This window comes from Schistocerca cancellata, chromosome 7 (genome assembly GCF_023864275.1).
Source record: "Schistocerca cancellata isolate TAMUIC-IGC-003103 chromosome 7, iqSchCanc2.1, whole genome shotgun sequence".
NCBI lineage: Eukaryota > Metazoa > Arthropoda > Insecta > Orthoptera > Acrididae > Schistocerca > Schistocerca cancellata.
This window is the reverse complement of record NC_064632.1, coordinates 150,042,982-150,115,070: the sequence shown is the minus strand read 5'-3', so window position 1 is coordinate 150,115,070 and position 72,089 is coordinate 150,042,982.

Here is a 72,089-nt window from a genome sequence, read left to right as displayed (position 1 = left end):
TTATTAGTGCCAATTATATTTGAGGAGAACAGTATTCCTCATCATAGTGAATGTAGCTTAATATTAAAAGAAGAAAAAATTCTGTCAAACTACACAGAGACAGGAAGAAAACAAATACACAAGGGTACACAAACACATAGTGGGATAACACAAAAGGAAAGGACAGGGTTTGTTTCATTGCAGTATTTTGCAAACAAAACTTTCTTTGCTACTTGGAGATCTCCCTTCATTCATCATTATTCCGAAAAAGTCCTATCTATACCTCCTTCCTGTATTCTATTCATATTTCTTTCAAAATAATTGTTTCTCATTGTACAATACTCATTTTGGCCCAAATCTTTTTCATATAACTTCGCAATGCATTCTCTACCTATTCTCCATAGTCAGTTTCTTATATAGTCTACCCCTTTTAAGCTAACGTAAATCTACTGAGCTCAGATGCTAAACTAAGTGCAGCAGCATAAAACAGTTAACACAAACATCAATGACAAAAAAATTCAAATTGGCAAAGTAAGCAACAATATTACAACTAATATAAGGCAATGAGCAGCAAATAAGAAAAATGAAACAATAGTAAAACTAGCTTAGAAGAGTAACACAAAGTCAAATTCAGTAACACAATGCCTGGCAAACAGCAGTAACTTATACCGAAACATGACTTAGCTCAAGCAGCAAAAATAGTACACTACAGACAACAATGCAGAAAAGGGAAATGTCTATTCACATCTTAATGTCTATGTAATTAAAGTGGTGCACCACAAGAAGTTATTCTACAAAAAAAAATTACCAAGTAGTTGAAAAGAAAATTATATATGTAGTTATTGTTATCAGTCCCTTCTTATTGTTCTTTCCAGTCCAAGAGCTCCTTTTTCGAAGAATGTGGATCATAAAATAATTATTTAATAGATCTGTTGACAGAAAGTGTTCACATTAGCAAATGCATTTTATTTTATAAAAGCAAAGCTGCAACACAGCTGGAAACCAGATATCAAATGAAATAATCAACCATGTACAAAGTAAAGCATAAGAACATCATTCAGTAGTCATGAGGCATTTCATAAGTTAGTAGAAAAATCTCTCAACTAGAGAGACAGTAGTCATAATCAGGTCTATAGACATAAAAATATTTCTCGTCATTTCCTTAGGTGTGTCAATAAATATCATAAATTAAGAGCTCCACAGTGTAATCATATGTTTTCAAGTTCGACCATGTCGTTTTTGCAATGCTTTCTACAAAGGAATGTCATTAGCGGGTGTATAGGCCTCTTTTTTTCTCCACCTAATGGCTTTCTTTTGTCAGACGACTACCTCTCAGCTGGGCGCCAAAAACGCATTACGTCAAGATCACTTACCTTTCTTAATGAAATATTTACGACATCAGTTTCCGCAACAGTGGCAGTCTCATATAAAAAATTTCACAGGTCAAGAATTAGCGTTACAAATGTGTAGAAACAAAATCCTGTAAATATAACAGTGTCCAAAAAATTTTCGCCGGCATTGTGATACAATAATACACATCGTCGTCATAAAAATAACGTCATAACACCTCAGTCAAATCTCAAAGACGTCGTAGCTTCCTGCAATAATTTCAAAACCTAAAAAAATTCTCTGCTCATTTAAATAGCGTCATCTACCTCAAACGTACTTTAAAATCATTCTCCCTTACCAAATACATCATTCAAAGCTCTCATAGTATCACAATGGTACCAAAAAATATGAACAGTTCACAAACTACAGACAAAATACAATTTCGTAAGTGTGAAGTTATCCAACGGTGTAATTACGTAAACATCTGTCACTGCCGTAGTAAAAAAGTTTGTCTCAGTTAAACGAACAGATAGCTATGTAATTTATGTGTTAGAGGAATATGGTGCCGATGTGTAAAATTGTATAAGCAAATACCATATTAGCTAGGGCTCCTTATGCTTGCCAAACACATGGTACACAAAGTAGGCGTGAACCCCCCTGTATTAGTAGCATCGTGATAAAATCGTGTAGCTGTCACATTAACTAACCACTGTGCCATCTGGTATCTCCCAGAAAGTACTTTAATTCAGAATGTATTTTCAAGTAAACCAAAATGTAGCATTAAAATCTCATTAGCAGTACTGGTAAATATTCTAAGTATGTGAGCCTTATAGTCGTTACGTAATTGTGCAACTAACAAGCAAGAATGTACACACACAATAACACTGTGTCGTCTGTTTGCAATAACAATGCATTCATAATTTCTGTTTGAATAAGTTCTCTTGGTTCTTGACTGGATATTTAACTTTAAACATTGTTGCATGGTAACAGTTTCTAAAGCATACTAGTAACGTGAAGTGAACGTTTTATGGCAAAGACAAAGTTAAAAAGCAGATTATTTGTCAATAAATGGTTTCACATGTGAAATGTGGTGTAGCCCTTTGCTCTTCCTAGTACGCAGAGTTTCAACTTTAACGCAATTATCATGTGGTATTCATCCGTAAAGAATACTGGAATTTTGCTCAAGGTTAGCGTCAATGTTATTTTTCCCTGAGCCATCGGGCGCAGGTGGCTTCCTGCGGTGCGAGTCATTGCCTGTTTCTTTGTTGGCGCGCGCCGTTACTGGGATTTGGAGACCTAACTTCTACAGATTCACCGTGACGAGAATCCCGCCAGTTCTGATGCGGTTCAGGTCTGTCGTTACGATCATATAGTCTGTTGTCATGTCGGTAGATTCCATAGTTTCTTTCTTGTCGGTCACTTGGTGGAGAATTTCTCCCTGAGTCGTAACTGCACGCTGGACCGTTGCATCTAAAGTTATTCTGTCTCCCTTGATAATAATTGTTTTGGTTCCCATATTGTCTGTTTCTCTGATTGTCTCTGTGATAGTCGTTACCGCGGAAAGGTGATCTTTCCCTGTAAATATTACTCTGCCAGTGGTTGTCATATGGGTGGTGTCTGTTTTGGTCACGATTTACGTTGTGAGAATAGCCTTGTCGTGTCCAGTTATTATTTCTGTCGTCACGGAATTGTGACGGATGTGCCCTGTAGTGATTGTTTTCCCGTTTTCGCATCCCACGACTGTCTGTGTCAATTTCTAATTCTTGTAAGAGTCCCTGAAAAGCTTCAATGTCGTCTTTGCAACGTCCTGCTAAAATAATATGTCGTAAATGTTCAGGCAGTTTGATTAAGCAAATGCGGATGAGTTCTGAGGGGCTGTATGGGTTTGACAGGTACTGATTCTTGTGCAACATGTCTTCAAAATATTTCACAAGACTGGAAAATTCAGATTGTTCGAAATGTTTCATCATTATGATGCCATGTTTTACTCGGTCTTGTGTGGCTTGAGACCAATATGCTGAGAGGAAGGCATGGTAAAATTCTCCTTCACTGTGGCAATCGTGAATGACCGATCGCATTCTTACAGCTGGTTCATTCTCTAAGTAGCCACACATAAATTCTAACCTGTGCTCCAATGACCAGTTGGGAGGGAAACAATGAGAGAATTGATGGAGCCACGCTTGTGTATGAATGTCGTTGGCAGAATTCTTAAACGTTTTGAATTTACGTGTATTAATGAACAGCTTATAGTCAAAATCATCGTGTCGGCGAGTAGCTTATCGGTCATTGTTACGTCGTGTCGGCGGTTCCATCTCAAAATTCGGTGTACCTTGCCAATTCCTTTCATAATTACCGAAATGCCATGTGTTATTATTTTGTGGCTTTTCCGTATTTCTATGTCCCTCTTCCCGTATTGGGGTGAGTGTCCTCTGAAATACGTAATTCTTGTATTACCTGTGTGAACTGATCTTGTACTTCCCGGATTTCTCTTTTGTACTGCGTACTGATTTGATTTTGATTTTGTTTGAATTTTCTTATTTGTTCATACTCTTCTGTGTCAGTGAAGGCTACGGGTCTTGTGTCATTCAGATCATCATCTACCTTTGTAGATAAGTTAGTGACCTGATCCGAAAGTTCGGCTACTTTCTCCGATTGTGTACTTATTTCCTCCATGTGTCTTTCTGAATCAATTTTCAGGGTATCTACCGTGTCCTTTAAATTTTCCTTAGTTTTTGCAAGTTGTGTAACCGAATCGGTAGATGCGACTGAGTCAATTTTAGCTTGCAAGGTCTCATGATTTTCATGAACAATAGTTTGCAGTTCTTTTATGGCTGCTTCGTGATTCTGTAATGCATTTTCATGACGCGAAAAAATAGGTTGGAAATGCTCACAAATTTGTGTTTTTACGTCATTACAGAGTTTTTGACATTTCGATTCGATGTTATGTAACTCAGTAGTTAAATCTTCACGTGTTTGTTCAAGTGTGGTGTCTAACTTTTGAAGATTTTGTTCCATTGTGTCTAACTTTTTAAGATTTTGTTCCACTGTGTCTAACTTTTTAAGAGTTTGTTCCACTGTGTCTAACTTTTTAAGATTTTGTTCCACTGTGTCTAACTGTTGCTGTGTTTGTCTCTGGTATTGTTCCATTGTGTCTAACTTTTGAAGCTTTTGCTGTGTTTGTCTCTGATTTTGTTCCATTGTGTCTAACTTTTGATGATTTTGTCCCATTTGTTGCATTAATTGTAATAACAATGCATTAGTGTCTGGAATCTGTTCCTCTACGCTTTTCGGCAGTGCATTTGTACCAGCAACATTCACATTTTGACAAGCAGAAAATGTGTCTTGACTCATTTGAGAAAACGGTGAGGACCCAAAACCTAAGTCTACAGTATTTGCAATATTGTGTTCTGTCATTTCGGATTCCTGAGGGGAGCTGTTGCCGACCGATCGATCGATAATGCTTCCCTGTTGACTAATTGTTTCACTGTCTACACCATTGTTTGCAGCCCGCTCCATTTCCCTATGTACAATTACCAAATTACTACTTTCAACATTAGTTAATTCATTACTCGGTGGCGCTAACACACTGCTTTCGTCTTCACTGTCATTTCTCAGTTTACTTTGGAGCCTAGTATTACGTTTTTCACAAGCCATTATTGTCACAATATTTCACACGACAACACAAAAAAAACACAATTTGAAGAGCAAAAATAAGAGAACACATTAACATAGAACAGAAAGTAAATCTAGTTAATTGCAAGCGCAGCTACGAAATACTTGGTGCAAATCTACATGCATGCCACAACTGTTTTACTGTGCAACAATGAAAAACCACAACTACCAAGGAAATTCTCTCTATAATTACACGCTAGCAATAAACAAAAGCTACACTAAATACACAAACTACAAGAAAAAATCAGAAGATTCCAGCGAGGTATCCTGGCAGGGTCGCCATATGAAACGTCCCCTTTGAACAATTTATACACGACTGTGCTTAACCTGACACACAATATTATTTAGCGCAACGCAATCTGACTTTCAAAAATCCCTACACCTACAAAAGAATGGTCCTGACTAACATTAACCTATACCTTTCACAAATCACTTACCTCACAAAAATCTTCGTTACTGGAACTACTGCAATACAGCGAGCGCCACTACTGCCAGCTAAATAAAAGATTCAAACTACTGAAGGCACTAACTACTGATAGGGATAGTTAGCAAATGAAAGATTCTAATAGAGAACAAACACTGTATTTACCTTAATATCATCAAAAGTCATAATATATGTAATTTCAAAACTCCACCATTTCCTTCCACACATCCACCACTGCTGGCGGCTCACCTCCAACTGCCCAACGCTACGCGCTGTTCACATCCAGCTGCCGCTGCCCAACACTACAATGGCAGACAACAATGCAAACTAACCACAGACTGCACACAGCACAGCCAGTGATTTTCACACAGAGCGCTACGTGGCGTTACCAATAAGAAAACCTAAACAGCCTACTTACAATATCACTCGAGGGATTACCAACAAACTGGCCCATTTCTTGCCGAAGAGGATAACAGAAGTAGTAGATAGAAGAGCAACACTCATACAGTCTTAACATTGTCATATTTTGAAAGGTGGCTACACTGAGTCACAGCGCCAGAGACTGCGCCAAAGAGCATTATTCAGCCTCCTCCACTGGCAGTGCTTGTTGAGAAGTTGCAGTGGGCAGTTGTAGTTTTGAGGTAGCCGTAGTTGCATTACTAGTTGTGAGCATGTCGTGTGCAGTTGTTCTGATGGGCTAGACAGCCGATGCTGTTCGATTGCGGATGTTGTAATGATCAGAGTGTATTTTTCGTCAATATATATGAAGGTAAAGAAAATTTTTTATTTTTTATGTCAAATTTCCTAACTAACAATGTCTCTTGGTCACAGGTTCAGTCAACAAAGCATCTGGCTTGTGTTCATGTATTAGAGTGTAATTATGGTTTCTATATGCAATTATAGTATTTCTGGTTTTTTAAAATTACTTCAGTGTAAATGGTGATTAAAATACCTTGTCTTATTGAGGAAGAACCGTGCCAGATGTGTACTTTGAATCACACTTCCACACACAGAACAGTTACACTTGTGCTTCGTTGTTTCGTAGCTTTTATAGTTGCTGAGGACTTAATTAATTGTGTTAACGGAAGTTTTCTTTCATTCTTTGTTGTTATTCTATGCAGTCAGATTGCGTACTAATACTACTCAGGGCCAAGCGGTTACGGGACTGCGCAACCGAACAGACAGCTACTAAAAATTAAAAGTATTTGCATTATATTTAATTAAGCCCCCATGCAATTTTTCTCTGTGTGTATGCATATTTTTTTCTCCGCTGTGTGAGCAACATAATTTTATTTATTTTTTGTAGAAGGCTAATAAGTTAAGGGGGGTAGGACGTCAAACCGGACGACTTGGAGCAGGAGAGACACCACAGGAATTTTTAACTTCCACTGTCTATACTTTTAAAAATAAATTCATAAAACTTTCTCAGAATGACCAGAAAGGATTCAGGATTTACACTTACAGTGGTGGAAGTTTAACAATATAAGAAAATAATTTATTTTTTTAGATATGTGTTTCACCTTTTTTTCACTTACCATTGGCTGCATTTGTTGCTATAGATACACTTTTCTTCATAAGTAAGGGAGATTCTTCGATTAATTTTGCACAGCATACAAACCATACTTACAGGTGCATGAAAGTCTAGAATTTTCCAAGTATATTAAAAACTGTGGTAAAAATTGAGATAATTAACAATAATAATTGAGTTTTCTCTAAACATAAAGTTTAAAATGTAACAGCATATTCATTTCTTCATAAATTAAATAATTTGTAGAGTTTCGTAAGTATGGTTTCTATGCTGTGCAAAATTCATCGAAGAATCTCTCTTACTTATGAAGAAACGTGTACCTACAGCAACAAACGCAGCCAATAGAAGTGAAAAAATGATGAACTTTCACATGTAAATTTTTTTTTGAACTTCCACTGCTATGATTGTGAATCCTGAATCCTTCCTGGTCATGCTGACAAAGTTTTATGAATTTATTCGTAAAAGTATAGACAGTGGAAATTAAAATGTCCTGTGGTGTCTCTCCTGCTCCAAGACGGCCTGTTTGACGTCCTACGCCCCTTACTCCTTTTGTAAGTACAGTATAGGAAGGAAACCGCAAGCTGTTATTTGCTAAATAAAATCTATGACTGTCATCTTTAGTTCTAATAAATAAAATTACTCTATATGAACATCGGTGTGCGAATACTTTTTTCTAAGACTTTTTGTCCTATTGGGCCTCGCAATAAAGACTTGGTAATAGCCATTGGGAATACACGAATCTGTCGCTAGGTAACGCGAGCCTGTAATGTGGTGAGGATTCTAGCACCTTTATCAACGTAATCCGAAGGGACGGCCCTTGCTCGGAATGGAACAATAGGCCTGATGAGGTCGTGGCTGGCCTGAAATTGTAAGATACGCCTCAACAAAACATCTGTGGTTCAATTCACGGCGGCCACTGCAGGAGCGTCAAATACCCGCAGCTAGCTGCCCGGCGATTGGGGCGGCCTCCCGAGGGCTTGTAAGGTGCTTCTCTATTAGACGATGGCCTCTGGAGCACAAAGGGCCGCCGCTGTCCTCGGCGCACCGCAAATTGACTCCTGCCTCCTGAGGTAATTTCGCAGTACACAGTGCCGCCGCCCTATGACGCCGGCAGAGCGTTCGCAGGTTCAGAACCCCGCACGTTAACGTCTGAGGCCCACAGCAGCAGCTGGCACCTAGCGTTGGTAGTGCTGTTTGTGGATAAACGATAAGAAGGTAATGATAAACAAATAACTATAGAAACTCTGTCTTAAGAATTAGAGGCATGTTGCGTAATTAAAAATCTACAATTTCTTCTATGGCACAAAATGTAAACTGAAAACTGATCATCCTAAAGTAAAGCGATATTCTAACCGATATCTAGTGAAGCAGACTGTACTCCCATTGGAAAAACTGTAATTCAGTTTCTCATCTAGTCATATACAGGGTGAGTCACCTAACGTTACCGCTGGATATATTTCGTAAACCACATCAAATACTGACGAATCGATTCCACAGACCGAACGTGAGGAGAGGGGATAGTGTAATGTTTAATACAAACCATACAAAAATGCACGGAAGCATGTTTTTTAACAGAAACCTACGTTTTTTTTAAACGGAACCCCGTTAGTTTTGTTAGCACATCTGAACATATAAACAAATACGTAATCAGTGCCGTTTGTTGCATTGTAAAATCTTAATTACATCCGGAGATATTGTAACCTAAAGTTGACGCTTGAGTACCACTCCTCCGCTGTTCGATCGTGTGTATCGGAGAGCACCGAATTACGTAGGGATCCAAAGGGAACGGTGATGGACGTTAGGTACAGAAGAGACTGGAACAGCACATTACGTCCACATGCTAACACCTTTTTATTGGTCTTTTTCACTGACGCACATGTACATTACCATGACGTGGAGGACGCATAAATTGGCCAGCCCGTTCTCCTGATCTTACACCTCTGGACTTATTTCTATGGGGTACGTTAAAGGAGAATGTGTAACGTGATGTGCCTACAACCCCAGAGGATATGAAACAACATATTGTGGCAGCCTGCGGCGATATTACACCAGATGTACTGCGTCGTGCACGACATTCATTACGCCAGAGATTGCAATTGTGTGCAGCAAATGATGGCCACCACATTGAACATCTATTGGCCTGACATGTCGGGACACACTCTATTCCATTCCGTAATTGAAACCGAAAACCACGTGTGTACGTGTACCTCACCCCTCATGGTAATGTACATGTGCGTCAGTAAAAAAGACCAATAAAAAGGTGTTAGCATGTACACGTAATGTGCTGTGCCAGTCTCTTCTGTACCTAAGGTCCATCACCGTTCCCTTTGGATCCCTACGTAATTCGGTGCTCTCCGATACACACGATCGAACAGCGGAGGAGTGGTACTCAAGCGTCAACTTTAGGTTACAATATCTCCGGATGTAATTAACATTTTACAATGCAACAAACGGCACTGATTACGTATTTGTTTATATGTTCAGATGTGCTAACAAAACTAACGGTGTTCCATTTAAAAAAACGTAGGTTTGTGTTAAAAAACATACTTCCGTGCATTTTTTTATGGTTTGTATTAACCAATTACACTAGCCCCTCTCCTGACGTTCGGTCTGTGGAATCGATTCGTCAGTATTTGATGTGGTTTACGAAATATATCCAGCGGTAATGTTAGGTGACTCACCCTGTATATTGAGCTGTCATTGATAAAGTTCAATGGCTTAGGAAAAATTGGTGGGTGGGGGAGGGTGTGGAGGGGACTACTTTCCGAAGGATACGGCCGATTTCCCTCCCCATCTCTCCCCACACCAAGACAGTTTTTGCTATGTAATAATTTCGTCGATAACAGGACGTTAAACATAATCCTCGGTTCTTATCGTCTGATATCACTAGAAGTATATATGGGATGAATTTGTGGTCAACACAGATGTCTCTCAGCTACTTATGCTGTTATTCCGTGTAGGAGCTCCTATTTCTCTTATCTGTATTTCATCAACTACAATTAACCGAGCACGCCATTAATACTGTTTCTGATGACTGAATAACTAGAATATACTTGTTATAAAAAACTTTGTTACATTTTACGCATGGCCCCTCACCAGTAGTAACGCTTTCATATCAAGATCTATAATGAAACTGACTGTCAAACATACCCATAGGTGCAGGCCCGCCCGGCTGGCTGCGCGCTCTAACGCACGGCTTTCCCGACTGGGAACGAGCGCCTGGTCCCCGGCACGAATCCGCCCGGCGGATTTGTGTCGAGGTCCGGTGAACCGGCCAGTCTGTGGATGGTTTTTAGGCGGTTTTCCATCTGCCTCGGCGAATGCGGGCTGATTCCCCTTATTCCGCCTCATTTTCACTATGTCGGCGATTGCTGCGCAAACAAGTTCTCCACGTAAGCGTACACCACCATTACTCTACCACGCAAACAAAGGGACTACACTCGTCTGGTGTGAGACGTTCCCTGGGGGGTCCACCGGGGGCCGAACCGCACAGTAACCCTGGGTTCGGTGTGGGGCAGCGGAGGGGTGAAGTGGACTGCGGTAGTCGTCGTGGGGTTGTGGACCACTGCGGCTGCGGCGGGGACGGAGCCTCTCCGTCGTTTCTAGGTCCCGGGTTAACATGCAATAGATACAATACAATAACCATAGGTGCCGTAAAATAGGACTGCCACATTTCCAAATGAAATAACCAGGGGGCATTACAGTCTTTATCTGAACCCCAACGGCTTTTTATTTTTATTTTCTTTTTTACATACTGTGCAGAAGGTCTATTCCTTTCACCAGTCAAATGAATATTTGATAACCAAAATATCCTTTCCACACCTGCTTTGTGGGCAGTATTTGCAAAAAAATTATTCAATAATTTGTCAAAGTTCTGCAGATTCATCACCTGCATAAAGCTTAACGAAATCATACCATCTATCACATATACAGGGTTATTACAAATGATTGAAGCGATTTCACAGCTCTACAATAACTTTATTATTTGAGATATTTTCACAATGCTTTGCACACACATACAAAAACTCAAAAAGTTTTTTTAGGCATTCACAAATGTTCGATATGTGCCCCTTTAGTGATTCGGCAGACATCAAGCCGATAATCAAGTTCCTCCCACACTCGGCGCAGCATGTCCCCATCAATGAGTTCGAAAGCATCATTGATGCGAGCTCACAGTTCTGGCACGTTTCTTGGTAGAGGAGGTTTAAACACTGAATCTTTCACATAACCCCACAGAAAGAAATCGCATGGGGTTAAGTCGGCAGAGCGTGGAGGCCATGACATGAATTGCTGATCATGATCTCCACCACGACCGATCCATCGGTTTTCCAATATCCTGCTTAAGAAATGCCGAACATCATGATGGAAGTGCGGTAGAGCACCATCCTGTGGTACGTTTAGCTCCCTGCTTGCTTTATTCGTCGACTTCCGCGGGCTATGCGTGAAACTTGCCCGCACGCGTTCAACCGTTTCTTCGCTCACTGCAGGCCGACCCGTTGATTTCCCCTTACAGAGGCATCCAGAAGCTTTAAACTGCGCATACCATCACCGAATGGAGTTAGCAGTTGCTGGATCTTTGTTGAACTTCGTCCTGAAGTGTCGTTGCACTGTTATGACTGACTGATGTGAGTGCATTTCAAGCACGACATACGCTTTGTCAGGCTCCTGTCGCCATTTTGTCTCACTGCGCTCTCGAGCGCTCTGGCGGCAGAAACCTGAAGTGCGGCTTCAGCCGAACAAAACTTTATGAGTTTTTCTACGTATCTGTAGTGTGTCGTGACCATATGTCAATGAATGGAGCTACAGTGAATTTTCGAAATCGCTTCAATCATTTGTAATAGCCCTGTAGTTTGGTCTAAAAATGTTGATCTGGTTTCCGATTTGAACTGTTCACTTGGAAATACTTTAAGGCGATTTACTTCATCAGTCTTTAGGCACATTCGAAATGTTCCCTACTTCCACAACACCTAATATCAAGGACGGAGTGAGAGCCGCGGCCGACTCGATGCGCGGTGCCCTGCTCTACAGAAGCGAAGCTGACGATGAAACCGCCATGCAACGACAGTCGATGATCGCCATAAGTGTTGCCAACCTACTTTTGGCTCTCCCAATTTATGCCCAATTTCAACCTCAGTCTGCCAGATGACACCTGACATCACACAGCAGAACAACTTGTCATGAATGTCGAAAAATCCGGTTTCTTTCACTGTTTTATAAATTTGGAAGCGGGGGTTGAAACAGATTATTAAAAACCGGGTGGAACACGGATAAAACGGGTCATTTGGTAACCCTAGGTAAGAGCACTTCTTTCGCGTTACGTATCAGTTCAGGCGGAAATCGTAGCACGAACTAGTCAGATGCATGTTCAGATAACGGGAAGTTTCTACCTAGTCGAGTGTACTAACAATTTAGTCGCATATGACTGCCGTCCAATACTCGGAACATTCTGGTCTTCTGCCGCTCTCACTTTGCTCGGTATAGAAAACTGAATACTCCGGGATTCACATTATACTGCGATAATAAGAGCCGGCCGAGACGGCCGAGCGATTCTAGGCGCTACAGACTGGAACCGCGTGACCGCTACGGTCGCAGGTTCGAATCCTGCGTCTGGCATGGATGTGTGTGATGTCCTTAGGTTAGTTAGGTTTAAGTAGTTCTACGTTCTAGGGGACTGATGACCTCAGAAGTTAAGTCCCATAGTTCTCAGAGCCATTTGAACCATTGGAACCACCAAGTTACTTGCAACAGTTCGGATTCCTCTTGTAGGAGAGGGCTGCAAATTTTTAGACATGAAAATGAAGACGTAGAATATTTATAATGTTTGTCTGATATAAAAACTTTAAGAGTTTCACCTAACAACTTCGGAGGCATTACTATTCAACACGCCCTCGTAAATGAAACGCTTCAGAGAAAAAAGCTAAAGAGAACCGCATGGCATCCATAAAATATAAGGAGAGATAGGGTTAATAAAAACTACAAATAATATGCCAGGGAACTACACTACTGACCATTAAAATTGCTACACCAAGAAGATGACGTGCTACAGACGCGAAATTTAACAAACAGTAAGAAGATGCTGTGATATGCAAGTGATTAACTTTTCAGAGCATTCACACAAGGTTGCCCCGGTGGCGACACGCACAACGAGCTGACATGAGGAAAGTTTCCAACTGATTTCTCATACACAAACAGCAGTTGACCGGCGTTGCCTGCTGAAACGTTGCTGTGATGCCTCGTGTAAGGAGAAGAAATGCCTACCATCACGTTTACGACTTTGATGAAGGTCGGATTGTAGCCTATCGCGATTGCGGATTATCGTATCGCGACATTGCTGCTCGCGTTCGTCAATATCCAATGGCTGTTAGCAGAATATGGAATCGGTGGGTTCAGCAGGGTAATACGGAACGCCGTGCTGGATCCCAACGGCGTCGTATCACTAGCAGTCGGGATGACAGGCATCTTATCCGCATGGCTATCGTGCAGCGATGTCTCGATCCCTGAGTCAACTCATGGGGACGTTTGCAAGACAACAACCATCTGCACGAACAGTTCGACGACATTTGCAGCAGCATGGACTATCAGCTCGGAGACTGTGGCAGCGGTTACCCTTGACGCTGCATCACAGACAGAAGCGCCTGCGATGGTGTACTCAACGACGAACCTGGGTGCACGAATGGTAAAACATCATTTTTTCAGATGAATTCAGGTTCTGTTTACAGCATCATGATGGTCGCATCCGTGTTTGGCGACATCGCGGTGAACGCACATTGGAAGCGTGTATTCGTCATCGCCATACTGGCGTATCAGCCGGCGTGATGGTATAGGGTGCCACTGGTTACACGTCTCGGTCACCTCTTGTTCGCATTGAAGGCACTTTGAACAGTGGACGTTATATTTCAGATGTTTTACGACCCGTGGCTCTACCCTTCATTCGATCCCTACGAAACCCTAGATTTCAGCAGGATAATGCACGACCGCATGTTGCAGGTCCTGTACGGACCATTCTGAATACAGAAAATGTTGACTGCTGCCCTGGCCAGCACGTTCTCCAGATCTCTCACCAATTGAAAACGTCTGGTCAATGGTGGCCGAGCAACTGGCTCGTCACAATACGCCAGTCACTACTCCTGATTAACTGTGGTATCGTGTTGAAGCTGCATGGGCAGCTGTACCCGTACACGCCATCCAAGCTCTGTTTGACTCAATGCCCAGGAGTATCAAGGCCGGTATTGCGGCCAGAGGTAGTTGTTCTGGGTACTGATTTCTCAGGATCTATGCTCTCAAATTGCTTGAAAATGTAATCACATGTCATTTCTAGTATAATATATTTGTCCAATGAATACCCGTTTATTATCTGCATTCGTACTTGGTGTAGCAAATTTAATGGTCAGTAGTTTACTACTTGCAACAAGATTCAATAATCTAAGTAACGGAGAGGAAAAATATACGTTATTTCAAGTGAAAATAAGTTTATATGAAGAAGGCAGCAAGCATAGGAAAAAATTAATATGAACTGGTCGTGTGGTCCAAAAATACACGTCTGGTAGGAAGTGGAAGAAACTTAGCCGATTTCTGTTGTCAATAAACATCTAAATGCGGTATAAAACCTAGTGTTGACATATAAACTATAATCAGGAAGAAATGCGCACCAGTCAACAAGATTTAAATAAAGCATAAAAACAACGAGCTAGTCCTATTACCAATAGACGTTTGGAGGCCATAATGCGGAAGTAAATAACGCAGACCAGAACAAAATATTTCCTACTTAATAAGTTGATAACACAGTATGAGACACAAGAATGCATAACCAACAATCAGAATAATAGAAAAATGATAAAAAAAATTTCTTATGTCTAGTGCATGACAGTATGACAAACAGATACTCAGGAATAACTCACTAATATAAAGCGCAGAGTTGAAAGATATATCATGAGTAGAAATTTCATGGTCACAACTACAAAATAAAACTCGAGGTTACGGAATCTTTGCCGGCCGGAGTGGCCGAGCGGTTCTAGGCCCTACAGTCTGGAACCGCGTGACCTCTACGGTCGCAGGTTCGAATCCTGCCTCGGGCATGGATGTGTGTGATGTCCTTAGGTTAGTTAGGTTTAAGTAGTTATAAGTTCTAGGGGACTGATGACCTCAGATGTTAAGTCCCATAGTGCTCAGAGCCATTTGAACCAATAACTTATGGCCACAGATGTTTTATGGGCAGTACACAGCTATTTGTCAGTTAACTTAAACTTTAAACAGCCAAACCCGCCAGATACTATCACGAATAGATACCTATTTGTGGAACCTGAATACGTTACGAAATGACCGACCATTTGAAGCATAGAAATGATGAAAATAGTTGTTCTGAAAATTCTCGCAATAACCTGCGAAATGATACAATCACATGCACATCTTCCGTTGTTGCTGACACCTTGTACCGATTCTTATGTAGACAGTCAGGAAGCTACTTCATAAACTTTGTTGAGCAATGAAACTTTCTTGTGTTCACGAACTTAGAAAGAACCTTGCTAGTTCGCTGCTTGTTCGTCACAGTTACACCAAAGCGTCTGGCATCTCTGTGTGACCCAAAAGGCCCTTCTTTGAAAGTCAAATTCCTCCCGTGTCACTGATGGATGGCGTTCGTCAAATTTCAGTACTGTCTCAGAAAAAGAGCACAGGAATTCATGAAAGCATTGTGAGAAAAAAGACCTTCCATACTGAATTTCAGAGTTACGAAAAGTAGATATATTAACGAATTATCCAATGGGACGCTTTGAATTCTTAGGGGAGGCTGGTAGATGCATCACTGGACTGAAGCACGTGTGAATGTCAAAGGACTTTATGTCCAATGCAGTGTGATCGTAGAATGTATAGTTAATACTCCCTTGGAATAAATACTTCCTTGGAATATTATTATTTGACGTTGTCAAATGGAGGAGATAGGCGATCTGTTGTTTCAAAACATGTGTAGATAAAAATCCTACCAGAGATGGCAAATTATCTTTACGGATTACAAGTTTCGACTCATTACCCAGCTATTTTCACGTCAGTCTAAGTTATTGTACAGTGTGTGATATTGATTATTCATCGTCGTATTTCTTAGAACTAAATCGCCCTAGTTAAATAAAATCCTAAAGCGAAAATCTTAGTTGGTTATGTAAATTGACAGCATTAATCTCTAATGAGAAATTGTGATTGTAAGCACCGATGGCAGGGTACAAGTAAAACAATGCCTCTTCTCAATAGGACGCCGTTTAGGTAGATGGCGGATTAATTCATTTGCGTGCAACATCTATCTGGCATGAAATATTGCTGATCAACTGTAGTTACATGCTATCGTCTCTAATGTCTGATGACGTTGAAGATAAAACGGCACCCATAGGGGACATGTACTATCAGAAATGCAATGCCACTTCACTTTGTGCTGCATCGCATTGCTTACAGGGATTCTTCGCTAACATCTACGGCGTAGTGTTGCATCTTATGTAACACGACCAAAACCCCCTTTAACAACTTTGGACGCCATCGAACGAGTTGAGTGCACTTCGGACGCACGTTTGAAATTGTTTCCCTGACTTGTGTCTTGCAGCTGTATGTTCACTGATCAGGATGACTCCCCATTACTTTCCATGTCTCGTGGAATCGATGGCACGTAGAGTCTCCGCAGTCATCACAGCTACTCGCTACGTGTAGGGAACTCGTCTGTTCATGACTGTAGCCCGGATCCAGATGAAACAAAATTAAGTTTTTTGTGAATAGCAATCAGTTTATAGTAGAAAAATGATGAAATTTATTAAACGAAACATTTGCTTCTTTGCGTTTATGTAGATGCATTCATTATTAAGATCGCTGTGGTGGTCTAGTGCGTATAGAATTAGACTCCGGCTCTGGAACAACTGGGCTCATTTCCGGGTATGACCGGGACTTTTTCTCGTTCCGATCCCGCGAGGGTGGCCCAGGTGAACGCAGTCCTTCCCGGGGATAAAAGGCGATGCGATCGCCATGCTCCCATCACACCACCGCAGTGAAAGGACGGCTGCACTCTTCGTGCAATCAGGTGGGTCGAACAGCACAGACTTCACTTCAGCTATTGATTATTGAGAGTTCTATCATATCCTGCACATGCGTTCGGCATCGCCTCAATGGATGCACTGTATGTTGTGCCTGATAGATATCACTATCACAAATAGAGTGTGCAAGATACTGGTTGAAGGTTGGGAGTCTAGATAAGGTACGGAAAATAACTGGTGTGCCGATACAGACAACACGTCACCTTAAAAGTTGGCATTTGGATACGTGGCAGGGTGAATGGGATGTAAGTGATAAAGAACTAGACTGTACTAGTTTCTCTCTGACACAATGAGGCGGTTGAGAATAAATGATATCTATACCAGCAGTGGCATCGTACATTTCTCAATTGGACGCTTACCTTATCCCACTCACTTTAACCGCATGAGTCTGAGTCGGACACCTACAAGCACATGTGGGATAGAAGGTTCCCCAGAACACACTACTCTTCTACGGGCAATACGCAAATGTTAGACATCCACTGCACTTAGACTACGTAGAAACAGCCATAGAACACATTAAGAGATCAAGAACAGTGGGCACAATTAAATGCATTAACAGGTAGTGCTTCAAAAACAAAACGCGTAGGGCATTTGCGAACACTAAATAACAGACATTCCTACATGCAACGTGACAACGATCCCAAGAGGATGGAAAGCGACACAGTGACAGCGACAACAGTGAGGCTGAAGAGGAACAAGAAGAGGAGGTGGAGGAGGAGGAGGAGGAGGAGGAGGAGGAGGAGGAGGAGGAGATTTAACAGAAGATAAGACACCTAGAATTATGAATCAGATATATTCTGCCAAAATATAGTGATAAATTGTATATATCAATCAAATAATAGTTACAGAAATCAAATACTAGAGTAAATGTAGTGTAAGGTGCTTGTAATCTAGTATAAAGAAGCCAGTGTTGTACATGGATGAATACCTAACGTTAAACCATTTCTCTACTGCTAACTGTAAACCATTTTATTGTGGTTGGCTGGTGAACAGCCCGAAGATACCATACCGAGGCATTCACCGCCAGTCACAGTCGGTAATGACACTACCACATCTCTTCTCTAACCTGTCGTCTTTTTACATTCTGCCTAAAATAAAATAATTTTATTAATATTTCATCCTCAAATGATCACTCTTTTCAAAAAATATTATTCTGTGTTAAATTTTTCTGGTAAAAACAAAACAACAAACTACAAAAAGGTGGCAAATCATAATATATGTAGGAACCGTTTTAAACTATCGGTAACAGATCATTAAATTAACAATAAATAAGTAATTATATCTTACTCATAATTTAAATTGATAATTGAAACTGTTTCGTCTACAGTTGAGGGTCAGTTGTTACACACGATCAACGAAATATATGTACCCAAAGACTGGAAATTTGCACAGATTACAATAGTATTCAAGAAATGTAGTAGGAGTAATCCACTAAATCACATACCCATATCACTAACGTCGATATGCAGCAGCATTTTGGAACATATATTGTGTTCGAACATTACGAATTGCCTCGAAGAGAACGGTCTGTTGGCACACACACGCACGCACACACACACACACACACACACACACACACACACACACACAAAGTGTGTGAAATCTTATGGAACTTAACTGCTAAGGTCATCAGTCCCTAAGGTTACACACTAGTTAACCTAAGTTATCCAAAGGCCATACACACACACCCATGCCCGAGGGAGGACATGAACCTCCGCCGGGACCAGCCGCACAGTCCACGACTGCAGCGCCTCAGACCGCTCGGCTAATCCAGTGCGGCGTTGTCACACAGTCAACATGTGTTTAGAAAACATCGTTCTTGTGAAACACTACTAGCTCTTTACTCACGTGAAGTGTTGAGTGCTATTGGGAAGGGATTTCAAATCGATTCTGCATTTCTAAGTTTCCAGAAAGCTTTGAACACTGTACTACACAAGCGGCTTGGGGCAAAATTGTGTGCTTATGGAATATCGTCTTAGTTATGTGACTGGATTCGTGAGTTCCTGTCAGAGAGATCATAGTTCGTAGTAACTGACAGAAATTCATAGAGTACACCAGAAGCTATTTCTGGCGTTCACCAGGATAGTGTTATATGCCCTCTGCTGTTCGTTATCGATATAAACGATTTAGGAGACTATCTAAGCAGCCGTCTTCAGCTGTTTGCGTATGATGCTGTCATTTATTGTCTACTAACGTCATCAGAGGATCAAAATAAATTGAAAAACGGTATAGAAAAGATGTCTGTAAGTTGCAAAAACTGGCAACTAATCTTAAATAATGAGAAGTGTGAGGTCATCCACATGAATGCTAAAAGGAATCCGATATACTTCAGTTATGCGATAAATTAGTCAGTTCTAAATGCCGTAAATCCGACAAAATACCTAGGAATTACAGTTATGAAAAACTTAAACTGGAAAGAACACGTAGACAATGTTGTGGGGGAGGTGAACCAGAGACTGTGAGTTATTGGCAGAACACTTAGATGATGCAACAGACCTACCAAAGAGACTTCCTACACCACGCTTTTCCGTCCTCTTTTGGAGTACAGCTGTGCAGTCTGGGATTTGGGGTGGACATCATTGTAACAAAGGCGTTTTTCGTTGCGGCTGAATAGTCTCACGAAATATCAATCGCCAACTTTCTCCTCTGAATGCGAAAATATTTTGTTGACGCCAACCTACACAGGGAGGAACTATCATCACAATACAATAAGGGAAATCATAGATTACTCTAAAATATATTTGTGATCGATTTTCCGTGCTCTGTTCGAGATTGGATTAAAAGAGAATTATTGTGCAGCTGGTTCGATAAACTCTTTCCGACGCACTTAAATATGATCTGCAGAATATCCACGTAGCTGTAGATGTAGATTGTAAAACTTTCTTTGGTGTGGATGCTTGTTCTATTATGATAATAATTTCTTCAAAATACTTTTTTATGGCATAGAATATTTATAAGATAACTGTGCATAATAACCATATCAGTAGAAACACATAATAACCATATCAGTAGAAACAGTAAAGTTCAGCACTCTCTCACACGTCCAACTCTCAAGTGATCGCCTATCTGCTAGTATCTTTTCGTTTGGAAAGAAAATTAAACCTTCTGTGACCATTTTACAAAGGAAACTTACTGGTAAATTTGAATTGTTAACACTTCCTGTGTTACCTTTGACCCTTAGCTCCCCAACACTTCGAAGTTTATGAATCTTTGAAATGGCGTTTAAAACTGCGGGAGACATGATAGTTTGCCAGCTAATCTGTGAATTTCTATTCTTTTTCTGTACCGTCACCAAACGACGTCTGTATGAACATTAAGAATCGTTCTTGAAATTGGATACATTCCTTTTGCCACTGGATCATACAAATCTGACCTTTACTAATTGAAAACTGTAATCTTTTAAAAAGCACCATGCAATACTTTCTTCCATTTAAAACACTCTGCTTGAGTACTAACTTCTCTGGCCTTATTAAAATTATTACCATCGGTTTGATATAAAACTCAATATGTTTGATCGCTTAAAACACTACGGAGAAGATCTAATTTCAATATTTTTCCTATGACGATTTTAACATTAGGCGTATGTACCCCTCGTTTATGTGCAATGTTATTTTTCAGCTAAAGGAAGAGGCGAATATACTTTGATATCAAAGAGTATAATTAAGAAATAGATGAGTAAATTTTTCTCAGTACTATGATTCAATCATTGGCTTTCCACTCAGAGGAACCGAAAGCCTCAATCACTGTTTTGTGCCTTGTGAAATTTTTGAACGATGTTGCCTGTTTACTTTAGCTCTAAAAGCAAGCTTTAATATCAGATTCTGAATCGGATTATCATCTTTAACTGCCGGTCATTAATCTCTGACATCATTAGCAAGGCCGCGTAAGATTATACCGCTGTAGGGGATGATATTGCTATTAATGGAAAAATCTTCAGATTTGACGTTTACTGTATCGAATAACATTCGATATTGTATCCTTTTCAATTTAATGAATTTTGCAGATTAAGCTACCATAAATCGTTTCATATTTTAATTTCTTAAAGCGATTAACTTAAACAAAAGTTGTGATTTTCCTGTTTATCATTCCTTTAGAAGGACTGAATGGCTAAGAAACTAGCAGATAATTTAACTCTGGGAGTTGTCACAACTACAGCCGCGCGCAAATATTTTCTATCGTGTCTTCAATCATCATTTCCTTCCTGTTATTATTTTTATGTTCTCCTAGTGTGAGACAAACACTAAGGTACCAGACCAGCGATGTGCTGAGGACTAGAATCACTCAAATAGTGTAGACCGCATTAACACTACATATAATCGAAAAGATTAGGACCTGTTGATTAAGAGCGGTTGATAATACAAAATCGTGCACTTCACAAAACAAAGAAAGCATAGCGTTCTATGAATGTAATGTTAGTGAGCTACAATTGGAATCTGCAAATTCATATAAATACATGAGTGTAACACGCAATAGGGACGTGAATTGGAACATTCACATAGGCTCAGTCCTAGGTAAAGCAGGTGACACACTTCCGTTTTTTGGTGGAATACAGTTGAAGTGCATTCAGTTTACAAAGGAGACTGCTTACAGACCACTCGTGCAACCCATTTTAGAATGCTGCGCAAGTGTGTGGGATCTGTACGAAACAGGACTAGGGGGGTATATACGGAACGCATACAGCGAAGAGCAGCACGAATGGTGACAACTTTGCTTGACCCTTGGAAATGTGTCGCTGAGATATTGAAAGAACTGAACTGGCAGACACTTGACGATAGGCAGAAACTACCCCGGGAAAATCTACTGACGACGTTTAACGGACCGGCTTTAAGAGATAACTCTAGGAATATACTACAACTCCCTACATATCGCTTCTAAGGGTTTGTGAGGATGAGATTAATTAATTACAGCACTTGCAGAGACATTCAAACGATCATATATCCTGCGATCCATACCTGAATGATGCAGTGTGACGTACCCTCTGCCGTTGGGTTGCAGAATATAGATTCCACATTTTGCGTAACAGGCTCTCGTCGCACACTTTTTAGTTTGTCATTTTTGCAATGTAATTTAATTGATAGCAGGTTGTAATGTTTCTAAGAGTTAAGTACTAATGTGGCGAAGGATATTTACCATGGTAGCAACTGCATGGAGGTAAGTATTGGGCTCCCATAGAGTAAGATAGTAATTCAACGATTACTTTTATTTACCAGAGGTTACCAAAAGTAAATTTGGCACAACCATTCAAAATACACATTCCAGTTGATTTAATGGGGTTTAAACAAAGCACTCTGAACTAAATATCAACTAAACTGAATTTGAGAAAATTTTAAAAGTCGTGACCACTAAGGAAAGAGTTTGAACTAAGCAACTGAAGCCGTCAAAGTAGTACCGTCAAAGTAGTATTGAAACCAGAAATAAAGTAACACACTTCAATTACAGCCTTAAATACTCGCTTATTAGCAAAATTGATAGACAAACAGAATTGTAAACGAATAATTCCATAACCAGCTCCTCTGTAGTAAGAGCATCCAATCAACACACCAGTTAGATTCGGCTCCGTACAGGTGCAGTACGTGTTTAGCTTACATGTTACTAATACCCTTAGCGCCAATGGGTCACTTGACTGTACTATACAGAGAAGGAAGTTACACATACGTCGTACACCAGAATACATAAAACTATAATTACTCAGCGGACATTAAAATCTGAAATACGTGCCAAGAATAATTACTAGTTAAGCTGTGCTTGGCAGTACACTGGACTTAATAATCCTAAGGCACAAATATCGTCAGAATGCCCAGTTCGTTCATACTTCAAGTTAATAGCTTTCTGCATGCTAACCAGAATACAAATTGCTTTCACAACATGAAGAGCAACTTAAAAACGTTTAACAGATTTATCCGTAATACCGCCAAAGCACGGCCAGGGGCCAAGGTTCACTAGAGTCACCGAATGCTTGCTACTCAGACACGATCGTCATAAATAACCATTGACCTCCGCATCCTGCACCGAAGTTTAAGCCTAGCCTGACAGAAGTCTTCAATGTACGCGACGCAACACGCTGCCGGACGATACTGTTCGATAAGACAGGTCCTCAGGGTGCACCACAACCCGATAAACAGCCGGTCCACTGCAATCCGTGGCGCCTGTGCACTCTTCCACTCGAGATGGCGTACCAAGTAACAGCTCTAGCTCAAAACACGGCGAGCAAGATCGCTCTCTCTCTCTCTCTCTCTCTCTCTCTCTCTCTCTCCCGTGCGACTTTAAATCCTCACTTTACCTCTTCTCGCGCCTTCTAACGGAACGCCGTGAAGACAAGGCACCGCGGTGCAGCAACTCGACCTTTGGCCTCTCTCATCAGGTATCGATAGGCGCCGGCGCACGGTTCAGACCCATACTGCTGGTTTGAAGCCGGGTACGTCATTTTCAGCAAAGTAGGGCATCAGAGGAACGGAAAAGAAAATTGAGGATACATTAGATGACATCAGCTTGGCTTTAGGAAAGCTGAAGGCACCAGAGAGGCAGTTGAGGCGTTGTGGTCGATAATGTAAGCAACACTGAAGAAAAATACTCCATAGGATCTATCAGCCTAGAAAAAGAGTTCGACAGTGTAGAAAGGAACGGAAAAGAAAATCGAGGATACATTAGATGACATCAGCTTGGCTTTAGGAAAGCTGAAGGCACCAGAGAGGCAGTTGAGGCGTTGTGGTCGATAATGTAAGCAACACAGAAGAAAAATACTCCATAGGATCTATCAGCCTAGAAAAAGAGTTCTACAGTGTAGAATGGTGCAAGATGTTCGAAATTTTGAGAAAAGTAGGGGTAAGATGAAAGAAATGACGCGTAATACACAACATGTACAGTCATGGACAAAACGAGCGAGACCCCTCGCCTTTTCGTTATGCCGATCCGCACAGCTTTAAAGTCTGCTACACAGCATAACAGGCCAGGAGACGAAGTGCTACCAACATACTATGCACAGGCGTGAAATTGAAAAACTATTCGAAATTTGTCAGACTGTTTTCAATCATGTGTAAGACTATATTAATACTGATTAGCGTGTTAACCACAACACCTAAATATAAGATATAAATGAAAGAAGAGACGCTAATTAGTATGAACTGTACTAATAAAAATGAATTTCAGCTTATCGAGATAACATAACTGTTTTAGTAAGGCAAAGTACCCCAGACCGTTACGAATTTGAAAAATATTATGCGCATTCGGCCCCGAAATGATCTGTGTCAACGTTCAGAGCAGTCATACAGGATTACCGTTGCTGACCTACCATGAAAGTGTGCAAATTTAGCAATGCGTGAAGATTCATAACGAAATTCAGTGAAAAATCATTCAGTGCCACACTTAAGTCAATTCAATTATTGACAAAAGCGGTAAAAGTAGGCAGTAACAAGTACGAAATTCTACAAGAGAGTCATATCGACATCCATAGGGCGCCGGTACAGAATAAAGGTAGCAATAAAACGTATTGGGGGCGCGAGAATTTCTTAAAATTCCTTTACTGATAGTCTATCTGCCCCCATCGAGATTAGAATTGAAAACAAACCAGACCTCCCTTGCAGCAGCAAACACCTTTCACTACGCTAGCAGACAACCCAGGCAAATAGCCCTCTATTATTACCTCAGGCATGAATAAGCCGGCAATTTCGCAATGAAAATGGCAAAATGATCTGGATTTTCTATTGCATAGAGCTTTCTGGACTCAAAAACATGAATTGTCCACCTTCATCTCACCGCTTATGTGACAATCATTCGGGATGTTTATCGAAATAACAAAAACCTGTTATTAACGAGTAAATTTAGTAAGAAAATTCTGCACCAACCCAGGAAATTATCGGCGACGTAGCTGCCAAACGTATTCTACAATGTTTAGAATTCTCCATTAGAAGTGCCACAGCCAGAAAACGTTCAGTAGACGAAGTGTTCCTTAAGGTAGCTAGTAATGGGAATGCTCGCACATTTAAAACGCGGTGGAATTAATAGTGGGATCTGAATTACCACGTGCATAGGCAAATGGATTATATTTGCATTCCTGTAAACGTGATTTGGACCGTGATTTGGACCGTGATTTAGTATGCTGATGTATTGACTGCAACTGGAACATTTCGAATAATGAGTAGGGGAAATTATTATGCGGCTCTCATCTTCAGTAACAGTGGTAACTATTTTCGTTGTTAGGATTTCGTCACGTAAACCGGTAAAAATGGAACTAGTCTCACTTCCTTGACCGCCTATCTGTCTACCCAACCCTTAAAACCCGTTTACCTCTAGTACGAATGGACATAATAAGCGGAAATGTATCGCACTTCCTGCGGTTTACGGTCTCTTGGTGGTGTACAAAAAGAAAGCTATGTCAACGCAATCTATAGATACAGCCGTTTATGTAAAGAAAAGTTACGCGAAAGGTCAAAAAATGGCTCTACGAACTATGCCACCAAACTGCTTAGGTCATCAGTCCCCTAGATCTTGAACTACTTCAACCTACCCAACCTAACACACATTCATTCCCGGGAAGGATTCGAATTGACGGCGCAAGGAGCCGCGCGGTCCGCGATATGACGCCATTGAACGCACGGCTAACCCGCGCCGGCAAGCTGTTAATATCATCTTGGTGTTACTAAAAAGTTATTCACTTCTGGTGACTGATTTTCTGCGCAGTTCATTTAAAAAAGAATTACTAAAATATATTTGATGTTACGGAAGAGGAAGGACGCCTAATTCATTTGCCCTTGTCATTATTCATGATGTTAGATTCGCAATCTGAGCATACGTACTATCCATAACCACACTTTAGATCCAAGTCATAGTCACAGATATGCGAATACAACACATTGTCTTATACTTGAGGTATTTCGTATCCCACTAAGTGGTGGCAGACGATGCTGTGGCGTCTTAGAAGCACGAGCTTCTCCAGAGCTATCTCAGCACATCAGCTGAGTGAACTTGCATAGTATGTTGGTAGCACTTCGCCGCCTTGCCTGTTATGCTGTGTAGCAGACTTTAAGGTTGTGCGGATCAGCATAACGAAAAGGCGAGGGGTCTCGCTCGTTTTGTCCACGACTACACATGAAACAAGAGGAAAGAATAAGCTAGGAAGACCAAGAACGAAGTACTTGGATTGAAAAGGTGTAAGACAGGGTTGCAGCCTTTCGCCTCTACCGTTCAGTCTGTACATCGAAGAAGCACTAACGAAAATAAAAGAAAGATTCAAGAGTGGATAAAATTTCAAGGTGAAAGGATGTCAATGAAAAGATTCGATGATGACATTGCTAGTCTCTGTGAAGCTGAACAAGAGTTACAAGACCTACTGGCTGAAATGAACAGTCTGCTGAGTATAGAGAATGAACTGAGAGTAAATCGAAGTAACTCGAAAGTAATGAAAAGTAGCAGAAATGAGAACAGCGAGAAAATTAACATCAGGATAAATAATTTTGCTACTTAGGCAGAAAAGTAACTCACTGCGGACGGAGCAAGGAGGACATAAAAAGTAGACTAGTACCGTCGGAAAGGGCATTCCTGTCCAAGAGAAGTCACAGGCCTTAATTTAAGGAAGAAATATCTGAAAATGTACGTTTGGAGCACAGTATTTTTTGGTAGTGAAACATGAGCTGTCGGAAAACCCGAACAGAAGAGAATCGAAAAATTTGAGATGTGCTGTTACAGAAGAGCGTTGTAAATTAGGTGGATTTATAAGATAAGGAATGAAGAGGTTCCCCGCTGAATCGGAGAGGAAAGGAGTACAGGAAACCAAAGATTAGAATACATACAGCAAATAAACGAGGACTCAATTTGCATGTGCTACTTTGAGATGGAAAGGTTGGCACTGTGGAAGAATTCGTGGCGGCCCGCATGAAAGCAGTCTGAAAACTGATGGCCCCAAGAAAGTACAGCGTGGTGTTTAATACCCTTCTTACTTATTGAGAAGCTCTCATAGTACAAAAGTTATCATGAAAGCAGTATCGAAAGATCATAGAGAATGGTTCAGTATTCTGAAACGGGACACAAGTGACAAAGAAAGAGAAACTTAAATTATGAAAGGATTAGAAACATAAATTCGTCACTTAATTGTTAGCTATCACGCCATAGAATTTCTCGGGATGCGAAGTGAAATGTGTAACTGATTGTGTCTTGCTTAGTAAAGCTATCAGGAGCTGCCATCATGAAATGGAGCAAAAGGTTTTTGTAAGCCACGAGTAAAGCATCAAGAGTGGGATGTCATAAGAACGAAGTGTGTCGCAACATTACCGTAAAATTAAACTTTTTTGGGCTTCAAGATATGTCAAGGTGTTAGAACACCATTATCTTTCGGTCGAATACTCCTTGGCCATTGTCAAGTATAAGAAAGCTGGTGGGCAGGTGGTACGCCGTTGTGGACTCTAGCTGTGGCATCTTCATTTACATCAACATCGATAATCCGCAACCTACCTTACAGGCCTAGCTACTAGTCATTTCGCTTCCCTTTCCACACTCAAACAGAACGAGGGGAAAACGACTCTATATGGGTCCGTATGAAACCTAATTTCTCGTATGTTATCTTCGAGGTCCTTACGCGTAACGTATGTTGGAGGCAACACAATCATTTCGCAGTCAGCTTCAAATGCCGGTTCTCTACATTTTCTCAGTAGTGTTCCTCGACAAGAACGTCGCATTCCCTCCACAGATTCTCATTTGAGTTCCTGAAGTATCTCCGTAACACTTGCGTGTTGTTGCAACCTGCCAGTAACAAATCTAGCAGCCCGCCTCCGAATTGCTTCTATGTCTTCCTTTAATCCAGCCTAGTACGGACACAAATACTAGAGCAACACTCAAGAATAGGACGCACTAGCGCCCTATAAGCGGTCTCCTTTACAGATGAACCAGATTTTTCGGAAATTCTGCCAATAAATCGAAGTGGACCATTCGCCTTCCCTACCACAGTTCTCACATGCTCTTACCATCTCATATCGCTTTGCAACGTTAATCCCAGATATTAAACGGCGTGAGTGTGTCAAGCAGAACATTACTAACGTTTATCCTACTCATCCGCATTACAACACATTTCTCTACATTTAGAGCTAGCTGCCATTCATCACACCAACTACAAATTTTGTTCAAATGGTTCAAATGGCTCGAAGCACTATGGGACATCTGTCATCAGTCCCCTAGACTTAGAACTACTTAAATCGAACTAACCTAAGGACTAGAGTGCTGCAACGCTCAGTGTTTGACCGGTCACGGCTCGCGTGTTGACGGGGGGACCGAGCCGCTCGTGTCCGGCCCCACACGACTCGGCTCGGTCACGTGCTCGCCCCATGTCTGATGTCCGGATTCCGGACACGCGGATAACCGAGCGTGACCGGTCACCGCCGACGTCTCACCTCGCCTCGCCCCGGCTCGCTGCTCTGTACTTTACTGTACAAATCCAACGCCTATCTCTCTCTCTCTCTCTCTCTCTCTCTCTCTCTCTCTCTCTCTTTTAATACAAAAGTAACATTTCCAAGAACGGGTACGTGACACACCTAAATTCATAAAGCACCTGGAAAGTAAAATGATATTTCAATACAATCGCGGATAGAAGACGAGTCTCATTTCCAAACAAAAGAGAGATTTTTCCTTTCATTTATAGGAAACATTAAATAAGTGCTTTCCCTGTAATCTAGAAGACAACCATCTTCATAAGGAAAACATACAAAGAACATTAAACATTAACAGACGTAACTTGTCATACGTTCCAATTGTTTGCAACATAAACAAAATTATAGTTATTGTTGATCAGCAGGAAATCACTAACGCGTTCCGGATTTAATTAGCTGCGGCAATTTGTTAGTAACATGCCGGCTTTACTAAAGCACCTTTCACTAGGTGCGCTTGTTGCTGGGATACATAAAATACGTCTTGCAACTGCAGCCAAACCTGGCAGATCTGTTTCATGTCTGCTCCACCACTTTAAGATGTCATCATCATCTCCGGGTTGCATTAAAATGTACAGATCTACTTCATCTGTTGCGGATGATCTGTTGTTCCTCCATTCCTTGAAACGAGCTCTCTTTCTGGGTGGTGATGACACAGTACTTGAAGGATCTATGATAATAAACAAAAGAGACAAGTAATACAGAACTGATATGGAAATCATCGAAACATTCCCGTAAGAGACCGATGACCTCGCTGTTTGGTCTCTCCCCCCAAACAACCCGACCCCCGTTCCCATACAAACGAGATGTTTTACGTTAATGAAATATTATACGAGTCACAACATTCCCGTTTCTCTATAATACACTTTCCACTAACTATGGAAAAACGATTATGTTAATGATTGAATGTTGTACCTGCGTACGTAGCACACATTTGTCGCACATTGTTAAGAATTTCCTGCTTTTCACTTATTTCAAGCATATTAAGATAACGGAAGGACGGCCAAAGGAACGATCTTTGTGAGGTTTCTTGCAACTGTGTTTCTTTAAATGAGTGGTTCCCGACTGGAAAAACAATAAAGTGGAGCAGTTTATGCACGATACGTACCCAGTAGACGCAATGTTTTCATCTACAACCAACAGAAATGAACTCCATACTTGGCTTTTTAGACCTTCCCGTTTCTTTAATGTGTAAACATTGGTTTCAATCTTACGTCTTACTACACTGGCTTCCTCGCGCTGCATGAATACAGAGAGAGAGACACCACAAATAAGAAGCCCGTACTGGCTGCAGTCTCACACGGATAATGACACGTGTAATGTGCTTGAAGTTGCGTGCTACGTATTCGGTCACGGCTTCTATGCTCGGTCACTAGAACTAGTGCGGGTAGCCTATCCAGTTAGGGTGTGCTCGCCCCACCTCGTATTTTGTGCTCGCTTACTCGGTCATGCAGGACTCTACTAAGGACATCACACTCATCCATGCCCTAGGCAGGATTCGAACCTGCGACTGTAGCAGCAGCGCGGTTCCCGACTGAAGCGCCTAGAACCGCTCGGTCACAACGCCGATGCAAATTTTGTCTGAGTCATCTTGTATCCTCCTACAGTTATCAACTTCGACACGTTAAAGTACATCAAAGCATGATCAGTAACCAACTGCACACAGCTGCCCACCCTGTTAACCAAATCATTTATGTACATAGAGAATAACAGCGGTCCTATCACACTTCCTTGGGCCATTCATGACGATGACCTTGTCTCTGATGATCACATCCCGTCGATGACAACCTTCTGGGTTTTATAACTTAAGCAGTCTTCGAGCCACTCACTCCATGTGCTCGTCCATTCTTTAACAGCCTGCAGTGTGGCACAGTCTCAAACGCTTTCCGGAAATCTAAAAATATGGAATCATCCTGTTGCCGTTCATCCACAGTTCGCAGTATGTCATGTGAGAAAAGGACAAGCTGAGTTCCCCACGAGTGGTGCTTTCTGTACAACACTGATTCGTAGACATAAGCTTCTCAAATGTACATTAGGGAATGTTGGTCTGTAATTCTGTGGGTTCGTCCTTTTGCCCTTCTTGTACACAGCAGTCACCTGCACTTTTTTCCAGACACTTGGAACGTAGCCCTGGGCGAGTGATTTGCGATAAATGCGAGCTAAGTAATGTGGCAATGCGTAGAGTACTCTTCGAAAAAGCGAAGTGGGGTTCCATCCGGATCTGGTGACTTATTTGTTTACAACTCCTTCAGTTGTTCCTCTACGCCAGGGATACTTATTACTATGTCGTCCATACTTGAGTGTGTTCGATGGTAAAACTACACTATGTTTGTACAATTCTATTGCGTGAATGGTTTCTTGAACGTGACGTTTAAAAGTTCGGCTTTCGTTTTGCTGTCTTCAACTGACACACCAGACTGGTCAACAAGTGACTAGATGGAAGCCTTAGAGCAAGTTAGCGATTTTACATAGGACCAGAATTTCCTCTGGTCCTGTGCCTGATCTTTTGCTAAGGTATGAGGATGGTAGAAGTTGTATTCTCCGCGCACGGATCTTTTCACAGATGCACGAACATCTACCAACATTTGCTTGTTGTCATTAGCGCGTTCTGTTTTGATCCGAGAGTTCAAAAGCCTCTGCTTCGTCAACAGTTTCCAAATCTCGTTATTAAACAGTGGTGTGTCTTTTCCGTCTATAATTCGCTTACTAGGCACGTAATTCTCCAAACCACAATTTACAAAATGGTTCAAATGGCTCTGAGCACTATGGGACTTAACTTCTGAGGTCATCAGTCCCCTAGAACTTATAACTACTTAAACCTAACTAACCTAAGGACATCACACACATCCATGCCCGAGGCAGGATTCGAACCTGCGACCGTAGCGGTCGCGCGGTTCCAGACTGTAGCGCCTAGAACCGCTCGGCCACCAAGGCCGGCCACAATTTACAATCCGCTTGAATTTTGCCTATGATTTCTCTACGTCCAGCTTACTGGAACTAATTGGAGACAGTCTACTATCTAAGTGAGATACTAACAAATGCTAATCTGCTCTTTCTAGCAAAAAGATTCTCCTAGCTTTCTTAACTGATTTATTAACTTTCGTATCGATACTTGCTACAATGTTATCATGATAGCTAATCCCCGTTTATATACTGACACAGGTCAGGCTTATTTCTCGTTACAAAGTGTAAGATATTTCCAGTGCATCTGGGCTGCCGAACTAGCTGCTCAAGACAGTTTTCAGAAAACGTGTTAAACACATGACTGTGTCTGTATCCGCCACAATAAATCGATAGACTTCCTAGTCTATACTCAGTAGGTTACAGTCGCTTCCATCTAGTAATGCAGGATCTTGGTATTTACGGGCTACTTTTTGTTTCATAAAAGTTCACTTCGTGACATACGTTTCCCACAGTATCGCCATAATGGGCATATGTGTCTCCACTTTCGATGTGCCCGCTTTAAACTATCACCTCTTTTGATAGCGTTGTTGGTGATCTCAATGGGATCTTTAACTGCACTGTTCCGAAAGTAGTTGGAGAGGGCCGCGAAAGATGTATCGCCAGTTTATTACGGTGAGCGTTTTCCATACCGTGTTGAGGTAATTCAGCCTTTCCCATCTTCGACCTCGTACGCCGCTAACTCAGTGGGTGCCATGCCCACAGCTTCTGCAAAAAAAAAAACCAACGCACACCGAAATGTACTTGAACTCAATCTCACGTCCGTCTGAGGGTGTAGCGAATTAAAATCTTCAACTAGACACAGGATCTCGTCCACAGTACTGTCGAAGAGGATTAAAATGTCATCGACGTAACGCCTATAGAAAATCATCTTTTTGGATCCAACTGTATCGTTCTTAAGATAGCCAACTCCTAAATGATTAGCAAAAACGTCGGCAATAAAGCTCGCAGGACAGCTGCCCATGAGTAAACCCTCGTTTTTCTTATAAAACCGTTAACTGAATGAAAAATAATTACATGACGTGATTAATTTAAGGCGTGTGATGGTTTCAGTGATCTCGTATACTGTGAACCGATGCTGTTTTCAATAAGGGCAATAGTCTCACTCATTTGAATATTCGTATATGCATTCTTAATACCTAAAGAAAACAGAACACAGTCGGGGAAAAGGGTTTTGTCATGAAATAGACCAACAGGATGTTTCCCATTGCGAATAGCAAGATTTTCTCCAAATACAACGTTTTGTTGCGACAACTGCAGTAAATCGGTTTTCCTGGGTTCCCTATCCGCATAGAAATCGGTCAAATGGGGTAGCCTGGTTTGTGAGTCTTCAATTGCTCACGTAGAATAGTGGCCTTAGGGTTCATACTTTCAAATTTGGGGCGACATCAGGACCTATGGTATTAGGGGAGACCTCGAGACAAGTTTTTAATTCGTTAGCCGACTGAAGTATTACCCTTGTCAACATTATCAGATCGTAGCTTATCTCTTGGTATTGAGTGCAAGATATTCTTTATTTTTAGGGCTATTACGTGTAGCTCTTTGGATTAATTCGCTTGTTCTACATGTTACTTTTATTTTTGTCGGCCTTACTGCAGGGTATGGCATCAAGTGACATTTTCAAATCCACAACTAAGGCTGTAGTGGTCTTTTCATTAAGTTTCGGTTGAATGCAACACTTTAAACCTCTAGTCAATAGCTGTATTTCCCGTGTACTATTTTAGCTACTTTTACCACTCGCTCGGCCAAGGGAAAATGCTGTGCTGTACTGGCATATTGCTTCTTATTAGGGCGATAGCCAGCTTCCTTTAGCTTTTACAACTTCTGACCTTATGTTTGAGCGATCGATTGGCTAGCTACCCATAAAACATAACTAAGGATTTAAGTAAATTATCTAAAACATCACAGGATAAAATCTTTGTAAGATGAAAGATTAAGCTAGTCTTTTTCTTCCCAAAGTCTTTTTATTTCCCTATAAGTAAGGATCCTACCACATTTCCCAGTCTTTACTGGGACGCTCATCCTTGCGTATGTTGAAATACTCACGAATATATACAGGAAGTAAACTCCCATGGAAACACTATTTGTTGAATTGTGTATTTATAGAAGTCTTCATTATTTTTAACTTGTGTTTCCTTAATGCTGACAGAGCCAACTTGGATGCCAGAGAAGGCGAATTCGAATAAAATTGGTTCCATTGACCTTATGTTTGAGCGATCGATTGGCTAGCTACCCATAAAACATAACTAAGGATTTAAGTAAATTATCTAAAACATCACAGGATAAAATCTTTGTAAGATGAAAGATTAAGCTAGTCTTTTTCTTCCCAAAGTCTTTTTATTTCCCTATAAGTAAGGATCCTACCACATTTCCCAGTCTTTACTGGGACGCTCATCCTTGCGTATGTTGAAATACTCACGAATATATACAGGAAGTAAACTCCCATGGAAACACTATTTGTTGAATTGTGTATTTATAGAAGTCTTCATTATTTTTAACTTGTGTTTCCTTAATGCTGACAGAGCCAACTTGGATGCCAGAGAAGGCGAATTCGAATAAAATTGGTTCCATTCCATATTGGGTGCCCAGTACAGCGATCGGTTATGAATTTTTTGAGAAAGACTGTCTCGACTGCAAAATGTTTTTATTTACAGGAAATGACGCGTTTAGCCCATTTGGAACATCATCAGATTGACCTAGGGGTGAAAAATGATGTTCAGATTAAAATGGGTAAATGGAGTTAATGTAAAAACACAAAAGAGGCGAAGTTCCAAAGCTGTGCAGCCGTTTCTACAATTAACCATAACTGCGAACTTACGTAAAATTAATGTGGAAAACCAATATTCGTCCATTAATTTCCACATATGGCATTAAGATAAAATTTTATATTGAACCGTCATCCTATCGTCATGGAATGAATAAAAGCATTACGGATCCTGGACCCGGGAATACAATGCCAAGTATAAATACTGTGTTGGCAGGACAGGAAAACTGTGACAAACCAAGAAAAATTGAAGACATCTTACGTAACACGGAGCGAACCGCGTTCCGGCGTAAGCAGCATGGAACGTTGCGTACAGCTGAGAGATAGTGGATAATGCGGTTGAGGACAGGATACGTCGGCCCTCCAAGCCGGCCACTCTAACGTAAAGCAGTAGAGGCAAGATTATACGAACATAGTAGCAGACATTAAAAGTAGATGGCGTTGGCTAACCAACGTGCTTAATCGATTGCATAACTAAATTACAAATGAGATAAAACAGTGAATTATTTAAAAAATAGAACTGAATGCTAGAATATTAATAAAATAGGTGGAAAACGCTAAATTCGTACGGGTAGAAAGATATCTATAGGGCGTAAAATTTTTTAAAACCTTTGGAGCAATAAAACCTAGAATTACACTAAAACGTAAGTCAGACAGAAAACATCAGTTAAATTGATCACTTCGTGTAACTATTTTTCATTCAATAATCAGTTTTATAAGCAACACATGGGCTTAGCCATAGGTAGCTGTGTGGAGGGCTTTATTGCCGATGTTTTTTGTGGTGTCACTGCCAGACACCACACTTGCTAGGTGGTAGCCTTTAAATCGGCCGCGGTCCGTTAGTATACGTCGGACCCGCCTGTCGCCACTATCAGTGATTGCAGACCGAGCGCCGCCACACGGCAGGTCTAGAGAGACTTCCTAGCACACGCCCAGTTGTACAACCGACTTTGCTAGTGATGGTTCACTGACAAAATACGCTCTCATTTGCCGAGACGATAGTTAGCATAGCCTTCAGCTACGTCATTTGCTACGACCTAGCAAGGCGCCATTACCAGTTACTGTTGATACTGAGTCATGTACAGTCAGGAGCGACGCTCATCATTAATCGATTAAAGTTAAGTATTCCACCAGCTACGTCCGTTTTTCTAAAGTCTAATTTCCTTGTCCTGTTCCAGACCTCACGCCAGCCTGCGTGAGCTAAAATGCGTGCCATTCGGCTTCCTCTAATAATACGGTGTTGGCTCTCCTGCCAACCCACAACATTTTTCGTAATCATTAAGAATGATGACTATCTTAAGAACCATGTAGTTAGATCCAAACAGATACTTTGCTATAACCGTTACGTCGATGAAATTTTTATTATCTTTGACGGTACTTTGGACGAGGTCCCGCCTCTAATGAAAGATTTTAACCCGCTAAACTCTCAGATTCTCAATTGCTTAGATCTACAATTACAACTAGAGGAAGGTACTGTCAAATTTGACACCTTTCGCAAACCAACAACAAGCGATTCCGTTATGCACTTCTCTTCTAGTCATTCATACCGCCATAAGATGAGTTTCTTCAAATTAGTGATTCACCGCATTATACAACTTCCCCAAAGTCAGTCTTCCATCGAGAAAGAACTAGCTAATCTTAAGCATATTGCTATCAGCAACGAATGCAGCCTTAACGTTATAGATGATCTCTATCAACAAAAATCCAATCCCGATTAATCAAACTTAAAATGGGTCTGTTACCCAGGAAGACTAGATTTGTTGAAATTCCTTTTGTAGGCACCTTATCGTATGGCCTTGCAAAACTATTTAGAAAATACGGTATGCACGTCGTATTTTCGTCGACCAAAGTCTAGCATAGATATAGCCATAATGAAATATCTACTAAACACAATTACGCTGAATCTGGCGTTTACAGAATAGTATGCGTCGACTGAAAAGATTCAAATGTGGACAAGACTGATAGAAAATTTCGAACCAGATTTGGTGAACATTTGCTCAACAAGTACGGACAAATCAAACAGAATTCAGAAGTTTCAGAGCACCTTATATCTAGTGGGCATCACTCCCTGACGTTGAGCAATTTACATGTACTCCATACAGCCAGAAAAGGGGAAAGGCTAAATATTTTAGAGGAAATTTAAATTCTGAAACCCCCCGGTACGCGGAAATTTATTTTATTCAACAATCAGTTGGTTAGCAGAAACCAGTCTTATTATGATTCTACCCCAGCTATGGCTTTTATTGTGAATGTGACGTTATCTTTTTGGTCCTTATCATTCAAGTGGTTTTATCGGTCTGGATAACGTTTTAGCGTCATTATAAGTTTTACTGCTCGGCAGGTTTTTCAAAATTTTACACTTTATAAATTTTTCCTGTACTAATTTTGTGTTTTCCACCTGTTTATTAACATTCTTGCACTAAATTCCATTTTTAATAATTCACTGTTTTAACTAATTTAACTTCCACAGTTCCATTTAGTTATGCAGTGGCATTTTGAAAGCACATTGGTTGCCCAACTCCATTTACTTTAATGCCTGCAACTACGGTGGTACAATCTTGCCTCTAAGGCTCAATGTTTATGAGGTAGGCTTGGAGGACTGACGTAGCCCATTTTCAACCGCATTCTCTACTATTTGTCAGCCGTAAGCCACGCTCATGCTTTGTACGCCGGAACGCGGTTGGCTCCGAGTTATGTCAGATGCCTTAAATATTTTTTGGTTTATCATAGTTTTCCTGTCCAAGAGACACTGTAGTTATACTTGGCTCTGTATCTCCGGTTTCAGGTTTCATAATGCTTTTATTCACGCCGTGATAATAGGACAAAGGTTACATACAGAATTTTATCTTAATGTCACATGGGTATTATTTTTTACGGAAGTTCACTCTTATGGTTAATTCTAGATACGGCAGCACAGCCTGGAACTTCGACTCTTTTGTGTTTTTATGCACCACTGAAGAGCCAAAGAAAATGGTATAGGCATGCATATTGAAATACAGAGATATGTAAACAGGCAGAACACGGCGCTGCGGTAAGCAAAGCCTATACAAGACTATAAGTGTCTGACGCAGTTGTTAGATCGGCTACTGATGCTGCAATGATAGGTTATCAAGATTTGAGTGAGATTGAAAGTGGTGTTATAGACGGCGCACGAGCGATGGGACCCAGTATCTCCGAGGTAACGATGAAGTGCAGTTTTTCAGAACGACTATTTCACGTGTATACCGTGAATGTCGGGCAGGAATCCGGTAAAACATCAAATCTCGGACAACGCTACTGCCGGAAAAAGATCCTGCAGGGACGGTACCAACGGTGATTGAAGAGAATCGTTCAACGTGACAGAAGAGCAAACCTTCCACCAATTGCTGCAGATTTCAATGCTGGGCCATCAATAAGTGTCAGCGTGCGAACCATTCAACGAAACACTCGTGTATCCTTGATGACTGCACAACACAAAGCTTTACATCTCGCCTGGGCTCGCCAACACTGACATTGGACTGATGATGAGTGGAAACATCATGCCTGGTCTGGCGAGTTTCGTTTCTAATCATATCTAGCGGATGGACATGTACGGGAACGAGGACAACCTCATGAATCCATGCACCCTGCATGTATACTAGGGACTATTCAAGTTGGTGGAGGCTCTGTAATGGTGTGGGGCGCGTGCAGTTGGAGTTATATTGGCCCCCTGATGCGTCTAGATACGATTCTGACAGGTGACAAGCATCCTGTCTGATCACCTGCATCCATTCATGTCCATTGTGCATTCCGACGGACTTGGTAAATTCCAGCAGAACAATGCCAAAGCCCACACGTCCAAAATTGATGAAGAGTGGCTCCAGGAACACTCTTCTGAGTTTAAACATTTCCGCTGACCATCAGACTCCCCAGACGTGGACATTATTGAGCATATCTGGGGTCCCTTGCAAAGTGCATTTCAGATGAGATCTCCACCCCCTCGTACTCTTATGAATTCATATACAGCCCTGCAGGATTCATAGTGTCAATTCCCTTCAGGCAATAGTCCAGTCCATGCCACATAGTGTTGTGGCGCTTCTGGACGTGTGGGCAGTAGCATTGTCCCGCTGGAATTACTCAAGTCCGTCGGAATGCACAATGGGCATGAATGGATGTAGGTGATCAGACAGGATGCTCGTCACCTGTCTGAATCGTATCTAGACGCATCAGGGGGCCAATATAACTCCAACTGCACGCGCCCAACACCACTACAGAGCCTTAACCAGCTAGAATAGTCCCCTGTTGACATGCAGGATGCATGGATTCATGAAGTTGTCCTAGTACCCATACACATCCATCTTCTAGGTACAATCTGAAACGAGACTCATCCGACCAGGTAACATGTTTCCAGTCATCAAAGTATCGTGATACTAGGCAGGTGCACCAGTTTCTTTCGTTCTTGAGTGTGTTAATTCCCGCAATTTAATCTCTATATGTCTCAGCAGAGTCAGTTTTCATCCCTAGGCCAATCTGATGACGAAACTCGTCATTTCCTGAAAATAAAAGACTGTCTTATTTCATGAAATTAAATTGAATTTTTGCCCTTCCATGTCTCTGTGTCGGATAAGTTTCCTACTAAAGAGACAAAACCAAATCGATCTTCAAGCGTCGATAAAAATCTGGCATCCAGTTAAAGATGAGTAGAACTCCGAACACCTGCATTCTACAAGAAACGCTGTGAATCTGGACAATCTTACGCCACACAAGCAGTATGCAGTATATAACAATCTGATTTTGCTGAGCATGCTGTGGTGGATGGTCAGAAGATCACATTTGATGACACCTCTGTGTTTCGTTGGGAAGAGAGTCGTTAATCTATTGTATCCCCTCCCGGGGCAAGCTGGCTCGTAATAATTGGAACTGGTCTTCGTTATTCTGGGCACTAGAACTGCAACGTGGTTTACGTACGAACTGATCCCTCACATGGTCTTTTGGGAACAGATCTGAGTGTCTTGATGGCGGTGGAAGTACTTCAGCATCACCCAGCACCAAGGTACTGTCGCACGAGGGGTGTAAGGTCTTGGTCCACGAAACTCGTCTGTTACTAACGTTTCGTCCAGAACTGCGCTTGACATCTTCGGAGGCGTTGCTCCTTCGTAGGTCTCGCCGACTGACAGGTCGGACGTCTGAGAGCGACATATATACTGCAGAGAAAGGGTCGTGGCCGGAGTTGCACTAGATAATCAGAGATGATTCTTGTCAAAGATAAAACATAACTTTCGATTGTCATCTTATCAAAGATAAAAGAACTGTTTAGCGATTCTGCAGAACTACATCTACATCTACATCTATTTCGATACTCTGCAAATCACATTCAAGTGCCTCGCAGAGGGTTCATCGAACCACCTTCACAATTCTCTATTATTCCAATCTCGTATAGCGCGCGGAAAGAATGAACACTTATCTTTCCGTACGAGCTCTGATTTCCCTTCTTTTATCGTGGTGATCGTTCCTCCCTATGTAGGTAGGTGTCAACAAAATATTTTTGCATTCGGAGGAGAAAGTTGGTGATTGGAATTTCGTGAGAAGAGAGAAGAGAAAATATCCCACGAAGTTTGATAGCCGCCGGCCGCGGTGGCCGTGCGCTTCTAGGCGCTGCAGTTCGGAACCGGGGACTGCTACGGTCGCAGGTTCGAATCCTGCCTCGGGCATGGATGTGTGTGATGTCCTTAGGTTCGTTAGGTTTAAGTGGTTCTAAGTTCTAGGGGACTGATGACCTAAGAGTTTCATAGCATCTTCTTTCCTATGAAAATTATCCTTATATTTATATATTTTAATAGCTTCTCTACATAGCTACTTAATATCGTCTGGAGATAGAATAAGCCCTTCAGTCTTATCTGTAAAATGGCGCGAGTCATTTATATATGAGTTGTTTTCCCAATACCTGGCTGTAAATGAGTTGGCAGATATCTTGCTATTTCATACATGGTAGACTTGTTAGCACTAACAACAGATATCTAGGACACAAGTTTAAATTTTCAAAAAAGCACTTTTCCCTTCATTTTGAATAGAAGTAGATGAATTAATCAGATTATTTTTGTTTTTCACAGTACGATGGCTGTATGATCTTTAAGTCTTTGTACAGTCCTGACGTTAAAAGTTTCAAAGCTTTGTTCCGACAACCCTCTTTATTCATAAGAACAGTAGCGTTCTCCTTATCAGCAGGAAGAATCTATATCTTTTCATCTTCATTTAAATCTGTAAGAGCCTTTCTCTCATCTTTCATTAAATTACTTTCCAAAGGTTTACTACGACACAGGACTATCCGGATTGCATTAACAGTTTCTTCGGGGAGAGTACATATACGTGCTTCTAAATTCGCAATAATATCGTCAACTGGTACTTTCATAGGTGTTATAGCGTAGTTTACTACCTTAGAAAGGACGAAAATCTCGTTTTGAGATAATACTGTCCCTGACTTGTTAATAACGGAATCGGGCATCACTGTGTTATTTGTACTTTGTATAAAAAGTTTTTAAGTTTCTTGGATGTTTTAGTTATGAGACAGGCCGGTTTGGAACATAAGGTTTTTCGAAAAATAAGTCACATGGACAGATATTTACATAAGATCTCTAATCACCACCCACAACAAAAGAGAGGTGTCATTAAATGTCGACAGAGCCAGAAAAATTTGGAAGTCCGAATATCTGGACGCCGCATTAAGATATCTAAAGCAGGCTTCCGAAACAAAAGGCTTCTCGGGGGAAAAAAATAAACAGAAAATGGACAAATCGGCTGTAGAAGAGCATGATCTTCCGTCAGGAAGTCTTCCTTAAATAAAAATTTTACCTACGATGACGAACTATTACCCGCAGCTACGTAGAGAAGTTATTGAAACAGATAATCCGGCCGTGTGGCCGAGCGGTTCTAGGCGCTTCAGCCTGGAACCACGCGACCGCTACGGTCGCAGGTTCGAATCCTGCCTCGGACATGGATGTGTGTGATGTCCTTAGGTTCGTTAGGATTAAGTAGTTCTAAGTTCTAGGGGACTAATGACCTCAGATGTTAAGTCCCACAGTGCTCAGAGCCATTTTTGAAACAGATAATAATACGGATAGTATTAATAGGAAACAAGAGGCCTTGAAACTTAGCTCTACAGAATCGCTAAATATTTTTCGTATCTTTGACAAGACGACAGTCGATAGTTACGTTTCATCTTTGATAACGATCATCTCTGCTTATCACGTGTAACTCCGGCTATGGCCCTTTTCTGGGCTACAAATGTCGCTGTCAGAGCTCCAATCGGTCACTCGACAAGACTCAACGAAGGACAACGCCTCTGAAGATGTCCAGCGCAGTTCTGGATGAAACGTTACAAACAGATGAGTTTCGTCGACCACGACCTTACACTGCGAAAGGGTTACCAGCAGTAATGTCATGCGGTATTAAAAGCCTTCATTGTGTTCTCAGAATGAGATGCTGCTCAGCAGCAGACCATGCTTCCTGTTCGTGGCATTATTTCAATTGCAGCCGTTTAAGTGGTAAAGTTAAAGGCAACCTACTCATACGACGGAAATTCATTAATATGGCTGCCTCTAGTCTGCGACCAATGTCGTGTGTTGACACAGAATGTCGGAGGGAGTCCATTTTTTGCTCTCAGATGGCAGGTGAAGAGGGTTGCGACGTGATTGGTGCACAACATAGCGATCCTGACCTCGTAATGAACAGACCTGGACGACCGGAACTTGAGTACGAGTATAGCTGCCCTCACCTTCCCATACAGTGGAACAACGTGGCCACTGTCACATCCTAATGTCCTGTACATCCGAGTATTGCACAACTCGATCACCCAGTCAAATAAAGGCGCACAATGAGACCCGTTTCAAGCAGGTGTCTCATAGCAATACGTGCCATCTCCGTGTCCTTCATACTAATCACTGACCGTCTGGTGCCGCTCACGTCCCTTAAAAGAGGGGCATTCAATAAGCAGAACAACGCATTTTTTCCTAGCCCAATTTCAGTTGAAAAAATTCAGAATTCCTTGTGGGACATCGAGAAATATTCCCGCTTCAGGCCCTACAGTTTCATGGAAATATAATAGGTGTTGGAGCTAAAGGTGGCATTCAAAGTGGCTCCTGTAACGGAGGTGGCTCCCAAGCAGACAGCTTTTAGTAAGGGTTGTTTGGCGGAAAACTAGAACATTACAGATATCCATAGGCGCTTCCCGAATGTCTAAGGAGACCGGCGGTGAACAAAAGCACGGTGAGCCGTTGTACAAGGCGTCTGTCCGCATCGCACAAACTTCCCGCGTGCCGGCCTACTGTACGTAGCTGAGACTCCTACTTTATTAAACGTGAGGACACACTCATTCGAGGTGATCGACCTAACACAAGAAAACATTTCGCTGCTCCACTGGACGTCTCTGTTGGTGGTGCTGACACACTCGCCCACTAATTGGGGTACTCAAATGCGTATGCCCACTGGCTTCCTTACCGCCTAAGAGAAGACCATAAAGAGCAACGAAGGGCCAACTGTGCGAAACTGCTTGCCCATTACGAGGCTGGTCGTGACAATCCTTTGTCGAACATCGTCACAGGCGATGAAATTTAAGTTTATAACTTCGAACCGGAAACAAAACGGCAGTCCATGAAGTGGCGCCTCATCCCCTCTCCTCCGAAGAAAAAGTTCGAAGTCGCACACTCAGCCACTTAAGTCACGACGGTCTTTTTGGACTCTCAAGTGGTTATTCTGTTTGATATCCCTCTCATGGAGCAACGATCAGCTCTAAAGTGTATTCTGCTACTCTCAGCGACTTGAAGAAACGATCTCACCCTATCCGTCCCCATAAAAATTCAAACGAACTGCTCCTTCTCCGTGGCAACGCAAGGCCTCACATAAGTCTATGCACCCGAGAGGAGCTCACAGAACTTCATTGGACTCTCGTTTCGCAGCCACCCCACAGCCTGGATCTCGCACCTCCCGACTTCCATCTGTTTGACCCAGTGAAGGATACACTCCGCGGTAAGCAGTTCGGGTATGACGGGGAGTGGCACCTCGCTGGCACAGATATCCGCCCAGTAGGATGCAGTAAGGCTGTCGTAATGAACGGAGCTTATGCTAAAAAACAGGGTTTTGTACCGAAAAGAATGAGGAATAATATGGTGTGTTGGAATTCTGAATAAAACCAACCCAGTTTCACGAAAAAACTGTGTTGCATTACTTATTCAACGACCATGGTGTATCCTACCAGCCATGGTAAAACCACTGAACATTGAAAGGTGATTGCAGAACGTGTGGCTGTGGGAATCGGACGACCAGACGCATTTAACGATACACTATATCACTATCCGCCGCGAGGGGTAGCCGTGCGGTATAGGGCGCCTTGTCACGGACCGTGCGACTGCATCGTTCGGAGTTTCGAGTCCTCCCTCGGGCACGTGTGTGTGTGTTGTCCATAGCGTAAGTTAGTTTAAGTTAGATTAAGTAGTATGAAGGCTTAGGGACCGATGACCTCAGCAATTTGGTCCCCTAAGACCTCACCACAAATTTCCAAAATTTTCTACTGTCCTTCTTATTTCCTTTATTTATATCAACATAATAGCATGGCACACTGGTACCAGCATTGACATCCAAGATTGCTGTAACCGGTTCTTCGCCGGTAAACATGATTTAAGTAAAATGTAACAATGAAATGAAAAACTAAAACTGGCGATGTATTGAATTTATAGATTAGAGCCACCGGAGATTAGCCCGTGAAATGTAACATATGCAATACATAAAAGCATAAATTCTCACGAAAAATGCGAAGTATTTCTATAAATGCCTTTATGTAACACCAAATCATTCCCAGGCACTGCTAGTGAAATTATATCTTCAGATTCAAATGTCGCAATTCCATGAAAAATTAATAATCACAAGGATACAACCAATCCCTTGTCAAGGGGACTTTAAGTAAGACACAATTTTACACCATTTAAAAGAAAACTTATTTTGGAGGAAAATTGAAAAGAGCGATTTTTGTTTTTCTATTCTGCAGCCCGACAGGCCCCATAAAATCGATACCCTCTACGTCCTCTTGCTTAAAGTAGCATGATTTACAACATTTTTTTTAAAGAAAGCACTGTCTCGTCAACATTGTGCTGCGGCGCCCTTGAGGTGGTGTAGGCCTCACTGGCTGAGCCCGACGGCGGCAGCATCTAAGGCAGCCTCGGACACGACACACACAAACGAGTTGCACTGCGCTACGTATGGAAAATAAATTTACAGCCATGGGTTGTGACCCTTGTGAAGCCGTAAGTCTTTTACACAGCTCCAGTTTCAGATCGCAAACACTGATCTAACCGATCAGAGGAATCAGTTTTCGGCAAATACCAACAGAGCTCGTATTGTGGCTCACACAGACCGACTTTTAGACAATGAGGTGAAAATTAATTATAACTAGTCGGATTCTACATTTCCTCTTTATATAACCACAGTGCATACTGATAACATATTAGTATTTAATTACGCAAAACAAGTTACAGAAGCACTGGGAGATTAAGATGGTTAACTAACTCCGAATTCCAGTAACGTTCAGCGGAAAGATTTGAAATTTACTGTTTTTTTAATGACACCTCCACGACTGAATGTAGTTTAAGAAACACCAACAGAACTTTAGATTCTTAGTGTTCTTCATTAGCTTCACATTAAAACAATTTCAATGGTAAGGCCCTAGCATAACCATAGAAACTCATTTTTAAGGTACAATTGTTGACACAGGCCACTAGAAAATGAACAACAAACTCATTTAAATATGAATAGCAGTGTAAAAGGGGCAGAAATCGAGCACTGCTGAGCCAGAAAGTAAGGAAGTGCGATCAGAACACCGCACGGTTTCCAGCACAACAGTAACTGCCAACAACTTGGTATATGGGAGCAGATCACGTATGTCGGCTCACGCCTAGCGAGGACGACGTCGCTAACAGCAGCACGAGGGTTGACGATACTGCGTGAGGCCGCAGGATGGGACACAGCCACATCAAGGCCTAAATTGCCCACGGACAGCCACAGCTTCCACTGAGGACAGTGCTAACCCCAGTTCTGCTACGCCAACGTCGCCCCTCCCAACCGACCCTCTCAGATGTGTCGCTCCTTTGCGTCACGCTAAAGTTACGTTGTGCAAGACGCGACAGTTGGCTGCGTTTGCGACGCTGCTCCCTCCTCTTTTCCCACCCTGGCAGACGGCGACAAGGCCGCAAGACGACAGGAGCCGTCGCCGTTTCCCAAGCTCCGGTCGGCGGCGGCGGATTCAGACACATAAGAAAAATAAGAATTCCGATTTTCTTGCTGTAAAAAATACTGTATGTTAATGCAACAAAGTTACATCGGCTCCCAGAGTTAGTTTTTCGATACAGATTCTCCTTTTACTTTAAAAAATTGAAAAGTATCTCTTCCGGTTTTGCGTGTTTTTTTCGCTGTATATTACTTCTCTATCAATTGTGAGGAAAGTAAAAGGCACAAAAAATTGATGTTTGCGTATCTTACAGTTTCACATCACAGCTTGATAATGAGGTGTCTATTTTTCCGATATTCGTCACAGTTATTCCGATACTTAATTTACAAGTAACCTACTTCATAACATTTGAATTGTGTACAGTGAAAAATGTGGTCGCTGGCTACTATACGTATGGTTCACGTTAGGTCATACATCGTTGCCGATGAAAAGAAGCTAACATATCGAAATTATTTTTAAAGTTGAGATCAGAATGATATCGATATCCGTTTCCGAGATTTGGGCTCATATATCTCCGGGAGCGTCGCGACTAGCCGGCAGTTCTGTCGACGCGCAACGAGAATAGTGTGGTCATCACACGATAGAGAATGCATTTGTTTTGTTTCGCTGACACATTTGGACCTAATGAAACCATTATATGTCATATATTTCTCCGGTATGAGTTACTAATATTTCTCCATATGCTCTTGACAATTTCATTTAAAATGCCACGAAATGTAGGTTTCTTAAAGCCAATTGATCAAGCAGAACCCATTTTCTTGGTTTTGCTGAGGCATTTGAACCTGTTCCAAGCTTTCTTTCTCGTCTATTTCTCTGATACGAGTCCCGAATATTCCTCCATCTGTTTTTGCACATTTCACCTAAAATTCCATTGAAAGATAAGTTTATTAACAATAAGCGCACGCTAGCGTCATTGCATTGTTTCAAGTTCTTGACAACAAGATAGGGTTACACCTTAAACATCTCTAGAATTTTCATTCTGAACGTCTACAGTATACACTGGCAGAAATGTGGGAGAAATAATGACCGTGCTTGTTCACAAAATTTCCCCAAATTATACTTGTCAGTTTCTCCCATGCAGAAACTTTTGGAACAAGCTAAGGCAACTTTCAGCCGACTGACTCTTTATTCCCATCCAAATGAACTTCATATTCTTATATTCTGACAGCATACATCGTTATGGATGACATGAACATTTAATCTTGCCAAGCTGCACTCAAAAGATGACTCCAGGATTTACAAAAGACGAATTTCAATTGTGAACTGTGTCAGACCAGAAGGGCCTTGTAAAACAGTAGTGCACTTTTGGCACAAGTTTTTTGAGCACCATCTTCTACCAATGAATTGAAGTGAATGTGACAAATTACTTATTGCAGCATACTGTTTGCGCAATCTGTTGAGAAACGCCTTCCTCAAAAACGAACATCTATTGATTACAGAAAGCTGTACAACAATCTGGTGGTGGTTTTTCACAACTAGAAGGTATCATCAAGACATCAATCTACTGTTCACTTTCAAAGTGAAGGTATTGTAAAATGTAACTTTCTCGTTGTACTTTAGATTGTTCATTTTATAATGTACTTGCTGTTTTCAATTTTTATCGTCACAAAAAAGAGTAATGCGAAAATTGACCTTCAAGTTCATTTTCATCATTTTAATTCTATATCTGCATGGATTATACTGATTTTCATAACAGGCCTGAAAAATCTGCATTAATGGGAAAATATATACTTCACTCACCTGCCAGTTTCAACTGTGCACCAATTTCTTCCCAAATTCTGTCTCTGAACATAGTGTCTCTATATTTAGGGTTCTTCAAATCGTAAAGGCAAGGATGTTGCGAGACCAGCTCACAGAGCATCACATCCTGTGAGTGGCTCATTTCAGTTTTCCTTGAGTGGCTCGACATCTTTCTGGCAGCCGTACGTCTTTGCGTCGTGCGACTTCCGTCGCAACACTGCTCACTGGTGCAGTGCTGCGGCAGCTGCCGCAACAGTCGCGCGTCGCATCCCAAACTCGAACTGCGCATGCGCCAGCAGGCAACTTCTGACGTCACGTAGCGACCCCTCGCAGTCGCTAGTGTGCGTCGTGTCTTGGACAACGTACCTTAAACAAACAGTTGCCCCACCCTGTTTCAGGGCTGACTGCTCACAGCGATCGCTGTAGACGTACCGTCCTCGGTAGAAGAGAATCCTGCCCTCTTCCGGAGGAGCTCCTAACTCCCTCCAATATCGCTGGAAACCGACCTGTCAGCGCGACCTAGTCCGCTCCTTTTAAACTTCACATGGCCAATCACGCCACGGAAAAGCAAGATAAGGAGAAGAGCCGCCACACTGTTTGCGCCAGAGATAAAGTGAGGTCACCACGGCTCTAACTCGAACATCACGAATGCTCTCTGGTGGCTTGACATGCACAACTCCAATAAACACCTATTTTGTGTACATGTAAGAGGTTCAATTGATTTCCCAACATGTCTTCTAGGCGCTTCAGCTTCTTCTGTCAGGCGGTGTAAGTGGCTAATAATGCAGTGGGCGCGTTTCAGAAATAGATAAACATGCTCATGTCATTGAGATATGTAGATACATCTACATCTACATCTACATTTATACTCCGCAAGCCACCTAACGGTGTGTGGCGGAGGCCACTTTACGTGCCACTGTCATTACCTCCCTTTCCTTTTCCAGTCGCGTATGGTTCGCGGGAAGAACGACTGTCTGAAAGCCTCCGTGCGCGCTCTAATCTCTCTAATTTTACATTCGTGATCTCCTCGGGAGGTATAAGTAGGGGGAAGCAATATATTCGATACCTCATCCAGAAACGCACCCTCTCGAAACCTGGCGAGCAAGCTACACCGCGATGCAGAGCGCCTCTCTTGCAGAGTCTGCCACTTGAGTTTGCTAAACATCTCAGTAACGGTTTCACGCTTACCAAATAACCCTGTGACGAAACGCGCCGCTCTTCTTTGGATCTTCTCTATCTCCTCCGTCAACTCGATCTGGTACGGATCCCACACTGATGAGCAATACTCAAGTATAGGTCGAACGAGTGTTTTGTAAGCCACCTCCTTTGTTGATGGACTTCGTTTTCTAAGGACTCTCCCAAAGAATCTCAACCTGGTACCCGCCTTACCAACAATTAATTTTATATGATCATCTGCACGCATACTCCCAGATATTTTACAGAAGTAACTGCTACCAGTGTCTGTTCCGCTATCATATAATCATACAATAAAGGATCCTTCTTTCTATGTATTCGCAGTACATTACATTTGTCTATGTTAAGGGTCGGTTGCCACTCCCTGCACCAAGTGCCTATCCGCTGCAGATCTTCCTGCATTTCGCTACAATTTTCTAATGCTGCAACTTCGCTGTATACTACAGCATCATCCGCGAAAAGGCGCATGGAACTTCCGACACTATCTACTAGTTCATTTATATATATTGTGAAAAGCAATGGTCCCATAACACTCCCCCGTGGCACGCCAGAGGTTACTTTAACATCTGTAGACGTCTCTCCATTGATAACAACATGCTGTGTTCTGTTTGCTAAAAACTCTTCAATCCAGCCACATAGCTGGTCAGATATTCCGTAGGCTCTTACTTTGTTTATCAGGCGACAGTGCGGAACTGTATCGAACGCCTTCCGGAAGTCAAGAAAAATAGCATCTAGCTGGGAGCCTGTATCTAATACTTTCTGGGTCTCATGAACAAATAAAGCGAGTTGGGTCTCACACGATCGCTGTTTCCGGAATCCATGTTGATTCCTACATAGTAGATTCTGCGTTTCCAAAAACGACATGATACTCGAGCAAAGCGAAAGCGAAAAGCTTGTCTCAGATTAGCAACTGACAGAGGAAATATGGCTTCAAAAGACCGTTCGCAAGAAAGGGAAAAAACTGGTTTTGAGTCCTCGTCCGGCACAGATTTTCAACTTTCCCCATTGATTAATTACACTGTCCATTAGCAGCTAATGTCGTTATTCCCTTGACTAAATAAACCTTTCTGTCTGCCGCATACAGGCCCGCTCCACGTCTGTTCTCTCGATGTTCGCGCTGTGCTACTCGATGTAACTGACCAGAGACAACCCTGCAACCAGTACCGACTGTCGTCTCTCAGTTAGAGTCTGAACACCGAAATAATATCCGGAAAACGGCAGTAAATGTCTTTCCCTACAAAAACATATACCTTATAACACAGTTCATAAATCTTCGTACATCCATATTTAAATTGGATGATGGTGGGACATCAGCTGGTATAATTTTTATTAAAAATGAAACTCCTCCAGCTGTACTTAAGGTTTCATATTTATTTGGCTATCTTCAGGCCCGTACACTTTGACGATATCAATTGTGAGTGGCTGAGTACTAGAAGTCCACCATGCTCCATGAGCCGTGGTTAAAAAAAAAATCGCTGTTCTGAAGGCCGCGCCGCAGCGCGTTGTGTGAAGCAGTCGCCCTCCGTTTCTGGCGGTGGCGCCGCTGTGGCAATCGCAGCTTTGGTGTCTCCCTCTGGTGGGAAAACGGAAACGTTGCCTCTTTACGTGCATTTAAGTGGCGCTATCATTTCGGCAGGATGTCAGTCGGAGTGAGGCTAGGTCAGTCTCGCGTCATCAGTTGCTGGTCTGTCCCTCGTTCACATTTGTGCGGCAGTTAGTGTTTGTCTCTCGTTCGGAGTGCTAGTATGTCTGTCGTTTGGATCAAACTTTAAGCTAGAAAATGAGAGTCTTGCCACTTTGCCAGTAACAGAACTCAGCTAGTGGTCACCCGGTCGGGGCTGAGTTCCTGCATCTGAGTCTGCGCGTTAGGCCGCCAGTCTGCTCGAGTTGCTCGGGCAACGGTCATTGGCGGTTGGATCGGTCGGTTGGTCGGTCGCGCACTGAGACGCGGGATGACTTGTCCGCCTTGAGCGTCGGCGCATGTGAGGTCCCTACGTGAGTCCAGTGGGCCGCGCCGTGTAGAAAGGGGTAGTGGCTTCGCGGTTGACACGAGAGCAACAGGAGTGAAACCACGACATAGAGCTGGCCGGGGCAAGCTGCAGCGCCGTGAGACGGGAGATCGGCGCGCCTTCCTGCGTCCATTGAAGCGGCTGGCAGCGGTCGGTTCGAGAGAGCGTAGGGGGTGCTGCGCCAGGTCTTCACCAGAAATCGCAGATTATTAGAAGTTAAGGGACTGGAGATATGTTGTTTCATTTACTTGTTAAATTCTACTTGTTTTCTTGGTGAGGTCATCAGGCGCTTTATTTTGGGGTCGTCCCACCATTCTGCTCCGTTTGCCCACCCGCGGGAAGGTGGTTATTTGTGAATTGGGTGGTCCGTTTTTCCCTTGTGGAGTTGGGGAGGATTAGAGGAAACTGCGGTTCGGGTTGTTCAGTAATCCTTCTGTCAATATGCCATACGTTAATAGCTGCGTCTGTCATGTTTGTCGGATTCGGTGTTAACGAATTTATAGAATTAAGGTGTAAAGGCCGAATTCCTGAAATATGTTTTTATCTTGCCTATCATCTTGCGAAGCGGTATATGTGTAATGTAGAGCATGTTGTACATTTTATGTAAGTCTGAATATCATGGGTTTTATTTAAATAGTCATTTTTATGAAGTTGCCACCCTTCCACCGTAAGAGCCCTTTTAAAAACAAATTGTACTTTCGGTGGCAAATAATTTCTTAGTGTGTATGTTTGCACCATTTCCACCCCTCTTATGGGGTGCATAGTTAATGTGTTTGTTTGTGTGAGTTGTTAAAATTTTTAGTTTAAAGTAATCTGATGTGTTGCAGATTTGCACCAGTGTAGTCTTTCAGAGGTTGTGAGCGGTCGTGACCACGGCCGTATTGAAAGGGAGCGGCAAACTTCTCAGCCCGAAGGCTCATACTGTCAATATTGTCCTTTCCGCCTCTAAATAAAATTACAACTTGATATTTCGAGGGTGCTTTTCGGTTTATAAATTTTAAATCTGTTTTTGAAAAGGCTTTTATGAATAAAATACCCATTTGTTAAAAGTAATTACATTTTCATCAGTTACTCCCTGGCAACTACTTCGATGTTCACTGAAACGTCCCGTTTGAACAACTTATACAAGACTGTGCTTGAACTGACACACAATATTTTTAGCGCAACGCAATCTGACTTTCAATAATCCCTATAAAACAATGGCCCTGACTAACATTAAACTATACCTTTCAGAAATCAATTACCTCACAAAAATCTTCATTACTCGAACTACTGCAATACAGCGAGCGCCACTACTGCCAGCTAAATAAAAGATTCAAACTACTGAAGGCACTAACTACTGATAGGGATAGTTAGCAAATGAAAGATATTAATAGAGAACAAACAATGTATTTACCTTAATAGTCATGATATATATATCAGTTCATGACAAATTACAAAACTTCGCCATCTCTCTCCCCACATCCACCACTGCTGGCGGCTCACCTCCAACTGCAACGCTACGCGCTGTTCACATCCAGCTGCCGCTGCCTAACACTACAATGGCAGACAACAATGCAAACTAGCCACAGGCCGCACACAGCACAGCCAGTGATTTTCATACAGAGAGCGCTACGTGGCGGCGGCGTTACCAATATAAGAACCTAAACAGCCTACTTACATAAAGAAAACATAAACAGCCTACTTACATAGCCCTCATGCTCCCCACAAAAAATTTTACAAATTTTTTTGGCCAGTGGCCAATAATGATTTAATAAAATTTTTCATAATTACAATAACAAAGAAATCAGATTAATCAAATGCGGATGAGTTCTGAGGGGCTGTATGGGTTTGACAGATATTGATTCTTGTGCAACATGTCTTCAAAATATTTCACAAGACTGGAAAATTCAGATTGTTCGAAGTTTTTCATCATTATGATGCTATGTTTTACTCGGTCTTGTGTAGCTTGAGACCAATACGCTGAGAGGAAGGCATGATAAAATTCTCCTTCACTGTGACAATCGTGAATGACCGATCGCATTCTTACAGCTGGTTCATTCTCCAAGTAGCCACACATAAATTCTAATCTGTGCTCCAATGACCAGTTGGGAGGGAAACAATGAGAGAATTGATGGAGCCACGCTTGTGGATGAATGTCGTTGGCAGGATTCTTAAACGTTTTGAATTTACGTGTAGTAATGAACAGCTTATAGTCAAAATCATCGTGTCGGCGAGTAGCATATCGGTCATTGTTACGTCGTGTCGGCGGTTCCATCTCAAAATTCGGTGTACCTTGCCAATTTCTTTCATAATTACCGAAATGCCCTGTGTTATTATTTTGTGGCTTTTCCATATTTCTAAGTTCCTCTTCCCGTGTTGGAGTGCGAGTGTCCTCTGAAATATGTAATTCTTGTATTACCTGTGTCAGCTGATCTTGTACTTCCCGGATTTCTCTTTGGTGTTGCGTATTAATTTGATTCAGATTTTGTTTCAGTTTCGTAATTTGTTCGCACTCTTCTGTGTCATTAAAGACCACCGGTTTTGTGTCATTCAGATTATCATCTACCTTCGCAGATAAATTATTTAGCTGATCTGAAAGTTCAACTACTTTCTCTGATAATGAACTAATTTCCTCCATGTGTCTTTCTGAACCAATTTTCAGAGTATCTACTGTGTCCTTTAAGTTTTCCTGAGTTTTTGCAAGTTGCGTAACCGAATCGGTAGATGCAACTGAGTCCATTTTAGCTTGCAAGGTCTCAGGATTTTCATGAACAATAGTTTGCAGTTCTTTTATGGCTGCTTCGTGATTCTGTAATGCATTTTCATGACGCGAAAAAATAGGTTGGAAATGCTCACAAATTTGTGTTTTTACGTCATTACAGACCTTTTGACATTTCGATTCGATGTTATGTAACTCAGTGGTTAAACCTTCACGTGTTTATTCGAGTGTGGTGTCTAACTTTTGAAGATTTTGTTCCATTGTGTCTAACTTTTGAAGATTTTGTTCCATTGTGTCTAACTTTTGAAGATTTTGTCCCATTGTGTCTAACTGTTGCTGTGTTTGTCTCTGATTTTGTTCCATTTGTTGCATTAGTTGTAATAACAATGCATTAGTGTATGGAATCTGTTCCTCTACTCTTTTCGGCAGTGCATTTGCACCGGCAACATTCACATTTTGACAAGCAGAAAATGTGTCTTGACTTATTTGAGAAAACGGTGAGGACGCAAAACCTGAATCTACAGTATTTGTAAAATTGTGTCCTGTCATTTCGGATTCCTGAGGCGAGCTGTTGCCGACCGATCGATCGATAATGCTTCCCTGTTCACAACCTGTTTCACTGTCTACACCATTATTTGCCGCCCGCTCCATTTCCCTATGCACAATTACCAAATTACTACTTGGAACGACTGTTAATTCACTACACAGTGGTGCTGATAAGCTACGCTCGTCGTCACTATTATTTCTCAGTTTACTTTGAAACCTAGTGTTACGTTTTTCACACGTCATTATTGTCACAATATTTCACACGATAACACAGAAAAGCACAATTTGAAGAGCAAAAATAAGAGAACACATTAACATAGTACTGAAAATAATATCTAGTTAATTGCAGCTGCGAAATACTTGGTGCAAATCTACATGCATGCCACAACTGTTTTACTGTACAACAATGAAAAACTGGAACTACAAAGGAGATTCTCTCTACAATTACGCGCTAGGAATAAACAAAAGCTACACTAAATACACAAGCTACAAGAAAAAATCAGAAGATTCCAGTGAGGTATCCTAGGCTAAGGGTCGACATATGAAACGTCCCCTTTGAACAACTTATACAACACTGTGCTTGAACTGACACACAATATTTTTAGCGCAACGCAATCTGACTTTCAATAATCCCTACAAAACAATGGCCCTGACTAACATTAAACTATACCTTTCAGAAATCAATTACCTCACAAAAATCTTCATTACTCGAACTACTACAATACAGCGAGCGCCACTACTGGCAGCTAAATAAAAGATTCAAACTACTGAAGGCACTAACTACTGATAGGGATAGTTAGCAAATGAAAGATATTAATAGAGAACAAACAATGTATTTACCTTAATAGTCATGATATATATATCAGTTCATGACAAATTACAAAACTTCGCAATCTCTCTCCCCACATCCACCACTGCTGGCGGCTCACCTCCAACTGCAACGCTACGCGCTGTTCACATCCAGCTGCCGCTGCCTAACACTACAATGGCAGACAACAATGCAAACTAGCCACAGGCTGCACACAGCACAGCCAGTGATTTTCATACAGAGAGCGCTACGTGGCGGCGGCGTTACCAATATAAGAACCTAAACAGCCTACTTACATAAAGAAAACATAAACAGCCTACTTACATCACCTAGTGTGATTAAATGTGTTATTATTCTTGATGAATCGCTAGTAAATAAAGTAAATTCTTTAAGAAAAAATTTTGAAAGTAAATTCACGATTCACTCCACATGGAAGGCGAGCAGTAACTAGTGTCACACTAGTTACTGCCAGCCTTCCGTGTGGTGCACGTATTGGTCTCACCGAGGGCTCGTACTACTCAGCGACACACAAATGATATCATCACAGTGTACCGGCCTGAAGAGGGCGTTGATGTGACGTTGATACTAGTGGTCGAATAAATATGAAATCTTAAGTACAGCTGGAGAAGTTTAATTTTTAACAAATAATAGTTCATAAAGGTTGTAAAAAGTCGTACCTTTTTAAAAATATCGATACGTGAAACACACAGCTTCCACCGTCATACGTTAGCGAAATATCTCGACGAAATCATGTGAAAATTCTAGTGTTAGGCAAAATCGCTAAGCGATCCGAAGGCTTCTAATCAGTCACTCGTCAGTTACTGAGGTGTGGCAAATGAAGACAACACGCAGGAGACGGGATCGATCAGGCAACGTTTGACCATCGGACGGACTCAAGTTGGAGTGCGTACCAATAGGAATCCCTGTCGTTGAGAAGCAGCTGAAAGAGTTGAAAACAAATAAACTGCCATGTCCGGATGGGAGCCTAACTCGGTTTCACAGACTTAACTCTCCTGTTTTGGACCCTTACTTATCGCGAATCTCATGCTGAGCGTGAAGTCCCAAGCGACTGGGAAGAAAGCGTGAATGCCTCCTGTATATAAGAAGGGTCAAAGAGCGGACACGCAAAATTACAGATGTCCTTATCGTCGGTTTGCTGCAGAATTGTTTAGCACATTCAGCTTTCGAATATAATAAATTTCCTTGCCACAGAAAATCTTTTATCCACAGATATAGAAAGCATGGATGAAGAGGAACAGGCGGATTCCACATTTCCAGATTTCCGGATATCATTTGAGTTATAGTGCCCCACTGCAATCTGTTCACAAAAGTCAGATGTTTCGGAATAGGTTTTCATGTATGTGAGTGACTGGAAGAGTTTTTAAGTAATAAAATCTGGTACGTTGCCCTGGACGGCGCGTTTGCATCAGAGGTAAAGGTATAAGTAGTGCCCTAGGACTTTTTATTTGCGATTGACCAGAGAACTATTCTACTAGCTCTAAATTACTTGTCGCGTAAGTACCGCGAAGACATCATAAAAGACATTATGCTAATACAGAGTTTTTGGAAGCTTCAATTGATTCTCTATGTTAATTAAGGGTGAGCAGTAGTTGCTCTAGTGCAGCATAGCGGACAGCCACACAAAACCTATTTAACACTAGAACCACTAGCTTTTTCAAATCTGTATGTGACTTTCGAGTGGAGTAAAAGAACATACTTATTTAGCGCCCAGAACATGTTCACTTTTGCACTACAGAACATCAATTGCGGTTCTAGGTGCTACAGTCTGGAGCCGCGCGACCGCTACGGTCGCAGGTTCGAATCCTGCCTCGGGCAGGGACGTGTGTGATGTCCTTAGGTTAGTTAGGTTAAAGTAGTTCTAAGTTCTAGGGGACTGGTGACCTCAGAAGTTAAGTCCCATAGTGCTCAAAGCCATTTGAACCATCAATTGCGGGAAGTATTACTCTTCCTCTTTCATCTGAAGAAATATACTGCGGAATGTCATCGTTTACTAGTCAGAGCATATGGAGAACGTACCCTTTAGGAAACAACGAACAGAAAACGTTTTCGATGATTTAAAGGTAACTATTTTGAGGTGGGTGACGAAATGCATACTAGCCGGCGTCGTTTACCAGGAGCCGCTGCAACCGGCTAAGAGGATGATTGCTGAACACTATGAAACGCCATCACTCAGTTTGAATCCCGCACTTAAATACAAATGCTCGCAGTACGCTGAGAGGCATGACAGAGTCGTTTTGCTTCAAGTCAGCGTCAAAGTACATGTTGCAAGCCCGCCACATTCATCAGACATCGCCCCTTTCGATTATCATTTGTGGAGGTGCATGCAACACGGCCTTTCTGACCATCACTTACAAGCTTTTAAAGATATCGAAAACTGATTCCACGAGTGCATCATGCTATAAGATACCGAGCTTTTTTCGTCGCGGAATCCAGTTTTACCAGAATAGTGAGAAAAGTTTGTAGCTGCCGAAAGAATTCTTTGAATAAACTATCCCATATCTTCTTTTGAAATAAGCAGCTGTCTTCTGTTCATTAAACAACGGGAAATAGCACAAGCATCAAGCACCCAGGGTGATTCTGTGATGACGTTAGAAACTTTCAGGGCTGATGGAGAAGGGTAAATGTACCAATTTCAGATGACAAGGAATCCTGGTCCGGAAACGACTGAGTCGAAAGTTATGAGCGAAAATTGTTCTGATACCACAGACAGTGGAATACAAGTTCCGGTACTGTTTTTGCTAATATGGTACGGTAGGCAGCTTTCAGAGATGGTGATATGGGGCAAAACAATAAGAAAATGTCGAGTAAATAAGGGCTCTAAAATACGTACCTAAGAGCTACGAACAGTTGTCCATCTTCGTTATTGTGAATTTCCGTAGTTCTTAATGTTCGCATTTTAGAGCCCACCATTATCACACTTTTTTCTTATTTTAGTCCATACTACCACTCAAAAAACAGGAAAACAATGATCGTGCATTAGAAGAGATGTGTTTCGCAGTATCAGAGATGATCAAGTGCACATAGCTCTTAAGGGATGCAATTTAAAAAAATGTTCAAATGTGTGTGAAATCTTATGGGACTTAACTGCTAAGGTAATCAGTTCCTAAGCTTACACACTACTTAACCTACATTATCCTAAGGATAAACACACACACCCATGACCGCAGGAGGATTCGAACCTCCGCAGGGATCAGCCGCACTGGGATGCAATTTAGAGCTCGTGTTTGCTAGACTACTTTTTGTTTTTTAGTCCATTTTATAATCACTGAAAGTCTCCAACCGTACGGTCTTTGCAACAACACTACCTCTTCAAGTCTTCCAAAGACAGAAGTATCAGCACGATTTTTGCGTATACGACGCTAGCGCGACCTGTCCTTGAGTATTGCTCGAGTGTTTGTGATCCGCACCAGATTGGATTAAAGGAAGACAGCGAACAAGTTCAGAGGAAGGAAACTAGATTTGTTACCAATGCCCTCGAACAACAAGCATGTATTACAGAGATGCTTCGAGAATTAAAATGGGAATCCCTGGAGGGAAGGTGACGCTCTTTTCGAGCAACATTTTCGAGAAAATTTAGGGAACCGGCATTTGAAGCTGACTGCAGAACGATTCTACTGCCACCAGCATATATTTCGCGCAAGGACCACCAAAGTAAGATACGAGAAATTAGGGCCCGTACAGAGACAGATGGATAGTCGTTTTTCCCTCACTCTGTTTGCGAGTGGAACAGGAAAGAGAAATGCCTACTAGTGGTACAGGGTATCCTCCGCTAAGCACCGTACGGCGGCTTGCAGAGTATTTTTGTAGATGTATAACTTCCAACACGGTCATTTCCGGACAAGGATGGCTTACTCTAAATTGATATTTTCACCCTTCTGCATTGTCCTTCGAACCTTGTTATACACTCCTGGAAATTGAAATAAGAACACCGTGAATTCATTGTCCCAGGAAGGGGAAACTTTATTGACACATTCCTGGGGTCAGATACATCACATGATCACACTGACAGAACCACAGGCACATAGACACAGGCAACAGAGCATGCACAATGTCGGCACTAGTACAGTGTATATCCACCTTTCGCAGCAATGCAGGCTGCTATTCTCCCATGGAGACGATCGTAGAGATGCTGGATGTAGTCCTGTGGAACGGCTTGCCATGCCATTTCCACCTGGCGCCTCAGTTGGACCAGCGTTCGTGCTCGACGTGCAGACCACGTGAGACGACGCTTCATCCAGTCCCAAACATGCTCAAAGGGGGACAGATCCGGAGATCTTGCTGGCCAGGGTAATTGACTTACACTTTCTAGAGCACGTTGGGTGGCACGGGATACATGCGGACGTGCATTGTCCTGTTGGAACAGCAAGTTCCCTTGCCGGTCTAGGAATGGTAGAACGATGGGTTCGATGACGGTTTGGATGTACCGTGCACTATTCAGTAACCCCTCGACGATCACCAGTGGTGTACGGCCAGTGTAGGAGATCGCTCCCCACACCATGATGCCGGGTGGTGGCCCTGTGTGCATCGGTCGTATGCAGTCCTGATTGTGGCGCTCACCTGCACGGCGCCAAACACGCATACGACCATCATTGGCACCAAGGCAGAAGCGACTCTCATCGCTGAAGACGACACGTCTCCATTCGTCCCACCATTCACGCCTGCCGCGACACCACTGGAGGCGGGCTGCACGATGTTGGGGCGTGAGCGGAAGACGGCCTAACGGTGTGCGGGACCGTAGCCCAGCTTCATGGAGACGGTTGCGAATGGTCCTCGCCGATACCCCAGGAGCAACAGTGTCCCTAATTTGCTGGGAAGTGGCGGTGCGGTCCCCTACGGCACTGCGTAGGATCCTACGGTCTTGGCGTGCATCCGTGCGTCGCTGCGGTCCGGTCCCAGGTCGACCGGCACGTGCACCTTCCGCCGACCACTGGCGACAACATCGATGTACTGTGGAGACCTCACGCCCCACGTGTTGAGCAATTCGGCGGTACGTCCACCCGGCCTCCCGCATGCCCACTATACGCCCTCGCTCAAAGTCCGTCAACTGCACATACGGTTCACGTCCACGCTGTCGCGGCATGCTACCAGTGTTAAAAGACTGCGATGGAGCTCCGTATGCCACGGCAAACTGGCTGACACTGACGGCGGCGGTGCACAAATGCTGCGCAGCTAGCGCCATTCGACGGCCAACACCGCGGTTCCTGGTGTGTCCGCTGTGCCGTGCGTGTAATCATTGCTTGTACAGCCCTCTCGCAGTGTCCGGAGCAAGTATGGTGGGTCTGACACACCGGTGTCAATGTGTTCTTTTTTCCATTTCCAGGAGTGTATTACTCGTATTTGTAACATGAACACGGAATCACCTTGTCTAGGTACTCGCTTTTTTCTCTCTCTATTTTCCACTGAAGCAAGAAAGGAAATATGTAACAGCAGTACAAGGTACCTTCCCTCATGCACGGTACGATGGCCAGCCAAGTAGACAATGGTACATGAAGTTCCACCCCCGCCCCTCACCACCGCCATAACCAGACACACATTACACGTAAATTGCGGAGTATAGATGGATCACCAGCTTTCTACTCAGAATACGAAAATATTTTATTGATATCCACAAACATATGGTGAAATTACACTACTGGCCATTAAAATTGCTACACCACGAAGATGACGTGCTACAGACGCGAAGTTTAACCGGCAGGAAGAAGATGCTGTGATATGCAAACGATTAGCTTTTCAGAGCATTCACACAAGACTGGCACCGGTGGCGACACCTAAAACGTACTGACATGAGGAAAGTTTCCAACCGATTTCTCATACACAAACAGCAGTTGATCGGCGTTGCCTGGTGAAACGTTCTTGTGATACCTCGTGTAAGGAGGAGAAATGCGTACCATCCCGTTTACGACTTTGAGAAAGGTCGGATTGTAGCCTATCGCGATTGCAGTTTATCGTATCGCGACATTGCTGCTCGCGTTGGTCGAGATCCAATGACTGTTAGCAGAATATGGAATCGCTGGATTCAAGAGGGTAATACGGAACGACGTGCTGGATAACAACTGCCCCCTATCACTAGCAGTCGAGATGACAGGCATCATATCCGCTTCGCTGTAACGGATCGTGCAGCCACGTCCCGATCCCTGCGTCAACAGATGGGGACTTTTGCACGACAACAACCATCTGCACGAATAGTTCGACGACGTTTGCAGCAGCATGGACTATCACCTCGGAGACCATTGCTGCGGTTACCCTTGACGCTGCATTACAGACAAGAGCGCTTGCGATGGTGTACTCAACGACGAACCTGGGTGCACGACTGGCAAAAAGTCATTTTTTCGGATGAATCCAGGTTCTGTTTACAGCATCATGATGGTCGCATGCGTGCTTGGCGACATCACGGTGAACGCACATTGGAAGTGTGTATTCGTCATCGCCGTACTGGCGTATCACCCTGCGTGATGGTATGGGGTGCCGTTGGTTACACGTCTCGGTCACCTATTGCTCGCATTGACGGCACTCTGAACAGTGGACGTTACATTTAAGATGTGTTACGACCCGTGTCTCTACCCTACATTCGATCCCTGAGAAACTCTACATTTCAGCAGGATAATGCACGACCGCGTTTTGCAGGTCCTGTACGGGCCTTTCTGTATACAGAAAATGTTCGACTGCTGCCCTGGCCAGCACATTCTCCAGATCCCTCACCAACTGCAAACGTGTGGTCAATGGTGGCCGAGCAACTGGCTCGTCACAATACGCCAGTCACCACTCTTGATGAACTGTGGTATCGTGTTGAAGCTGCATGTACACGCCATCCACACTCTGTTTGACTCAATGCGCAGGCCTATCAAGGCCGGTGTTACGGCCAGAGGTTGTTGTTCTGGGTACTGATTTCTCAGGATCTATGCTCCCAAATTGCGTGATAATGTAATCACATGTCAGTTCTAGTAAATATATTTGTCCAATGAATACCCGTTTATCATCTGCATTTCTTCTTGGTGTAGCAATTTTAAAGGCCAGTAGAGTATTACCGTAACAAAATGAGAGAATTCAGAAATCGCACGGAAAGATTTAAGTGTCCCTGTTTTTCTGCTCTGTTCACGAGTGGAACGGAAGACAAATATTTTGGAGGTGGTTTTTTTTATCTGTTGTCTTCATCTTCAGTTCGCAAGTTGGAATTTGAGCTGGAGAACATGCGGTAGTGTATGAATCAAACTACGTCTAGGAGGGTCCATCAGGACGCTTCGGGAGATTTGATGACTCGCGATGCAGGAAACGGAAATACGAAATATTTGCCGGAGGTGAGGCAGTGTCTCTGGAGGCGGCGACGAGCGGCCCCTGCTGCTGCTGCTGCTGCTGCTGCTTGTCTGTGGGCGCCTTAAAGCGACACTGCCGCTCAGAGCAGCCGGCGGGGGTGGAGGAGTTTCCGCGCCCAGCGGCCCGCGGGCACTGCTAAGCCAACCCACCGCCAGGCAGCAAGACGAGAGGTCAAGCCACAGCGGCATGGGGCAGGCAGCGACTCCTGCCGTTAAGGCCAGCTGCGCTTTAAGCCGGACCTCGCGAGGCCGGCCCGGGCTACGGAGGGGAGAAACCGACTGTTTAAAACCGATACCGATATTTTAGTTCTGAATAACCGGCATTTTCTGTATTTGTTTGATCTCGCTTATAACAGGTGTTTTTGTTTTTTTTACTGATAACCGGGTAAAAAAGCGAAACACAAATTAGCTGCAGCAGCAGTACTGAAATTTTTCGTTTTTTGACCAACTCTTTTTAAAGAAGGAGCAACTTTTATGCGTTAAATGAGCACTGCTTTGAAGCATTCTGTATTATATGAAAGCGACCAGTGCCGCTTTAGTAACGACGCCTAGAGGAACGAGTGAGAAACGCATCGCATTAGAATTGGTACAGCATTGCTGAGACAATAATGTACCTCTTACCATGTGGCGTGGCCTGTTAAATGCTACACATGTAAATTTTATGTGCAGGACTTTCCCCATCTTGTCTATACCGTAGTTTTTCAATGTCTTCAATGGAGATCAGCTGTATTACGGAATGGTACCATTCTTAGTCTCTACTATTTTACGAACAACAGTATCAGTGAAATACGAGGGTTATTCGGAAAGTAACGGTCGGTCGCGAAATGGAAACAACAGTGAAAATTCGACGACGTTTTGCGCAAGTGTGTTGGGCAGTGTCTCTAGTATGCCCGTCGATCGCGTTACGTCGTTCTCTTTACTTCTGAGCACACAGGGAGCACATAACGATACCTAGAACAATAGTGATTCCCGCCAAGTAGGAGGGCCTGGTGAGAAATTTCGCCTGAAGCTATGCAGCCAACATTACGTAACTGTCGTGCGTTTTCTTCCTCAAGACAATTCTCAGCCGCGTTCTGCAGGGGCGATGAAGATGCTTCTGCATCGTTTTCAATTGGAAATGTTTGTTTACCCACAATAAATTCCGTAATTGTCTACCCCTGAGTTTCATCTCTTCTCGCATGAACCGCTGGCTAAGAAGACAACATTTTGGCACAGACAACGAGCTGTAGGCCAGCGTAGAGAATTGGCGGAAAGCACTGGCGGCTGCCTTCTGTAACGAGGGCATTGTAAAGTTGGTACAAGGCTACGACAAACGTCTAAATCGGATCGGCGATTACGGAGATAAGTAGCTGGACATTGTAGCTAACTGTTGCAAATAAAACACTTATGATTTTCACTGTGGTTTCATTTCGCAACCAATTGTTCCTTACTTTCCGAAAAGCCCTCGTACAATGATCTAGTTGCTTTAAAAGATTAGAAATGGGAGAAGCCACTACAAACTTGCGACATAAGGAGAAATCTTAAAACATAGTAGTTGACTCATAATTTACAATAAAAAAAGGAACCATACAACATGCTTTAATCTGTTTTAGCCTTTGAACACAGACAAATTATCACAGGTTCTTCAACCTCAGTTTTCTCCCTTCATCACTGACTAGTCTAAATAGTAGCATGATTCCCGACTGCAGCATCATTTTTGAGTAGAGTTTAAAAAAATTAGAATCACTGAGACTGCCGTATTGGAGGATCTTGTCCAGTATTTATGCCCAGAGGGCGCTGGGTACTCCTCTGCCGTCCGCGCCCGCCTGGGCGTAAATACTGGACAAGATCCTCCAATATGGTAGTCTCAGGTAGCACCTGAAGAAGGCAACGAGTTACGTGGCCGAAATATTGTGCCAGAGCGACACAAACATCCGGCAGTAGTCCCGATTATTCAACATGTAAATAATAATTATTATTACAAAGACAAGAACAACTCTTGAAATATTTAATGCCATTCCTTATCATTCGAGTCACACTGAATGTCATTTTGTGACAGTACAATCATATTGGACACAAGTACACAGCGCACTCAAAATGAGATTACAGTCAAGAGAGGCATATTTCAAAGCGACTTGCTTAGTCGTCTTTTGTTCATATGCGTCAGTTCGTCGCCATACCTAAATTTCACCAAGGTGGGATTTATTATTAAATCAGGAAACGAATAAATATGTCGTTTCAACGACATAAAAGCTGAGTCTTGCGAAAAAAAATCAAAACTTCTTACGCGTTATGCCACTCTTCAGTTACTACTATCCTACTGTTCCTTACTGCACAGATTTTTGTACATTTTGTGCATTGTATACGACTCCTTTGCTAATGTTTTACCTGTTTCCCTGGATCCAAACTCACAAAATACCGATGCAATACACTGAGAAAAGAAAGGGAATATTTGATACTGAGGACAATAAGCTCAACGGAGTAAGCACCACTTCTACAAATGAAAAGGAAGCTCAGTGCAATATTCACGAGCTCCTCTATTATTGTCTTGTTTTGTTCTGCTTACGCAAATTTATACTCAGCTCTGCGTTTGAATACATCCTTTTCAATTTGCTTTGGTCTTGCAATGTCTTCTCCGACTTTAATGTGCTTCGCTTGGTTCTATAAATTATTATTTCTTCCGTTGGTTGCCAGGTGGTGAGCCAGTGCCTTCCTGTGTTTAAATTACGTCGAATTATGTTAACGAGATACTCAGCATTGTAACAGTGCTCCTTCCGAACTGACTGGTATTATTAGGTAAACATCTATTTCAAGGTATGCGTTCCTCAAACTAAAAAGTCAGTGATGAACCAATTTCTTACCAATAATAATACTTTCATTGTTCTTTAGACGTATTCTTACATACAATATGTAACCATAAAAAATACCCAGAAGTTAAAGATACATAAATAAAGGAACAGCGACATGCAAATTCCCCACCACATTGGGCTTCATCAAGGCTTTGCAGTGTATAAATACTTGGGAACGCTGCTGCAACCTAATTCAGCCATGAATTAATAATAAAATACTATTAAGAATTTCGACAGCACTTCAAGACAACGTAGCCTCCTGTACGCCAAGAACGGCAGTGGAGAAAACCTCGCAACACTTAAAACGAGGAAAAACTTCTCTATTAGTAGACTGTGATTCATAGCAGTCAAAATACTACTTGTTTTATTTAGGTTAATCACTTTATTTTCGTCATCCTCTTTTTCATAATTTAGTGACGCTGCTACTGTCATCATTGTCATCTGAATCATAAACCACGCCCTGTCACCTATTCTGATCGGAATGTCTACATTTTCCGTAGCCGTGACATTCCACCCGTAGTTGTTAGCGACTGACTTCCGTTCGTGAAGTGGTGTTCGTCGTTGTATCTATAACGTATAATTGTTTCATTCAAGTTATGACCTAGACAATGAAAAAGCCGATAATTTTCGCAGAACAGATTAACGCGTAACTGCAGCAAAAGGCAATTGATTCAGTTTCTGACACGTCATTCTTGTAAAATCAAAATATTCATGTACGAATGCTGCCCAATAGTCAAGGAACTGTATTCTGGTATCTTCGCTATAAGAATAAACTCCACTCATACTGAAACATATATTTGTTGTGAGAAAACTTTTCGCGATCTCCTATAATATTTGATCGTCTCGTTTATATTCGCTTCTCCGTATTCTGATTACACTTATGTGATTGATGTATATGAGGAACAGGAACCTACAAACATTTGGAAAACAGATGTAGTATATAGGAATATTTCTAGTTTGTAGTTTCTGACGAGGATCTTGTCAGCTCTTTTCGTCGGGCTTCCACGAAGAAGAATTCGTTTGTAATGCTTCAGTTTTTCCAATACTTTTATTACACTTCAACCGCCCAGCAGTAAAATATAAATTTTAAACATGGCCAAGGGCTTGAGTTATTCGGTCTTTTTAGATGATGTGTGTGAATCCGTTTCACGAGTCTCATTCGTAAGAGTAGCATCCAGATACGGCCACGTGAGCCCTCGCCTTTTTCTATACGCTGTGCCAACAACAGATCGCGTCACACATTTCACTATTTCTGTATTACATTATTTTTCGACTGTGTCAGTACCGCCATAGCAGACGGGTGTGAATTACACAGGACAAGCGGGAAACTGCGAAATCGATCGCACGGGTAGCCACCATGTCATCGTTAAAAACTGCCACGTGTCCCCAGAGAGAGGGAAAGAACAACAGAAATACAAATGAAGCACAAAATACGCAGTTGCGTCCACTTACGTGCTCCCTTTCGGACAGCCAGCTCAAATTAAGCTAACTAACAGCCATATATGGGCTGGACGTCAGAAGATAAGAGTAGTTTAGCTTGTCATGCCACCGGGGTGTCATCGGCACACTATCGACATGTACTGGCCATATACTAACTGTAAATTTCCAATTGAGAACCTCACGAACCGTAGCGTACGTTTGACAGTTCATTTGACGTTCATATCAGCACAGCAAACAGTACACGCAGGATTTCACAACGCATACTGTTGCTGTCGTTCATTCTTTATTAACATGTTGTTAACGAAAATGCGTCGGTCACATTGGGCATCTTGAGTGCGATTTCCTACGTTCATTTAGACAAATGTCGAACAGATAAAGTACGAGACATAGAATAAAGTTTGCTTTGATGGCCGGAAGGGTGTCGGGCCTTTAAGAGAACTTAAATAAATTGAGAAGTCGTAAACTTGCAAACCACACCCGAAAAACATGGAAAGAAGATGGCGAAGATGACGAAGATGAAACGAAGACAAGGAATACCTTTGAGACATTGTTTATCAGCGCGTTAGTACGAGGCTTCAAACAGTCAGCGTTGCTACAGTAGACAAGTTTTAAGTTTAATAACTAAACCAGGCAGGGTGTTGGAAATAATAGGAACTGGATCGGTTAAGAGGAACGAAAAATTCCAAGAGCAGCTTTGCTATCTGTACTACTTAGCAGTTAAAATTGTGGCAAAATCTCAGTTTAGGGTTGCCCTCTTAACAGCTTTAAAGAACAATGAAAATTTTATTGCAGTACTTCACAGAATTATTAAATGAATTTTAAAAAATGCAGTATCCACGTGTCTTAGCATTCGAGCCGTGTTTAGGTAAAACTAATAAAAACGTAACTACAGATAAACAGTTCTTTCTATTTTTCTTGAAAAAATACCAGTAATGAATAATACTGCTGTGAATATGATGGTTTGTTTGACATTGCAAAAAAATAAAAACTGTGCACATAAATAAGGTTTCAAATCCGATGACTGAGATTCTTTCAGCACATTTCTGGATTCCCTATGGTAGATACTGTCTTTCAATTAATAATAAAATTAACAGTGGCGTTATTTATAAAAAGTAATTACCTATTTCTGCCACAATAAAATTTGACCTTTGCTGGAATTTATTATGAACTCCACTCGTCTTTTTTATAGAACCTGTCATGTCTTATAAATCCTCTTATGATTACGCTGAAATGCCTATCATAACAGAGAAAGCAACGTCCCCTGACAGAGGATTAGTGTTCAATTTTCCGAAACGAGTTACAGCCAGTCAGTGCCAATAACAATCCATATACAAAATGATTTTTGGTCAGTCCTCCACAGTAGTCGGAATGTAAGTGTAATTTGGTGACTGACGAAGGGACGCTTTGCAGAAAATCGTAAGAAATTTTGGACTTATGCCAAAGCGGTAGGTGGATCAAAACAAAATGTCCAGACACTCTGTGACCAAAATGGTACTGAAAGAGAGGATGACAGACTGAAGGCCGAAATACTGAATGTCTTTTTCCAAAGCTGTTTCACAGAGGAAGAATGCACTGTAGTTCCTTCTTTAGATTGTGGCACAGATGAGAAAATGCAAGACATCGAAATAGACGACAGAGGGATAGAGAAACAATTAAAATCGCTCAAAAGAGGAAAGACCGCTGGACGTGATGGGATACAAGTTCGATTTTACACAGAGTACGCGAAGGAACTTTCCCCCTTCTTGCAGCGGTGTACCGTAGGTCTCTAGAAGAGCGTAGCGTTCCAAAGGATTGGAAAAGGGCAATGGTCATCCCCATTTTCAAGAAGGGACGTCGAACAGATGTGCAGAACTATAGAGCTATATCTCTAACGTCTACCAGTTGTAGAATTTTGGTACACGTATTATGTTCGAGTATAATGACTTTTCTGGAGACTAGAAATCTATTCTGTAGCAATCAGCATGGGTTTCGAAAAAGACGATCGTGTGAAACCCAGCTCGCGCTATTCGTCCACGAGACTGAGAGGGCCATAGACACGGGTTCCCAGGTAGATGCCGTGTTTCTTGACTTCCGCAAGGCTTTCGATACAGATTCCCACGGTCATTTAATGAACAAAATAAGAGCATATGGACTATCAGACCAATTGTGTGATTGCATTGAAGAGTTCCTATGTAACAGAACGCAGCATGTCATTCTCAATGGAGAGAAGTCTTCCGAAGTAAGAGTGATTTAAGGTGTGCCGCAGGGGAGTGTCGTAGGATCGTTGCTCCGCTTCACAACATATATAAATGACCTTGTGGATGACATCGGAAATTCACTGAGGCTTTTTGGGGATGATTCTGTGGTATATCTAGAGGTTGTAACAATGGAAAATTGTACTGAAATGCAGGAGGATCTGCAGCGAATTGACGCATGGTGCAGGGAATGGCAATTGAATCTCAATGTACACAAGTGTAATGTGCTGCGAATACATAGAAATAAAGATCCCTTATCATTTATCTACATTATAGCAGGTCAGCAACTGGAAGCAGTTAATTCCATAAATTATCTGGGAGTACGCATTAGGAGTGATTTAAAATGGAATGATCACATAAATTTGATCGTCGGTAAAGCAGATGCCAGACTGAGATTCATTGGAAGAATCCTAAGGAAATGCAATTCGAAAACAAAGGAAGTAGGTTACAGTACGCTTGTTCGCTCACCGCTTGAATACTGCTCAGCAGTGTGGGATTCGTACCAGATAGGGTTGATAGAAGAGATAGAGAAGATCCAACGGAGATCAGCGCGCTTCGTTACAGGATCATTTAGTAATCGCGAAAGCGTTACGCAGATGATAGATAAACTCCAGTGGAAGACTCTGCAGGAGAGACGCTCAGTAGCTCGGTACGGGCTTTTGTTGAAGTTTCGAGAACATACTTTCACCGAGGAGTCAAGCAGTATATTGCTCCCTCCTACGTATATCTCGCGAAGAGACCATGAGGATAAAATCAGAGAGATTAGAGCCCACACAGAGGCATACCGACAATCCTTATTTCCACGAACAATACGAGACTGGAATAGAAGGGAGAACCGATAGAGGTACTCAAGGTACCCTCCGCCACACACCGTCAGGTGGCTTGCAGAGTATAGATGTAGATGTAGATGTAGACGTACAGAGGAAAGTGCATGCATCGTTGGGTCCTTGTTTTCCCTTGTCCTCATGACACACACGATGTTCGGAAATTCTCATTACAAACTTCTCGGACTTGTAGAGGGGAGTGGGTTCATATTGTTTTGAATAGCAACCCATGTCCGGAAACATCATCCAGTGGCGACACAGGGGGTCAATATTATAGGCTCCAGCGCCTGTAAATGTAGGTAAATACAGAGTGATTGCATGGTGACGTTAGAAACGCTCAAGTACGATGGAGAAGGACATATGTATCAATCTGAGGTACGGGGACCCACCCGCTCGACAGTTATAAGTGAATACCTTTCAGATACGTCTGACAGTGGAATCAGGTACCGGTACTGTTTTGGCTAAGATTGTAGGATAGGCAACTTCCAGATGTTGCAGTATGGACCTAAACAAGAGCAAATTGTCCAGTAAACATTGGCTCTAAAATGCATACTTTAAAGGCTATGAGCACTCGTTCAAAAGAGGAGATGTTTCTCATACTAGCGAATATGAAAAAGTACTCATAGCACCTTGGTTCTCTATTTTCGAGCCCATATTTACGGGAAATTATTTCTTGTTTTGGTCCATACTATCACCGCCGGAAGTTGTGTACCCTACTTTACAGAGAACAACAGTACATGCACACGTACTCCACTGTCGCAGGCATGAGAATGATTTTCACTTGTAACTTTCGACTCGTTTGTTTCCGAACCAGGGACCGTTACCTGACATTGACAAATTCATTCATCGTCCCTGAAAGTTTGGAATATCATCACGGAATCACGCCGTATACAAGGTGAATCACAGAAAACTTGTACCGCAAATATTGCATAAACTGAAATTGCTATTGACGTGTGGTTTCCACAGAATTGATTGGTAATCAGAGATTAATATTGTTAGCCAATCAACAGATTGTAATAATACTTAGAAAGTGTGTTTTATGTGCAACATGCACTTTAAACGGTACAATGCCTACTGACATTAACAAACTAAACATTGGTGTTTGTTGCAGGATTCAAGTGCGACTTGTTTACGAGGTATAGTATTTTGAAAATTTCCCACACCGACGCTCCTACGATATGTGTAGTAGCACGCACTAAAGAAAAACACAATGAATAAACTACTTATGCGGATTTTGATGAGTAACGAGACGGCAAAGCATAAGAGTTCGTGCTCAAAATGACCACTGGCACAGGCTTCCAGTCTGCTATGGAACAACTGCTGCACACGAGATAACATTTCAGGGGAGATGTCCATGCAGGCTGCTGTAATACGTCGTTTTAAATCATCGGGTGTAGTTGGTGTATCCTTGTAGACAGCGTCTTTCAGCTTTTCCCACAGAAAAACGTCTACATGAGTCACATCCAGGGAATGGGCCGTTAGTATAGATCCGCTACAATCAAACGCTCGGTTTGGAAACAATTCGTGAAAATATGTTGTAGTACTTCGTGTACTATAGGCTGGAGAGCCATCATGTTGGTATCATAGATCATCCTAGTCTGCAGAGAAACGTCTTCTAGCATCCGTGGAAGATGGTCTGTTAGAAGGCTGCGATACTTGTGTACTTTCAGTGTTCCGTCCATGAAAAGCGGGTGTATGAACTGATGGTTCACGATCTCATATCACACGTGTGCATGTCATGGACGCTGGCGATTCACCTCAAGGAAGCCAACATGAATGGTCAACGGATCGTGTATGTTTCGGTGATTTACCTGGACATGATTGGTAAATGTGGCTTCATCGCTAAACAAGATGCATCTGGAGTCTTCATCCCCATATGCAAAGGTGAAAACAATCCTCAAAACCGTTTCCAAGCAGTTCTTGATGGAGAGAGATGTGATAGGAATGGAACCTTTGTCGATGGAGAACGCCTACGACACTTGCCTGACTCATGCCACTTCGTCGATCAATTGCGCGGGAGCTAACGTGCGGATGAACTGCTACAGCAGCAAGAGCACTAATTTCCCCCTCTTCTGTCATCACTTGGTTCCTTCTGTTACGTTGTCTGGATGTTACACTACCACTACCGCGTAACTGGTCGAAGAAGGTGATAAATACACTCCTGGAAATTGAAATAAGAACACCGTGAATTCATTGTCTCAGGAAGGGGAAACTTTATTGACACATTCCTGGGGTCAGATACATCACATGATCACACTGACAGAACCACAGGCACATAGACACAGGCAACAGAGCATGCACAATGTCGGCACTAGTACAGTGTATATCCACCTTTCGCAGCAATGAAGGCTGCTATTCTCCCATGGAGACGATCGTAGAGATGCTGGATGTAGTCCTGTGGAACGGCTTGCCATGCCATTTCCACCTGGCGCCTCAGTTGGACCAGCGTTCGTGCTGGACGTGCAGACCGCGTGAGACGACGCTTCATCCAGTCCCAAACATGCACAATGGGGGACAGATCCGGAGATCTTGCTGGCCAGGGTAGTTGACTTACACCTTCTAGAGCACGTTGGGTGGCACGGGATACATGCGGACGTGCATTGTCCTGTTGGAACAGCAAGTTCCCTTGCCGGTCTAGGAATGGTAGAACGATGGGTTCGATGACGGTTTGGATGTACCGTGCACTATTCAGTGTCCCTTCGACGATCACCAGTGGTGTACGGCCAGTGTAGGAGATCGCTCCCCACACCATGATGCCGGGTGTTGGCCCTGTGTGCCTCGGTCGTATGCAGTCCTGATTGTGGCACGGCGCCAAACACGCATACGACCATCATTGGCACCAAGGCAGAAGCGACTCTCATCGCTGAAGACGACACGTCTCCATTCGTCCCTCCATTCACGCCTGTCGCGACACCACTGGAGGCGGGCTGCACGATGTTGGGGCGTGAGCGGAAGACGGCCTAACGGTGTGCGGGCCCGTAGGCCATGTTCATGGAGACGGTTGCGAATGGTCCTCGCCGATACCCCAGGAGCAACAGTGTCCCTAATTTGCTGGGAAGTGGCGGTGCGGTCCCC